The 72,089-nt window shown below is 34.6% G+C and overlaps 3 protein-coding genes across 8 annotated transcripts in view; all 3 read left to right on the forward strand.

The window, feature by feature from the left end:
* Positions 1 to 6,372, forward strand: part of LOC120328261 (kelch-like protein 24a) — an 11,394-nt gene extending 5,022 nt beyond the window's left edge. The window contains exons 2-13 of one of the 2 annotated variants that reach the window (XM_078119235.1): positions 284 to 404; positions 580 to 736; positions 1,047 to 1,264; positions 1,473 to 1,619; positions 2,178 to 2,271; positions 2,437 to 2,454; positions 2,889 to 2,965; positions 3,424 to 3,604; positions 4,105 to 4,239; positions 4,358 to 4,513; positions 4,958 to 5,099; positions 5,479 to 6,372. In XM_078119235.1, the coding sequence (XP_077975361.1) occupies positions 284 to 404; positions 580 to 736; positions 1,047 to 1,264; positions 1,473 to 1,619; positions 2,178 to 2,271; positions 2,437 to 2,454; positions 2,889 to 2,965; positions 3,424 to 3,604; positions 4,105 to 4,239; positions 4,358 to 4,513; positions 4,958 to 5,099; positions 5,479 to 5,605 (1,573 nt within the window). In that variant the 3' untranslated portion in view covers positions 5,606 to 6,372. Of the gene's footprint in view, positions 1 to 283; positions 405 to 579; positions 737 to 1,046; positions 1,265 to 1,472; positions 1,620 to 2,177; positions 2,272 to 2,436; positions 2,455 to 2,888; positions 2,966 to 3,423; positions 3,605 to 4,104; positions 4,240 to 4,357; positions 4,514 to 4,957; positions 5,100 to 5,472 lie in introns of both variants that reach the window. The other variant, XM_078119234.1, reaches the window with a different exon arrangement.
* An 8,052-nt stretch (positions 6,373 to 14,424) lies between these two features.
* LOC120328280 (kelch-like protein 3) lies at positions 14,425 to 23,277 on the forward strand. 5 transcript variants are annotated; one of them, XM_078119171.1, is made up of 13 exons: positions 14,425 to 14,560; positions 18,359 to 18,479; positions 18,808 to 18,964; positions 19,264 to 19,481; positions 19,653 to 19,799; positions 20,032 to 20,125; positions 20,246 to 20,266; positions 20,416 to 20,492; positions 21,003 to 21,183; positions 21,424 to 21,558; positions 21,696 to 21,851; positions 22,303 to 22,444; positions 22,819 to 23,277. In XM_078119171.1, exons 1-13 carry the CDS (start codon positions 14,496 to 14,498, stop codon positions 22,982 to 22,984), a joined length of 1,680 nt encoding a protein of 559 aa, XP_077975297.1. In that variant the 5' UTR covers positions 14,425 to 14,495; the 3' UTR covers positions 22,985 to 23,277. The 5 variants fall into 5 exon arrangements, with proteins under 5 accessions (XP_077975297.1, XP_077975298.1, XP_077975301.1 ...); XM_078119172.1 differs by having other exon boundaries at positions 21,424 to 21,555; XM_078119175.1 differs by having other exon boundaries at positions 21,003 to 21,051.
* A 14,341-nt stretch (positions 23,278 to 37,618) lies between these two features.
* LOC120328272 (kelch-like protein 24a) lies at positions 37,619 to 59,897 on the forward strand. The gene is made up of 15 exons (XM_078119177.1): positions 37,619 to 38,091; positions 38,390 to 38,534; positions 38,919 to 41,098; positions 51,868 to 51,988; positions 52,140 to 52,296; positions 54,176 to 54,393; positions 54,955 to 55,101; positions 55,565 to 55,658; positions 55,889 to 55,906; positions 56,123 to 56,199; positions 56,540 to 56,720; positions 57,465 to 57,599; positions 58,154 to 58,309; positions 58,784 to 58,925; positions 59,283 to 59,897. Exons 3-15 carry the CDS (start codon positions 41,034 to 41,036, stop codon positions 59,404 to 59,406), a joined length of 1,635 nt encoding a protein of 544 aa, XP_077975303.1. The 5' UTR covers positions 37,619 to 38,091; positions 38,390 to 38,534; positions 38,919 to 41,033; the 3' UTR covers positions 59,407 to 59,897.
* The last annotated feature ends 12,192 nt before the right edge of the window (positions 59,898 to 72,089 follow it).

Raw genomic sequence — 72,089 nt, forward strand, 5'->3', positions numbered from 1 at the left:
ACTATACGGGCATTATTATTAGGAAGTAATGAAACATGTGTGGTTATTGGAATGTTGGCAGCACTATCTTTATGTGTCATTATAGCTCAATTTTTCGGAATTTAGTTTGCTTTTGTTTGAGTTTTCAAACATGGCAATTACAAATTTCAGAACCCCCCCTCCCCCTCCTACTCCCCCCCCCCCCCCCCCCCCCTTCGAAAATTGCTGGCTACACCTCTGTCTTGAAGAGTTATCTATTTTCATATCCAATCAACTGCAAATAATTTATCTGTTTTAATTTTAGACAAAGAGAAAGCAAAGGCCATAGTGACTTCGCAATTATGGTCGGAGATGAAACAATACCAGCACACAGAAATGTTCTGTCAGCAGGATCAGATTATTTCCGTGCAATGTTGTCACATGAAGTGAGTGTTGAATCATATTTTTTTCAAGTACTAACAGATATCGTCTTGTATAAATGATAATTAGACGAAATGCTTTTCTCTGTCCTATTGTAAAATATTGATAACTGCTTATATGAACCAAGATCCTCGGAAGATTATCAACAGAATAGACTTAATCCATTGTCTTATATTTCAGAATGTTGAGAGCAGCACTGGCATTGTTGCAATGAAACAAGTTCAATACTCAAGTGTGAAAACTTGCATCAATTATATTTACACTGGTAATTTTCCCACTCCTGGCTGTGAGGAACGTGAACAATTGATGTTTACTGCACATATGCTCCAGTTACAAGGTGGGTGTATTATAGCAATTATGTTAAATTGACATTTCGTACCGAATTGAACGCCCAATCATGCTTGGACAATACCTTGACATAGATTTAGCTTTGTCAAGGGTAGGGCATTTGCTGTGATGACCAAAAACAGTATATTGGCTGTTTAAAATATACATAATTGTGCTGTGTGAAACCTATGCAAAATTTTCATTTGCAATTCGAATTATGGGATATTTATAGGAGTGACGAACTACAACAAACCTGGCCTTTTTTCCATAGTTTGAATTATGGGAGTGTGTGCATTTTATACATGGAATTTGTTTTACAGGTATGTGTGACAAAATTGCTGTATCTCTCGAGGAAGAACTGAGTCCAGAATCGTTCTATTCTACAAAAATGATCGCAAACACTTTCAACTGCACTGGTTTAGTTGAAAGTTGCAATAAATATGCTCTGGAGAATTTTCAAGCAATAGCTGCTGAAGATTATTTCAAACATTTGGACAAAGATTATGTTTCCGCTCTGGTGGGATCAAAAGAGGTCAATGTAAGAAGTGATGAATGAGTATTTTTCGGAATTGCTCATCGTTATGGCCTGTATTTTTTAATGCCTATTTCAACATTAATCTGATGTAGCTTGTTAAACATTTTAGATACAGTTAATAATATTATTCATTATAAATACCCCAGGATAACAATTAAAGCAATGAAAGTTTTCCAGATGTTCTTAAAGTTTGATTTCTTTCCGATTGTAGGCCTCTGAAGCTGTCAAGTGCAAAGCCTTGATTATCTGGACTAACTTCGATTCAGAGACCAGGGCATCAACATTTGGAGAATTATTTGAAAATCTGGATTTAACAAAAATATCAAGAAAATATCAAAAGTTTCTGGTGGAGAAAGAGGTCAGAAAATAGGTTTATTGACATGATAGTTTGATAATCAAGTAGATGGTCACTGGGCTTTGCTGAACTTGCAATATTTCTAGATAATTAGAACATTTATTTTGAAACTGCTGATCTATAAAAAGTGACAGCATGACAACCCCCTGAAATTAATCATATGGTCTTGGATAGTTCGATTGATAATCTAGCTCTAAAAGCCGGTTCATTTTGGCAATGGGCAAAGGGAGTACTTGCTAAAGTTGGATTATAAATCTTGCATCATGGTTATTCGATTTGGTAGCTGCTTATTTTCAGTAAATTTCCATGATTATTTATTCCATTTTTCTTTGTGGCTTGATAATATCTGCTTCAATGGCATTGGCTACTGTAAAAAATATATTATGAAAAGCGTAAGAGTTTAAATTTCCAAATAAAGTTACCAAATCACAACTTTTAATTCAATCTTAATGCATGTTCCCTCCGATGCCTGCTTTTACAGTAATAATGTGTGAAAGACCATCCAACGCAGTGGTTTAAGTTCATATTATGTACTCAGACAATTGATCTTATTTTATTCAGCCGTTGGTCTTTGATTCTGCACGTTGCCTCAGAGCACTTTTGAAGATTTTCACTGGTGAATCACACGTTGTGGCTGAAGATATTGACATCAAAGGTATGTCCATTGGTTAGTTTTGATAATGAGATTATTTGAGAGTATTGTTCAATTTTAAAAATTTTCATAACTTTACCCTTTCTCGTTCGTTACACATGTATTATATAGCACCATACATTTGTTCATATTCTTTTCAAAATTCCTGAAATTTGACATTTTTTTCAGATGTCAAGCGGACTACCGGTAAGTATATTTATATGTAAAAATCTAAATAATAGTATCAACTCCGTTTAGCTCATAACATAATTTATAGTTTTATTCATAATCAGAAATAGCAGTTATTCTAAATTGGGTCAAATTGTTCAACTACATATATATATTACATTAATGTATATTCAATGGAATAAAAATCAAAAAAGCATGGAAATTAAAATTAATAATCCAATTGCTTAAAGCGATAATATAGTAATTGCTACTTTTAAATTTATTCGACTTGTTTTTGACATTCTTGGTTTTAAATAATATGATCCAACTTCAATTCATTAGGATTAGAGTCTAGTTTCAAGGGCTTATGATTGGCTCAATAATGTTTATACCATTTGTTTTTAAAAACAATCAACTAGATCAATTTCCACTATTTTATCTATTTATGCTCAAGACTTCCTCTTTATTTTCAGTAATTGCTGTTTTTGACAAAAATTCAAAAGCAATTCAAGCATTTAATCCAAAGATAAAAACTTGGACAAAACTGCAGGTTTGACAATGTTATTGGTTTATTATTAATTGTTGTATTATTCAAATTTTACAAATTAAAATATTTTTTGTAGCTTGACATTTGTACATTTGAAAAAAATTTGAAAGACAGTTCTAAACAAATATAAGTATTGCATGAATCCTCTTCTGAATGTTTGGACTTTGGTGCATGTATGTAGTATGAAATAACTCCATGACATGTGGTGAAAAATAATCGGCTTCAAGTCTCTACTCTTAAATTGTCAAAATTTTTACCACTGAAACTTTATTGCATGCAAGCTATTCTGTAGAATTTTTTGGAATCCCTCATGGACTTTTGTTGCCACTCTGAATCCCAATGAATTGCCATGTTGTGTACACAGTCATTAATTTCCAATCCAAGTTGGTTGAACCAAAATAAAAATGTTATGCGAAGCCATGGTTTTATCTTATATTTTTATTTGCAATTTTTATCACCAGGGCATCAGTGATAAATTTGTTGACAAACACTTCACAGCAATTGTTCTTGGTAACATCATCTATGTTATTGTGTTTGATGGAACCAATTATCAATTGAATTATACCGATAATAATGCTACATGGGTTAGACTGACAGATCGGGGGACGGCAAAGAACCGTGTAGATGCTGTTGTATTTGAAGGTTAGTATAACATGAGCAAGTTTATAAATATGGAATTCCTATTGAGAGTGTAATATTCATAATTCTTATGGTTGCTATTGTAAATGAAATGTCACCATGACTTCAATATAAGTTATTCTGAATCATATTTGCTCTGTAGTATTGATCAACTGCAGTCATAAATATCAAAAATAAAGATTTCTGTTCTTTTATTAGTTCAGTTTATTTGAACCATGTGACGCTAGATATACCCAGCCGAATTAGCCAAATAAAGTCCGTTGTCTTATGCGAGGATTTTTAGTGCTAAATATTCTGTTAACTTAGATGTGTGTAAACCAAGTAGGTGGTCGTATTATCGGTGATTCAAGGTGGCTTATAACTTTCTAGAAGCAACGAAAAGACTCGAAGCTACTAGTGAACTGCTTTTACAGGCATGTTATGACACTCCAGATGCCGATTCTGTGATTACCTATTTCTTCATCTTTACATGTGAATCAATTCATTTATTTTTCATCAACTAGGTTCAATCTATGCTTTTGATGATTCTGGCAAAACTAGCAAAACAGTCGAGAAATTTGATCCATCTGATGGAACTTGGTCTCAAGTCACTTGTAAACATGTGGAAGGATATTGTACGTCAATAGTTGATGCAGGAGGTAAGTTTGATAAAGGATGAAGTTATACCGCAAAACATATACTGTTTGTGTAGTCATATGATTTAAAGTAAGATTACAAAATTTTTCATTTTAAACTAAGTTATTTCTTCCTATTCAGGCTTCATTTACTGTATTGGAGGGTATAATGGTGAGCATATGTCGAATGCTATAAAATTTAATCCATCAGATTCAACATGGACGACACTTACTTCAATGCCGACTGCAAGAAATGGTGCAGCAGCAGTTGAACTTTATGGAAAGATTTATGTCATGGGTGAGAATTTACACTTCGATATATTTTGTGTTGCGCATGCACTGCAATTCGGGTGTCAACTTTGCACTTCAAAATAATATAGCATAAGCGAACGATTTACTTACAAAAATAAAAGTTCCTAAGATCTCTGTCTTAATGTTGTTAACATCGGGTTAATATTACACACATTCACCTAAAGTACTTGATAAATTTAACATTTCTTTTTCAAACTCACTTCGAATATCAAAAAACTGCAAATTACTCGCAACAATTTTGAAATATTCTCACGTGATATGAGTTACTCGTAGTTCCAGATTCGTTCTGGTTTGGCAGTCAAAAAAATTTGTACACAATATTTCAAGTTATATCGGATAAGCTCACTAGTTGAGTTGTGTCGAGCCAGTATGTTTCAACTCGCCCAAATAAAACTATCAGATAATTTCATCGCTTCTAATATTTTACAAGGTGGATACAACAATGGCTGGTTAAACGTTGTGGAATGTTTTGACACAGTTGCTGAAATATGGACCACTGTTGCCAGATTAAGCAATTCAAGATACAGTTTCAAAGCTTGTGTTGTCGGAGGAAATATATTTACTCTTGGAGGGTGAGTTGAAAGTTGATTTATAAACTAAGATATCTCGTATCTATGTCCAATATATTATCATGTTGCTTAGGCCAAAAGTGCAAACAACCTTTCCTGTGTATTGGTAATTCAAACTACGATCGTACAAAACTGCTATGGCTCGAAAATTCGATTCTACGAGTATAGCATGATTATTTGCAACCCAGATTGATTGATCCCATGCGTAGATATCACTAGGTGAAACAGAAATCCAACTCAATGTGTGTCCTATCGCTAATTAGTCATCATCTGTGCATTGTTCATTTCAATAGAAATTGATAGAAATTAATAATGTATATTATATATATAAATTCATGAATTTACTATTTAATACTCTGATTGTGTTGTTATTCAGTTGCAGGAATAATTCCAAGAATACAATAGAAGAATATGATCCCGCTGTAGACTCTTGGAAAGTTGTTGAAACAATGGACGGGAAAGACATTCAGACACGGGCTTCCATCGCATTGAATGTTCCTAGTGACTAAATAATTCACGCCACTGCTTTCAACCTCAACCCTTTTTTACACTGCTATGATTGACAATCGCTTCAATGTTTGAGAATTATTACTGATTTACTTACTCATACTACATGCTTGAGTTTTCAATTGATCAATAATTTTTGCTCTTTTAGTATGAATTGCAATTGTAAATATAATTTGTTTAAGGAATATTCAAAACTTTTCAAATGAGCTAATCTACTCAAGTAAATATTAGAACTCGAGATTAACTTGTATATCATTGTTTATTTTAAGAATGAACCGTCTTTTATGGACCATGAGGCACAATTTAAATTCTTTTCCCTCCTAAAATCGATCGTGCGGTCAATGTACGTATCAGGTAGTGCTTTATGTTTTTTGCCTACACTCAAGACCAGTGCCGGTATTACTTTAAAAACTGTTGCGTCGCATAGCCCGATGCAAGTCATGTATGAATAAAAACCTACTCTAAGCAATTCATTGACATCTTCCCTAATAACACGGTGCCCCTTATGGTCCGTAAAAAATTCATTGCATTTGCCTGATAATTACTTTGTAAAATAGATATTTCATTATCCCGATGTTTCCTTCATTAGTTTTACGCAATATGTAATCCTCCATAGTATGTAAGATGGAAATTATAAAAATTTAAACATGCATTATATCGTGTGTTCCAGCAATATTACTTGTCAGATTTAGACTTTATTGCCGATATTATTTTTATGAGGTTTTCATATCTGCAGTATTAACTACGCCTAAGTTATGATGCGACTCTTTGTTGATAATGGCCAGAACACAAACCCTATAGTTGCTGGGTGACACAATTTGTAATATTAATATGGCTATAATATGATTGGTCAGTAAGAGTTAACATTCTTTATGTATGCGTCTTATCCTGGACCTAACTCAAAACAAAAGCAATGAGACATTTTCGCGCCGTTTTCAAGGATGATATAGGTTTGTTTAAGTGTTCGTGTTCCCGGTTGCGCGTCACTCCTTTTTGACATATTTTCAATTTTACGAGTTTAGGAAATATACAGAGAAATATGTTATTACTTGAAAAAAAAGTAATTTGAGAGACCGAGCCATCCGTTTCGGTCCGTAAACACGCTTGTAATCATCACCCGCACAATAATAAACAAACATAATTGCGATCGCTATCGAAAACATTCTCTCTTTGTTTTTTTAATATTTCGCGCTGCGTTTCGTTCCAGATATCCATTCTTACCTCGTTTTGAAGATGACGTAAATGTCTACTTCTGTGATATTTGATGTTAAGTCCATCTGGCTTTGTACATAGCTACGATTTGAAATACAAAACTCTTTTAAACTTTTATTAACATCTCTCGTGTTAACGCAACGGGGTCGTTACATTTGTACTAGTGTATTGAGAAACGGCTTGTATGAAGCGGCATAGATATTCTTTCCAAAAAAATATCAGTGAAGTCTTCCGCACGTTTGAAAAAAAAGTTATGACATTTTTTATGAGGGTTTTTTTTTTTTATAAAGGAGTGTAGGGTCTAGTGGTTGTATTAGGTGTCGTTTCTCGATAACCAGTACAGACTCTTTTGGTTTTGAATAATCTTTTCTGCACTGTACATGTGAAATGTGTATTTCCAGTATGGTCAACAAACGATCGATTACTAAACACTGCGAAATGTGCTATTTATTGGCCATCATGGTGCGCAACACGTTTCAATTGGCCGTCATGATCGCACTAAGTCAGTGTTTCTTAACCAGTGTTTCTTAACCTCGATCAAACACCTGGGTTTCGGTGGAGCTGTAACAGGGGTTCAACGACGGTCCTGTAAATTTGTTGTGTGTTATGAGGTATATCTATTTCCGAGCCTATTAAATATGAAAAATAACAACAATTAAGGCAGATATCCAAATTTCAGACCATTCATAGAATAACTTTTTTATGTGTAGTATTGCTCAGATAAATGTTTTATAAGACCTGTCAATGGCCACCGTCAGGCCGAGATGACCACCGTTGAGTACCTCCGTATGACCTAATTTTTAGATGCTTTCTGACTTCCAAGTATCCAAGGTTGGTATTACTCAGGGTTTTGAACCTGAATATTTGCGTAAACGACATAGAATTTATAACCTACTAATAAAACCTAGCTCAATTTTACGGACAAGTTGAATATAATGAATACACATAAATGAATGAAAAAATTAGGTCACCTTTGAATTTTACTGAAAGATGGAATTTCTGGAACAGAAAATTTTTATGGCGGAACTTTGAGTAAAAAAATATCCTCACCCGTCGACGACCTTAATATAGCGCTCATTCTTTTTTACATATCGTATATCTGTTTCTGTGAAACAATAGGCAAAAGCTTTTATACCCATCAGACAGCAGGGTGAAATTTGTGATGTGTATGACCTGAGCCACTATTGTTTTCGATGCATCATCACAAATTTTGTATCACCAATGTTGTCTTTCGTCGTTTTTCTCTTCCCACCGACACAACTTTTATAACGAAAAAACACCTTTTTGCCAACGAGTAGGGTTAAGCGCTTCGAATCGATTATTCGAAGAGTAAATTATTCGAATTGGTTCAGATTAAAATTTGGAATTGCCGCCATCTTGTGTTTTTATTTTATGCCAATGGTGGAGGTGAATTACCCAATTTTTTTTTTATTGTAGCCATATTTTTCCGTGCAATTCTGACATATGACTATTTTCTGTAGTCATAAATAAGCGTTTCGTTATTATATGTGCACGCTCCGAAATTGGTCTTTGACAGGACCAATTACGATGAAAAAGTCCCATACAAATTGCATATTTCCCATTCGAAAAAATATTTGATTCGATTCTGAAATCATCGGGTAATTAAAAATGCCCAGCCCAACCTGCCACGGTGTAATAATATCTAAGATTGCAAAGCAATTTCAGAGTGTTTTTTTTTTTTTTTTTTTAAAAAAAACTTTTTGTAATTCCGAGGAGAAATATGTCATCCAAGAAAAGAACTTGGACTGATGACTCTGTGCGGTATGGCTTCGGAGTGTTTCCAATTGTCATTTAATAGTCTATTCCATCGCAAACAACCTAGTTTTGTGAAACTGGATTTAATGCAATGTGTGTATTGATAACGCATCATCAAAATTGGACTTGAAGACTTTCGTTTCGTTAAAGCTCGTTTCTTCGTGCAATTTTGAAGCAATTTTTAGTAAAATAAATGTTAAAGCAAAAATGATTGTTTTATTTCGGGGAATTTTTTTGTGAACAGAAATATTACAATCCGTCTTTCTTAAGTTGACGTGGTTGTGTATTTAAAACAAATGCAATAGTATCTATAGAAACAGGACATTCACTAACACTAACAAATTGCTGAGAAAATACTCATAAATAATATTTATTAAGTTAACTATACAATATCTAATGCACTTTCCTCTGAATTGCTTCCGAAATCCTAATTCTCAAAAATCAACTTTTCCTCTACAAGGGTACTATAGTTTTTGTAGTCGATACAAACAAAACAAAATTCTGTGCAATTATGTTGATTTTGGCACACGTGCATAAATTATTTTGACACCTATTTTACTTACACTTGCAGTTTGCCAACTCAAAGACTGATTAGGGGGCTGGAAATAGATTCATTCATTTGACCTGCAAAACATCATCATCAAGAACCCATCCACGGTTCTAGGATACAGTTATGAATTCCCGCTTGGTAATTTGCCCTCAGAACATGCTTCTTTAGTGAATAATCCATATGTTTGTCAGTTTTGAAAACACCGTGCCCTGGTATCATTTACATTTTTCATATTCTCTCCATACAATGCACAACCAAATTCTTCAGATTGATTCATTAATGCTTCGTTAACCTCAAAAGATCTTCAAAGTTTAGAAAAAACTCAATGAATTTCGAGTCCTCCAAAATCAGTTTGATGAGCAGTTTCAAGTGCAGAAGAATGTCAAAGTATTTCGGTATATATAAATAACTCATCTAAGCTTTTTGCAGCTGTTATGATATTCATATACCGTTGCGCTTTTTTTTTAGGACTTCTTCTTCGATCCATTCTATTTTTACGGGCATAGTGCCGATAGCATTAGCCATAATAGCCTGCGTTAGGTTGGATTGGTGGAACATTGTCGTATTCATTTGTAGTACAGTATCTAAAATGCGGAATAAATTCATATTTGGAATAAAATGAGTGTTTTTCGAGAAATAAGAATTTCACTAAATACTGACTAATACTTCTCATACATAATGCATTTTATCTGATGTTACTACAGTCCTGCACTGTTTCTACACTAAATCTCGATAAATCAAACAGTCTGAAATGCCCGGTATATTTTAAAACCTCAACTGTCACCCAACAACTTGATACATTATTTCTCACTTCTCATTCCTTTCAACTCTTGCATAACGTATCATTGCTGCCCAGGTTCTTGTCAAATTTATAAATTTAGACCAGGGTCGTGCAACGTATTTTGGCCGAGGGGCTACATGTAATTTACTAATAATTACGCGGGCCACTTAACATGGCATTATGTTCTAGTTCTGATACACTGACTACAGGTTAATGAAAAAACAAGCAATACCCGCACACCAAACTTTTACAATTATTATACCAATAAAACTGTTGTTTCCCAATCATTGATATTTAGGAAATAAACGAATCGTTTGTATCATATCTTTGTATACTACATCACTCGAAAAATAGTCCTACTCCAATTTTTTTCATTCGATTCTGAAAAATACAGCGCGGGCCACTCGAAATGCTTTTACGGGCCATACATGGCCCGTGGGCCACGGGTTGGACGACCCTGATTTAGACTAACTGACATCAGTCAAATTGGTTTGTCACAAACGTGCATTACACAAAAGGTCATTCATCACTGAAGTAAATGTGCTGTAGCCTATAGAGGACTTGCACTGGTCACGTGACTTTATTTACTGGACGGCAAAAAAAAACGTCCAGCTGGCTCCTGTCAATTACAAGTCGGATTTTACGTTTCCGTTTTGTTCGGCTGTTTAAAATGGTTATTTCGTATTGGAGCAGGGGGAACGATTGCAAGTGCAACATCGTACGATTACCATTCTATGTCGGGATTAGTTAGCCAGGTATTTGTTTTCAGAAGCATGGACTTGATGATGGGGGATGTCGTAACCGACAAGCGGTCGTGTGATCCACCCTCAGTGGGAGAAGGGCTGCAATCCCCTCGCACATAACTATCCCCGCATGGGATTGAAAGCTGTGAAACTACCAGGGTGATCAGAGATGCGGAACACTGGCGGTAAACTTTAGTTATCTATTCCAGGGGTTCTCAAACTTTTGGTGTTGCGGAGCCCTTGAAAGGTTGAATATTATTCGCGGAGCCCCAAAATAAATGTTAAAATTTTACTTTCAGATTAATATTCCTGAGCAAGTTAAAAGTACTTTACTTATTTTAAATGCTGAACCCTTTTTAATAGGGTTAACACAAGTCATAGATAAATCTAAATTTCAAACATAATATACTAAAGCTGTAAATTTGACACTTGACCAACATATTGATAAATTAGGGGGCGAAATTTTTCCCTTTTGACATTGAAAGACTTAAAAGGCCGCTAATAACGTGCGCGATATCATTTTGTTACAATCGCCGATTTTTTTCGTCAGCATGGCGTGTTTTTGAACCTTTAAACATCTTTACGTCGGTGTTTATTCTCCCTAAATCAAAAATTTCCCTCGGCATATACATGTATTGTTACACAATGACGACGTTAATTGCTTTTTGTTTTCGTGGGGAAGTATGAGTTTAATGTGAAAAACATGTTACCATATTATAGTCGTCGGCGATGAAAGGCTAAAAATAATAATTAATAAAGAGGTAAATCCGCAACTCCAATTTCTTAATTGAAAAACGCCTTCTAAAATATTAAAACTGAAACTTAAAATGGAAGATCACACGTTTCGTTTTCAGCAGACTCACCTCAGATTGAAAACGCTTTTATAGACATTGTAAATCATAAAATTTGGTGTTATGTTAGGTTTTCATCGTAGTAACTGCGAAATCGAAACACAGTCAATTGTGAGCGCGATCCGCGATGTACCTTTTCTCATTCTGAAGCTACCGGCAGAGCCGAATGCAATAAAATAAATTTCAATTGTTCGTATTTTGCCCAAATATTGTGATTTTTTAAACGGCGATATCTTGCTTAAAAATAATCTCAAGCGCAAAAGAACAAATCAAGTTTGACAAATTCCAAGATCGCAAAAATGCGACTCCAATTTATTTATAGTTGGCAGTTTATCACATATTTTATGTTATTTTAGAATAGTATTTTCATTTTAGTAATCCTAATAGTAATCTCGAACCAAACGTGAGTAACGATGAGCACAATTACATGATAACAACGAGACACGTTAAATGCTCGCATCGGTCATGGATTGAATATTTTACGCAACAGAAATCTCGTTATCCGTTTTTTTAATTGCGAAGAATGTTGCGCGGAAATTTCCGATTTCAATTTTGAACCACCTGCCTCTTAAGAATCCTGGCTGCGCTCCTGCTTATAAATAATGTCATTTTTTAATTCCGCCTCTTTACCATATTTCGAGGCTATATTGTTGTCAGATTTTATCAATGCTGTTATTGCTTCTTTGAACAGGTACAAAACTTTGAGTCGGTATTTTGAAGAGTTCGCGGAGCCCCTGGGTTTCTCTCGCGGAGCCCTGGGGCTCCGTACGGAGCACTTTGAGAACCTATGATCTATTCAACTTTTCACACTTAGTAATAGATTACCTGCTAACTAGGTAAATAATACCTTATAGCAATTGATGATTAATTCTTTACACACGTCAAGTCTGCAATTAGGCCTACCAATAACAGTAGTTTGTCATCTGCTTTCCATTGAAATGAGGGAGCCTATTAATATTTAAAAAAATTGATAACGGCACATTATCACTCACCATCAACGAAATGCTGTCGGCAAACAGTAAAACACAAGCGAGATGACTTCTGGACTTGACACCAAGCAGTCCTGTTAACAGATGATATCCGTATTGCGCGACGTTCCGGATCTTTTTGAAACAGTGGAATATAACTGAAGATCCATTTTGTGTCTATACTATACGTACAGCCAACGGAACAATACGAAATAACCATTTTCAACAGCCAAACAAAACGGAAACGTATAATCTGACTTGCAACTGACAGGAGCCAGCTGGACGTTTTTATTTTTTGCCGCCCAGTAAACGAAGTCACGTGACCCATGCAAGTCCTCTATATAGCATTATAAGTCTGCTGAATACTCAAGAATTAAATTAATAATCAATTTTCCATACAACATGAAAATACCGTGTCGTTGTTTGGGGCATATCTACTAGGTCCAGTTCTTTGAAGTTACCGTACCTATTTAAACAACGTTTAATGAGCTAGTGCTCAACTAAAATTGCTATCCATGGTAAGAATCTACAAGTGTTTTATAGCTTACTTATACGTTTTACCACGTCTTAGCATGACTTAACTAATAAGAACTGAAAAAGACGATGGAAAGTCTACCCAACTCAACTCATATTTCTGGTAGTAAAAGCGTTTTTTTCGTAAAACATGCAACTTCTGGAAATTGGAATAAGTTATCATTTATTACTAAATTTCTATGGAACATTTTAAAATTATGTCCGAGTAGTGCCCGTATATGCGCTACGAAACTGCAGGATAAACGGCATCGTCTCGCGGCCTAGTACCAAAAAGGTAAACATTAGTGAATGACATTTGCAGAAATCCTTTGTTTACACTTAGTTGTTGATCATTAATTTCATTCGCCAAAATAAATGAGACAACGGAGAGTCTAGCACGGGGGCGGGCACGGTTTTTAGATCAGAGACCAAGAAATGTGCCAATCCAGACTGGCGGGTCATGTAAGTATGATGTACAGGTTTATATTTTATGAACAATGTTTACAGTGTTACAGAAGCAATAGTGGAAAACAATGAACCTCGTGCCGAACTAAATTTAACCGCCATCTCAACAAATTATTTGAGATATTTTTAGATAAAATATCAAAATTTGGTCTCAGTTTGGTTGTTATAGCATCAGGCAGACAAGATTGAATTACCGGTTTTGGCCCGCGGGCCATACTTTGCCCATGACTGGTCTAGCACAAAATATGGGACAATTTCTTAGGCGCTATTGTGTGGAATTTATTGTCACCACGTCAACGTCACAGCATGATGAATTTAACTTTTTTTTTGAATGTTCTTCAAGTGAAAGTATAAGTAAAAGCCTTCAGGCAATATTTCATTTAGATTGTCTGTTTGCTTTCTATTTATAGCGATACATTAGGCTGGTTGTTGTCATATTGTTTAGTTGAGCATAGTTTACCTCTGTCGTTGAGACCACGATAATAAAGGTAGCACCTTAACTTATATATCTTTCGGAAATTATCGAGAAAATCAAATGTGGAAATTATACTCTCATGTTAATATGACCAGGGACTATAACCTTTTTATGTTCACAGTGAAAGCAAATTTTAGTTCTTTTTAATTATTGAAAACCGAATTGTTAGATTTTGTTTTGTTTTTGAGAAAAAGTAATCACTGCGCGAAGTTTCAGTAAATTTTTTCCAAAATGAGCAAATTTATTCCTAATGATCATTTCCCCATTATTTTGCATATAATCATGCAAATGTGCAAGAATATGATTAATTTTTATCATGCTTTGGCGAAATCAGTGTCCTGATTGAAAATAAGTTACAGTTATGTAATTTTAGTCCAGAAAAAGAGAAAAGACAATCTATTCATTGTAACTTTCATGCAGAATTTCAAAAATTCAGTTCGCATAAAAGTTTTTCTGATATATTTTTCTCCAACTAGATCTTAAAAACTATTACTTATCAAGCTATTTTGGTTGATCTGTAGTTTAATTAGAACTTTCTAATCACCTGAAACTGAAGAAATGAATTTATCTCTTGATGCATATGATTTGAAGCACTGTGGAAAAATGATGATGGCACTAAACGAGTAAGTACATTGAAATAGAAATTTTCGTTTGTTAACATTGCATTGAAAACAGACTGAGAATATTTGGGATCTCATTAAATATAATACCAAACCTTGATTTGAAAAATTAAATTCAACTAAACTTGCAGAATTATTACACTTAAAATAGACTTAGAATATTCTGCCAGACAAGTTTTATACAGATATTAGCTGGTGTGGACTACAAATCTAGATATTAAATAGCTTCGGACTACGGTATTGCCGGGAGGTATTAGGATTCAGAATAATTTAGAAGCCAGGGAATGAATGTCTAATTGATCGAAATTGATAATTAATCAATTGATAATTCAAATCTAATTAATAATTTTAGACATTTATGGAACATAGAATTATTGTATGACATTTTTTTTGGCTTATTCCAGAAATGCTATACAAACAAAACTGGCTGTTTAGTCTATATTTATTCTGTAAACTATATTTATGTGTGCTAAGTGTGTACAATGAATAATGTGATCCGACTTATGGTACATTTTAATTAATGGTAGGGAAAACTTCAGACTCTGCATGTGGCGTGTCGATAGCTTTTGCTTGAAAAACAGCAGCGCTCTGATATTGCTATGCATTAATGGTGCATGACTGGCCAGAATAATGATGAGACAATAACTCAGCAAACCCATCCCATTTTAACTTAAGATAAGAAACGAATTAAATTAGTGGTGGGGCAATAACAGGGTAGTAGCAAATAATAAAAAAGGGGGAAATAAATGCTCAGATATTCACATGAATGTGTTCCCATGTTTGATATACAAGTATTCACAGATGGCATATAAAAGTGTCCCTGTGTGTCATAGTAAAGTGTTCCCATGTGTTATATAAAGTGTCATATAAGTGTTTCTGTGTGTCATAAAATACTGTTCTCATGTGTTATATAAAGCGTCATGTAAGTGTTTCCATATGTCATGAAAGTAAACATTGTTCCCGTGTGTCATATTAGTGTTCCCATGTGTCATAGGAAAATGTTCACATGTGCTATATAAGTTTTCCCATGTGTCATTTAAAATTTCATATGTGCTATATAGAGGTGTTTCCATATGTCAGGTTAGTTAAGTTAATTTATTTCGACTCCATGATCAGCATAAATGCGATAAAACGGTTGATAAAAACACAAACTAATTATGAAATTAGGAGAGTAAACAAAACCTTGGATAAGGTTTAAAACGCACAGAATATAAGATGGTAGGTATTGCCGAAAAGAAATGGCACGTGTTCACTCACCTAAAACTATTGAATCAAATCATACACATCCGTACACACACACACACACACATACAACTATAGGGCATTAATAAAATTAGAAAAAAAGAGAGAAGCTTCAGATAAATTATACGATAACAAAAAATAAATTAATAAACACTAAAAAAAAAATTAGAATAAACGATAAGAAATGTAGTAAATATTAAGAATTGTTCGCTTCACCATTTCAATAATTTTATAAAAATTCCCAAGCATGAGTGGACAGTATTTAATAAAAAGACAAAAAAAAAAGATTTCGCCTAGCTGATTATAATTGGAGTCAAATGCCAAATTGCTCAACCAAAGTTGCCAAAGTTGAGTGCATGAAGAGGCGGGATAAATTTTTTCATTCACCAAGGACATGCCAACATATTGCCAAATTGTAGTCCAGATTACATCAATTATTGAATACTACTGGTAACAGTTTAAGTATAATATAATTAGATTAGGGGATTTATACTGAGGTAGGGATTGTAATTTATTGGTTATAAAGGGTGGGAACAAGGATAAAAGAATTATGGATGTTTTTTCATAGCTTCCTTTGAGATTAACACAGAGATTCATCAGAGTCAGTCGTAGCCTAAAAAACTACTTTGGTGAACAAGTCAACTCCACGGCAATAGCTTACCTAAACATAAAGTGCATGCTACACAGGTTTGATTGCTTCGAAACTATTAAAACGTATCATTGAGGTTTTGGGACAGTAATTTTTAATATTTGGAGACTAGACAAGACTTGACTTGTTTTTGGAAAGATTTTTTTGACTTGAATGTTTTAAAATTTGAGAGAAGAAAGTTCCAAAGTTTGGGTCCATTACGAACAGATAAGAAAAATTCCATATATCATATAAGTGTTTCCATGTGCCATAGAAGACATGACGTGTTATTTAGGCTCTAAACGCTTATAGTTTTTTTTTCCAAATCACAAATTTGTGTCATGATAACAATGATACTTTATTTTTATATTCGCACAGAATTGTGAATCCGGTGAGACTGTGAGAGTTATACATTTATCAGCGGCAAATTGCTAAAGACAAATGAAGGAGGGAATTTGCAACGCAAATTTTTTAATTGAAAAGCTGCAATATAAAATACTAAAAATAAGACGTAACTATTTTGTTGTAGGATGCCCGCGACAGATTCCCTGATTGTGATGATATATAAGATAATTAATCTGATTCAATCAGTTTTATGTTACTAAATAAATTGAACGATGCTATCACTTTGACGGCACAACTGCAGTTAAAACTGAACTAAAATCAAATTAATAAAACGTTTTAAATATGCCCATATCGGTTATGAATTGAATACTTTGCGCAACGGAAATATCATTCGTTGAAAAGTTGGCTTTTTAAAGAAGTAGCGTAACTGTTTAGAACTTTAGACTGTTTCCTCGGTGATTTCGAAGCGATAAATAAATTTTTCTGAAACACGAAGTGACTGTACTAATATACTTTATATGCATTTTTATTGTACCAAATTTAATTGTTCTCTATGGGACTTCATAGCAGATCTTCGGATTTTTTAAACGGCGATAACAAACGCGGTTGTAATATAGAGTACTTATGTTTTTATTTACATGGGTGACATTAAACACAATTAATTTGGTTTACACCATTTTTCGGAAGAGATCTTACGCGAAAGATCATTTAAAGTGAAAAATGAAGCATTGTGACCGGAATATCGCCAGTAAGTCAACATTAATAATCGACTCGAAAGAAAGCGCTCGTCTTCGTTAAATAAATTAGAAATCCGAAATACAAAAACTCTCGATAGCGCCGAAGAGGTGGACACCGAATCCTGGGATTCGGTATTCTGTATTTCCCATCCTGAGCAAGGGAACGGGTGTGCGATAAACTTTCGCTTTCGAGTTGTATTTTTTCAGTTAAAATTATTGCACTAGCAGCTGGTGCACTTTGATCACATGACCACTCTTCTTCATACGAACATAGGAAAAGCGGTGTCGCATTCCGACTCCGGGTCGACACCTTTTGTGGGAGAAAAGGAAGCGGAATACTTGTATAAAACATCATACTAGTAACAGAAATTTTGCTGTTAATGCAAAATTTCGGTTTATTAACTGGCATTATCTGCGATGCCTGCGCCACATAGCTTATGCAATATAGTTATGTAATGCAAAATTTAATTACAAAATTACTCGCGCATTGTTTACTTGTCAACTTTATACTCGAACAAAAATTATTTGTGAATTTTAAAATTTATCTCTTCAAAAATGGAAAAAATGGCGATTTCACAGTTTTTCAAAATAACTGCGAAAGGGCCTCGTACTTTTCGCAAAAAAGCGCTAATAGTGAGCACTGCAGTGTTACATTTGGTCACTAGTTAGTTATTTTTGTATTCAATCAACTGGAATAAACGTCATGATTCATTTATTATCAAGCTGTCTTATTTGCTTTTCTCTACCCTGGAGTTGAAACAAAAAATTTAACGATGCTTTGAAATGAATACAAACTTGGTAAGTTTTGCAGTTTTTTTAAATGTAAATATGTTAGTTAATTCATTTCAGACAAAGAGAAAGCAAAGAACATAGTGACTTCGCAATTATGGTTGGTGATAAAGAAATACCAGCACACAGGAATGTTCTGTCAGCAGGATCAGATTACTTTCGTGCAATGTTGTCTCATGAAGTGAGTGTTGAATCATGATTAATCAAGTAATAGAAGATATTCTCTTGTTTAACTAATAGTAATAATTAGGATTTATGAAACCCTATAAAAGGCTCTGAGCTATATTCCCTAATACTTTACAACCCCACCGTGAACTCGGCGAAGATTGAGTCATAAAACCTCCCAATATGCAGGGTAGCCCAAAAGTTTTGATAGTCAAGTCGGATAACAGTTATCCGTAGTTAATTAATTCAGTAACTGTTAACCTACCTTTGGCTCTTGTCAACCTTGTCAATCTTAAGTGTTATATATGCCAAGAATGAACATAATTCGTTGCGTTATATTCCAGAATGTTGAAAGTAGAACTGGTATTGTGACAATGCAACAAGTTCAGTACTCAAGCGTAAAAACTTGCATCGATTATATTTATACTGGTAATATTCTCACTCATGATGAAGAAGATTGCGAGCAACTTATGCACACCGCGTCTATGATGCAAATAAAGGGTGAGTGGCTTGTGTTAAATATTTTCAAATTGATAATGGAACAAGTTGTATTCTCAATCAATTTGTATAGAGTTAGCTTTATCAGCCGGTAAGGAATTCTTGTAATGCCCAACAACAATATTGACAATCAGTCCTTTTTTTGCCAAATTTTTGTTAAGCTTTTTGTAGCTTTTTTATTCCTTTTTCTCTGTTCCCTCGGTTGAATTGATGAAAAAATGAAAAATAAACCAAATACACGAAATCTGGAGTCTAAAACAGCTGTTCTCTGCTTTATATATTTAAATCACAATTATATTCAGGCTTGTGCGACAAAATTGCAATATTGCTTGAGGAGGAACTGAGCCCAGAATCGTTCTATTCAACAAAGATGATTGCAAACACTCTCAACTGCACTGGTTTAGTTGAAAGTTGCAACAAATATGCTCTGAAGAATTTCCAATCAATTGCCACTGAGGACGAGTTCAAACATTTGAATGAAGATTATGTTTCCTTCCTGCTTGGATCAAAATTAATCAATGTATGGGATATAAAGATAAAATGAAAATATGTTTCTTGTTCACTTCAATAGAAATATGTAGGTCCTTACTCACACATGATATTTTTAATCATAGCCCAGTAAACCATTAAAATTTGTATGGAAGAACTCAAATTCCTACATATTGATAAATAAGACTTATTTCAATTATAGGCGACTGAAGCTGTCAAGTGCAAAGCTTTGATTATCTGGACCAACTTTGATTTGGAGACTCGGGCATCGATGTTTGGAAAATTATTAGAATATCTGGATTTGTCGAAGATTTCGGAGAAATATCAAAAGTTTTTGGTGGAGAAAGAGGTTGGGGAATTAATTTTATTTTTTGGCATTGAGGATAGTTATTGTAGTGGAGTACTTGACATTGCTGAACATGTGACGTTTCATTTTGTGCCAAGTTACAGAAAATAATAACATGTGTGACGTTGTTGACAGCTAGTTTTGTGTATTGTATACATTGAACACTGATTTATTACTTCATTTTATACATATGAATATTACACCCAGTGACAATGGACTTTGTTCTGTAATTCAGCCTTTGGTCTTTGATTCTGCACGTCACCATGCAATACTGATGAATACTTTAACTGGTGGACCACGTATTGTAGCTGAAGATATTGACATCAAAAGTACGTACATTGATTGGTTTTGATAACGTCACTAACTGGATAAGCAAAATTTTGCTAATTCAGTTTTCGTCACAAGTCATTGATTTAAAATTATTTTAAAATAGTTTCTCACTTTTTCAGATGCTCCCAAGCCAATTAACGGTAAGTTTATAGGAAACAAAATGTCGTATTATTTTACGTAAGGTAGTGGCATGATTTCATGGTCTTATAATACAAACTAGGTGTTATTTGATTACTCTATTCTATTGGTTGATTCCCATTCGTGTTTACAATTCTCCATTACTATTCAGCAATTGCTGTTTTTAATATGAAATCGAGATCAATTCAAGCATTTCATCCAAAGATGAAAACTTGGACGAAACTGCAGGTTTGACACTGTTATTGGATAATTATTCATTGTTAATTATTGTGTTATTCAAATTTTAGTCATCTATTTATTTGCAAATTAAAATATTCTTTGTAACTGATACATGACTAACTTCAGATGCTACTATGCACTTGAAGAAAAAAATGAGGCTGAGGTAAAATTTTCGAAACGAAATTCCAACTAAACATATTTCTTGAATTTTCTTCTGAATGATTGGACTTTGGTGCGCGTATGTAGTCTGAAATAACTTCATTACATGCGTTAAAAATATCCCAAGTTTCTACTCTTGGACCGACAAAATTTTGACCACAGAAACGTCAATGCATGCAACTATTCTGGTAACAATTTTGAAATACCACGTGACTTCTTGGTGTCCTTTTTGAATGTTTTTCTCCCAATGCATAGTCATGTTGTGTACATAGTCATTAATTTCAGATCCACGTTGGTTAAACCAAAATATTAATGTAAAGCGATACCATGGTTTTATCGATTGCTTTTTTTTTTCAACAGAACATCAGAGTTGACTTTATGGGCAAACGCTTCACCGCTGTAGTACTCGGTAACATCATCTATGTTCTTGTGTTTATGGGAACCAATTATCAACTTAAATATACTGATACCAATGCTACATGGGTTAGACTGGCAGATCGGAGGTTAACAAAGAAACGTGTGACTGCTGTTGCATTTGAAGGTTGGTATGACATAAGCAAGTTTTTCTATTGGAAGTGGAGTATTCTAATTTTCCATGGTTGTCTAGCTAATCCTGTACGCTTTCTATAATTTGCTCGTGACTCCACAGTCTATAATAGATAATGTGGTGATAAATGAAAAAACAGATGAGTGAAATTGCTCTAACTGACAAGTATGTACATGAATCGTGTTGTCCATACGAGCGATCTTCAAGGCGTTCATTCATTTTTTCAACAACCAGGTTCAATCTATGCATTTGATGATTCTGGCAACAACAGTAAAGCAGTTGAAAAATTTGATCCATCTGGTGGAACTTGGTCTCCTGTCACTGATAGACCTGTGAAAGGATTTTATTCATCAATAGTTGCTGCAGGTGGTAGGTTTGATAAATGATGAAGTCATACTTCAAATAATAAAATTCCATATGTGATTTCAGAAACTTGTGTTTGGTGAAAGAATTTGTGGTTACATAAAAGATTTCCAACTTGCACATTGATTTTTCATTTTATTCAGGCTTCATTTACTGTATTGGAGGTCTCAACGATGGATACCTATCCAATACTATGAAATTCAATTCATCAGATTCAACATGGGCGAAACTTCCTTCAATGCCGACTGCAAGAAATGGTGCAGCAGCAGTTGAGCTTATTGGGAAGATTTATGTCGTGGGTGAGAATTTGCTTTTAAATATATCTTGTGTTGCGCATGCACTGCCAATCAGGTACTCGATAAGTAGCAGGTCACAGATATAAGTCAGGTGCACGGATATTCTGCAAATTGACAGTTAACTTACAACTTTTAATGCAGCATAAGCAAACGTTTCACCTACCGATACTAAACCCTGAGATCTTTATCCTAATACCGTTAACATCAAGTCAGGCGTGTGCTTCATGAATTTAATATTTTTCTTCAGACTGACTTTTAAATGTAAAATAACTGCAAATTGTTCGTAATTAATTCGAAGTATTTTCATTATATCAGTTCTTGATAATTCCAGAATCTTTCTTGATTGGCAGTCGGAAAATAATTCACTATTTGACTTGTGCCAAACCAAAGCATTGCAAATCGGCTGACTAATATAAAACTTTCAAATATTTCATCGTTGTTATTGTTTTACAAGGTGGATACAACAGTGGCTACTTGGACATTGTGGAATGCTTTGATACAGATGCTGAAACATGGACCACTGTTCCCAGATTAGGCAATCCAAGAAGATTTTTTAAAGTCTGTGTTGTTGAAGGAAAGATATTTGCTGTTGTAGGGTGAGTTGGAATTTGATTTATGAAGATATTCATTACACGTATTCATTATTCAATCAACATGTTGCCCAAACCAAAAGTAAAAACAAGGTATTTTGTTTATTAATAATTCAAATTTTGAATAAGCAAACCATTTGACTGTACAGTTGCTGTGACTGGAAAAATTCGAAAAGTTTAGCATGGTTAATCGCAACCCGGATTGTGTCATTTCCATGCGCAGATATTACTGAAAAAAAACCCACAAAGTGTGCCCTATCGCTCCTCATTTCAATAGAATTATTGAAATAAGTGAAAATTTCAGCGAAGTATTACTATATATATATATCCATTCTTGAGTTGACTATTTATTACTTGATTGCGTCGTTATTCCGTTGCAGGAATAATTACAACCATGCAATAGAAGAATATGATCCCGCTGTAAATTCCTGGAAAGTTGTTGAGACAATGGATGGGAAAGAGATTGAGGACTTCGCTTCCATTGCTTTAAATGTTCCTTATATAAACAGTGAATGGGTATCCCAAATGCAAATGCTTCCAGTCTGAGGCCTTTTACAAAAATGATTGGCAATCACTTCAATGTTTGTTTGAGAACTGTTACTGATTTACCCATACCACATGCTTGATTAAAACAGCAGCTTTTTATTGTATAAATAATTTTTGTATATAAACATATTAATTGTAATTAGTCATTCCATTATGCCAACTTATTATGAATAATAGATTACGTTGGTCGAATACCAGTCTCCGTTGGTTCTGAAATACCTTGTCTGCAAAATAAAAGTAAAATGTGAATTTCAGATATGATGAAAAAATAAACGCTCAGTTACTAAACATTGTATACGATCGTGGCCATTATTGTTCGCGTCATGGTCCCTCCAAGTCTATACTTTTTGGGAAGCTTACAAAGAATCACTTTGTTAATGACTGATTGCCTGGATGCGATAGCTAAGTTTCGCTCCAGCAATCTGCTTCTGTATGGGTGACTATGTTTGGTGAATTCGGACACAAACGCAGTACCAATACTTGATTCTAAAATGCTTTTTTATAGAATGTCAATAAACCGGGACAGGTTTGTCGGCATAACACAATGGATCTGGGTATCTAAATCCAGTTAATAGGATGTTTGACGCTGACATTGAAAGTAGCATATATGTTCTTTGAATATTAAACAACAAATTACTCAGACCAAGTCCAATAATTGCGGTATCGGTAATTCAATCACTCTAAATATATCAACTTCAAACGTATTTGTTTTTTAATAAAACTTCGTTTATGCTTGTATTTATTGTACCCCACGTGATTCGAACATGCGAACCCGCGCAGGCAATCAGAAGCACTGTAGCGAATGGATTGCCAAGGCTTCACGATGCTCCACACCGTCTAAGGTTGTTCTAGGCGCATAAGAGCTGTCTTGTGTTTTGTTTGCATGACGATTTCACCGCAATCATATTTATGTGCGACATGAATATGGGGGTAGAACAGTTTTTTGCCAAGATAATATGTTGTTGGATAGGTTTGAAATTTAAATTCGTCAACGATTGAAAGGCTGAGGTTTCAATAAAATTTTGATGTCGTGTTTGTTTCATATTTTGTGCAATGGATCTTGTGTTGAGAATGTCACAAGTCGTTTGATGATGGTAGTTTTATATAAGGATTTTTCATTTATCGATTTGGGCAGAAAATTCTGCGTAGCGCTTAGCCATATGACAAACCACGGCCTTTTGTCCGATCATGGTGTATGAATAAATATGGGTTAGAATGCACTTATTGTTTGTTATGTAGTTTTTTTTCTTGCATGAACAAAGCTGATGGCAATTACATGTTTCCTCGAAAGTCCACTTCGTTGTTCAAAACAGTACCAACACCAATGAGCAATAACCCAAAGGTGACGTAACAGAAATGCTTCCGTCACTCCGACATATTTTCAACCATAGTTGTAAGTTTTGACCAGGTTTCATAGCTACCGCTAGTAATCGTGCCTATTCAGGTACGTTTCAATTATGTATATCAAATACCTTATTGGTCGGTTTGTCGCTGCAAGAGTTGTAGTTTAATAATCAAAAAATAGATCCAAAAAGCTTAGGTAGCTTAGACTAAATTGCTGGTATTCTTCAATGCCAAGTGGTTAAAAAATTTAAACCAAATGTTTTTCTCGCATGTAAATTAGTTCGCGACCATCATCTCACAAAATACCAAAATTAATTTTTTTCCGGGGGTCGGGCAAACATCCATTGCATGTGGATGACGCACGTCATCAAAGCCTCATTTCGCAATATCGCATGTAACCCTGTTCGCTGCACTGGTCAGTATGCAAGTGCAGTTTTAAGTATCTTGTGGCGTCTAGAGCTGCCGCAAAACCATGGCTGGATTTCCAAACCATGGCCGCTATTGCCAAACCCATGGCGACTGACTTTTAGCTGCCGCAAATCAATGGCGATATGCCGTTACCACGGCAGCGAGTTGAAGACCAATTCAATTTTGAGTTCAATTTTGCTGCAGTAACCACGGCATGCCAGCTGTAATGGTAGGGCTGCCCCATGATGTTGACAAAGATTGGGTAAGTTGGAACATTATTCTTATGGAGACAGTTTTGATAGATTTGGGATTAGATTTCAAGTCTAAGTAGATATAATTCCGAATGTTAAATTTAAATATAGTACATGACTTTGTGGATAAATCATGGCAAGAGCCGCCATCGGTTCGTTCGTGGCTAAAGCTATTTCAATTGCTATTTCAATAAGCTCGTGCAATAAGTGTTGTCGGCCTACACTTGCAAACGGATGGGAATTGATTTAACTGTCCGGGTCATGTGCGTTCATCTAACTTATTTTCTTGTTTCAGTGTAATATATAGATTCTATACTAAAACATATATAGCGTGTTGCAAGCACGTCTGTATCAGAAGAGAATGAATATTGCAAAGAACTGCAATTGTCCTATTGCTTGGCTGACTGGATGTTTCAAAGATCGTCAAATAGAATGGCTTGGAGAAGGCGAATATTGAAATTATAAATCGTTTTACTTAGTTGCCGTTCGCGCTTTTATTGTTTGGTCAAGAATTTGTTTAACAAAATGAACCAAGATCCGAGATAAATAGATATTTTACACATTCATTCCAATCAAACGTTCTTTATGTTTTTTACAGCCAACAGATGAAGCCAGTCAGTAGTTAATTTTTCATCAAAATAAAAATACACTTGTGCAAACAAAAAGTAGGGAAAAAATGAAAATGACATTTCATGGTGAAGGTTGACCCAAAAAAAGGCAATGTTGGTTATTGAGCAGCAACACTCATAAATCTATAGTTTAGCGTTTATGTTAGTTGAACGAACAGTTACTATTTGATGTAGGGTCATGGCCATTGGGCGAAGAGCAATTGATGCAAAGGTGTAAGTAGGACTCTACGCTTCGCAGGTGATTCTTCACTTGTGTGGTGCTACAAATCCATTCTTGTCTGTCAATTTATAAGTTATAGATAGATAGAGTTCGACAGAAGAATCTAACTATGTGTTTAGATGGTAGGTTTTGAGAATGTCGAATAGGGAACAGCTCAGTCCGGCAGGTGATAAAATTTAGGAATTTTTTTTCCCAATGATAATCTGATCGGACATTTTATTTACCATCATTCTTTTGTATCGATCAACACCATGATAATTTTGCAGACTGCATTTAATCATTTTTGTATTTTGCAGGCTACATTTACCTATTTTGTATTTTTCAGGCTGCATTTAACCATTTTTGTATTTTACATTTTACATTTAACCATTTTTGTATTTATCAAACTGATTCTAACCATTTTTGTCATTTTCAGGCTGTATTCAACCATTCTTTGTATTTATTAGTCTGCATCTAACCATTTTTGTTTTTTTCAGTCTGCATTTAACCTTTTTTATATTTTGCAGGCTGCATTTACCTATTTTGTATTTTTCAGGCTGCATTTAAGCATTTTTGTATTTTAGGCTGCATTCAACCATTTTTGTATTTTGCATTCAACCATTTTTTGTATTTATTAGTCTGCATCTAACCATTTTTGTATTTTTCAGTCTGCATTTAATTTTTTTTGTATTTTGCAGGCTGCATTTAACCATTTTCGTATTTATTAAACTGAATCTAACCATTTAGTGTTTTTCTGGCTGCATTTAACTATTTTGTATTTTTCAGGCTACATTCAACCATATTTGTATTTTTCAGGCTGCGCTCAACCATTTTTGTGTTTTTCAGGCTGCATCTAACCATTTTCGTGGTTTCAGGCTGCATTCAACCATATTTGTATTTTTCAGGCTGCGTCTAACCGTTTTTGTGTTTTTCAGGTTGCATCTAACCATTTTCGTGGTTTCAGGCTGCATTTAACCATTTTTGTATTTTTCAGGCTGCATTTGACCATTTTTGTATTGTTTAGAGTCTAAACTTTACCCTCATTCTCAGCCATTTATCATTTGTGTCCATTATTAATTTAGTATTTCGCCTACTGCTCGGTTTAGCGTAGGCTGACATTTGAGAATCCGAAATACTCCATAATAGGTGTCAGAATATGTCACTTTTATAGGAAACTTGATATTCCATATGAGAGTTTGTATTCCTATGGTATTCCTTAAGTCTTTGTAATCTATATCTAACAGACTCGTTAGGATTGAAAGATCCAAATATCTTTGTATATGGAAGTGGTTCCAACTTAAAGTGATTGGTTATTTCTCAGAGGTTGGTCAACTCGCTCAGTTTATTTTATAATAAGATCCCAAAGACAACACGTTTGATGCTTGGTTTCGTGGTTAGAAATAAGAAAATTCAACATATTAATTATACAAAATATAAAAAAACTCCTTATGTAAATGCACAAGGATGGTTGGAGTTGACTATATTTACATCTGTAGTTCAAGGCCAATGAGTAACACATTACCCAGGGTGTAAATAAATATGGTATATTAATGCGTCACATATTAGTGGCTTCTTGTAAAGGTCCTGTTTTGGACTAAATGTCGATAAATTAGTTGTATATAAAAGTGAAACAATATAGGGCCGCAAGTCGTTCATATATCTGGCTGCATTTTCACAAACTACTTTGTCCTAACAGTATTATATTTTAAGCATAAAGATCTGTTGATAGATTGTTACTGTCAGTAATTACTAATGTTAAATGAAGCATTCAACGTCATGGAAATAATATTGGAGATCGCTCGGTTACTTCATTTATACGGTCTTTTGATGATATTAATCATGGAAAATCATTGCTATGAAAAAGCTTAAAAATGCAATATTTTGAAAAGCAGTTATATCTTCTTTAATCTCTAGGAAATAAAAAGCTTACTGATCAGTGTTAGGAAGGCTCAATTTAAACTTGAGTCAAACTAGAATCGAACCTTCTGGAATTTATGAAAGATTATTGGACTTGTTATGTGTCAGTGTAGTAAAAACACTCAATATGATTTGGGTTATTGAAGACTTATTACTCCGAGTTTTTCTATCTGCCCATCAGCCCATGTCTCAGTGGTTGCTTACGTAGAGACTTGTTCAAAAGGAAATTTGTGATTCACTTAAAGCAAGTGATATAGAAGTATGTATAAACTAATATTTCATGTGTAACTCTGTTCCACTTACGAAGCATATTCTCTATGTAAGTCTGTTAACTGTTGTTAATTATTAACTCATCATACAACGCACGGTACCAAGTAATAAGACTCTCAGCGATATTGTGTAAATATATTTATAGACTTTGTTCTCAGGCAATATTTATTCTTGTATCAGGCATGAAGACTATTTAATTACCTCTGATTTAAACTCGCCTTATTCTGTACCAAATGAACCTTCACGTGAAGTCCTCGTAATAGTTTGACGTCACAGAATTTTTTACAATCTACATCAAATAGTGAAATCTGTTATAACACCGCGTAGCCATGTAACAGTTAGCTTGTATAGTTTCGCAACTTAATTCTATTTTCTTGTGATCTACTTGACTTTGTGAAAGTACTTAGTAGTATCTAATGGCCTGTATTGTGAGCTAAAGATAGGTCTAGAACCTATATACTTAAACTTCATTAGCAGTGTTGTAAAATCATGAAATTTAAGTTAGTAATGAAATTTGATATAATTATCTCGCATTTCAGCATTATGACAAGCAATTATCGATGGGAGAATTTATCTTATGGGATGAATGTGATTTTTATTCGTGGGAATGAATAGATAAAAAAGACAGGTAGTGTTATCCACACAGCTACGGTTCTCTAAAAAGTACTTTTCATTTAGTTTTTGCTAGATCAGTTACACGGTTAAGTTAAAAGTATAAACTGAAAAATGGGTTCTCTTGATGCTTATGATTTGATGTACTGTGGGAAAATGATGATGGCACTAAACGAGTAAGTACATAGAATTTAACTTGAATTCACTGATCAGTTAATATTGTAGGTTTGTAATGTTTAATTATTCAGTAATTGTTTAAATATTTTTACTACTTTTAATACTTCTGTGAGAGCCAAAACAATATATAGTATCGATAAATTCCCTCGGCAAATTTAAATTATTTTAAGATTTATGGACACCCTACCGTATATATTCAGTATTTTCATGTATCACGATCCAGCATTCTCGCAGTCTGTGGAGGTGCATGCCCACCTTGTTAAGAACCCCCTATCTAAACTGACAGAATTGTTACAAGTTAGTTAAGTTAATGTTATTCTGCTGAAGTAAGCAATGTTGCTTTTTATTTGCGAATCATCTCGGTTCATTGGCATAGTCTATTGTTAGTGGCATGGTGTATACCGTTTCTATATACAGCAGTGGTTTTCAATCTTTTTGGTGGAGCGTAACCACTACCGCAATACCAGTAAAATGTTTGAAGAATTGTACCGGATGTCATACCAGGGAGTGCCCTGAATCATAAAATAAAGACAGCATTAAGAAATCTTGTTATATTTTCATTTTCACAATATTTATCGTGGAATTAATGGTTACTTCAAGACGAAGCTATCAAACATACGAATATTTCACATTTCGTGAAAATTGCATTTATTTACTAGAAAATTTAGTAGTAAGATGATTATTTCGATATTTATCAGTCAGGAGGAAAAAAATACCATTTAACCATTGATAAAAGACCAAATAATATAAAGGCAAAACAACAAAATTGGTGGCATCCTGCGATTTTTCGAACTTTTTGGGTTAGAATATTGACAATTCTGTAAAAATTAAAAATTTTGATGAGATAATTAAATTATTCCAAACTTTTCCTGTCCCGGAGCAGAAAATATTAATTCATTAATAATAGAGGACTAATATAAGTTTCATAGCAACAAAAAATTGTGTTCATATCCTGCGATTTTTTGAATTCGAATATTGACAATTTTGTAAAAAGTTGAAAATTTTGATGAGATAATCGAGGGTTTATGTTGACAATTTTGAAAAAACTTTATTGTGTTCGAGGATTGATAATTTTGTAAAAATTGAATATTTTTGTAAAAATCGAATTTTTTCGAACTTTCCCGGTCTCGGGGGAAAAATATGAATTTACCCGTAGAAGATGGACTAACATAAACATTTGTTTGAATAAAAAATTGTTGTGATATCCCGCAATTTTTCGAACTTTTCTGGGTTCGAATATTGGCAATTTTGTGAAAATTGAACATTCTCGGTAAGATAATCGAATTTTTCAAGCTTTTCCGGTCCCGGGAGCAAAATTATGAGTTATCCAATGAAAATTCCATTAAAAAAAAATTTGAAATAATTCAATATCCTCTAAAAACATATGTTTACAAAATTACCAATATTCGAACCTCAAAAAGTTCGAATTGAGATTTTTACAGATGTTTTAACTTTTCAGCTCGTTTTTCTGTAATAAGGATTATTTCCAAATCAGTATCTATAGATTACTCCTTCCTAGTCATGTCTGAAAGTATTTTTGCGTTTCCAAGTACATTTCGTTTGACACGGAAACACGTTAGTATAAAATTCGGGAATATAAGTTTGATATTTGCCTGGCGCGGTGGTTACGGAACACCAATTAAACAAAATATTGGTCTATTCGAACTCGGATTGAATGAAAACTTGCGTAACCTCTTGACTGTACTGGCGGAATCCCAAAATGCCGCGGAACCACGGTTGAAAAACACTGCTATATAGAATATGGTTTTAGGTGGTCAGTCAGAATTTTATATCAGCAAAAAAACATAAGATAAATAAAGGACGGTGGGGTAAAAACAAAGGAAAACCCAATTTTTTGTCACCTTACCTAAGAAGATCGGATTAAAGGAATATCAATGCTTGTGTTTAACCCGAATCCATGGGTCTTTAAAACGATATCTTGGTGAACTCTTCCTGTAAGTGAGTTGGACTGATAATTAAATAAGGATGTATATAGGCTTCTCTCATCTTAAAATATAAATTGAAACTGCTTATTCATGCAATATTATACGTTTTAATTTCAGACAGAGAGAGCAAAGTGCTTAGTGACTTTGCAATTATGGTTGGCGATGAGAAAATACCAGCACACAGAAATGTTCTGTCAGCAGGATCAGATTACTTTCGTGCAATGTTGTCTCATGAAATGAGTGTTGAATCTTAATTTATCATGTAATGGAAGATATACTCACGCAAAACTAATATTTAGACATATTGTTTTTCTCCGTTCTATTGTAAAATATTTATAACTGATTAACAAAACCAAGATCCTCAGAAAATCATTTATTGTCCTATGTTCCAGAATGTTGAGAGCAGCACTGGCATTGTGGCAATGAAACAAGTTCAATACTCAAGTGTGGAAACTTGCATCAATTACATTTACACTGGTAATCTTCCCACTTCTGGTCGTGAGGAGCGTGAACAATTGATGTTTACCGCTCATATGCTCCAATTACAAGGTGAGTGCTTTATGGTAATTCTCTTATATTAATATTTCGTATTGAGTTGAACGTTCAATCAAACTTGGGCAATAACCTGACTTGAACTTAGCTTTGCCAGTAGTAGAGCATTTGCTGTGATGACCAATAGCAATATATTCACACATGAATGTGCTGTGTGAAACCTATGCAGAATATTTCTTCGCAATTTGAATTATGGGATATTTAATGGAGTGACAAACAAGCCAGTTTCAATTAACTCAGAAGTAAGACTCCAGTTCATAAAGGACTATTTTTAATTTATATGTGAAATTTCTACTATGTGTTTTAAACACAGGTATGTGTGACAAAATTGCAATATCTCTCGAAGAAGAACTGAGTCCAGAATCGTTCTATTCAACAAAAATGATCGCAAACACTTTCAACTGCACTAATTTAGTTGAAAGTTGCAACAAATATGCTCTGGAGAATTTTCAATCAATTGCTGCTGACGATGATTTCAAACATTTGGATAAAGATTATGTTTCTTTCCTGCTTGGATCAAAAGGAGTCAATGTAAGTTATCTAAAGTTACAGTTTTTCAGATTGACTCGTTTAGTACCCTGCATTATTTCAACAGAAATACAATGTAACTGTATTATTATTCATTATAGCCAGGTTCCATCTAAGAAATCTAAAGTTATAATGAAATTTATTCTAATTTTTCATCTTTGTGCTTCCTGTCTATCCAGGTTCAGTTTCAAAACTACAAATTTATAAAAAAAAATTTCAATTGTAGGCCTCTGGATCTGTCAAATGCAAAGCTTTGATTATTTGGACTAGCTTCGATTTGGAAACTCGGGCATCGATGTTCGAAGAATTATTTGGTAACCTGGATTTGAAGAAATTATCAAAAGTTTTTGGTGGAAAAAGAGGTTTATGAATAATTTATAAATATTATAGTTTCTAGAAAACTTGAATCCGTGTTAGTTTTAGAAGTGCTGAACTTTGAATTTCTTTACAATAAGTTTGATTTGTTGACTGATAATTTTAAACATTGAATAATTTTAAAGATTGAATAATCTATTCTTAATGAGAATATTTCTAATTTCAATTTTCTATCCGAGTGGATAGAGAAATAGAAAACCCGATAGATTGTAGTAACAGCTGGCCAATTCATCACGCCAGATGCATAGGCTCAACTGTGACTATATCGAATATGTTTATTTAACTTCATCTTATATATTCACTTAAAATGAATTTAATTTTGGTATTCAGCCTTTGGTCTTTGACTCTGCACGTTGCCTCAGAGCACTTTTAAAGATTTCAACCGGTGGATCGCAATTTGTTGCTGAGGATATTGACATCAAAATTATGTTTACTCGATAATACTAATTCATAGAATGTAATTTAACGAAAGTTGGTAGTTGCTGAGACAAAGCTTATATTGATGGATTTAAATAATACTGTAAAACATGGCATAAGACAAACATTTTAGCAAATATATAAATATTATAATTTATTTTCGAAATTTTCACTTTTTATGGTTGCGGGTCATGTGAAAAATTGTCTATCCTTCATGCTACATTTCTTGTGCTGCTGGATTTGAGAATTAATGGCAACAACAGAGTAAATTCTCATTCCACATAACATATGTTTCAGTTTAGCTTCGTCAATCAGATGAAATTCTTCAAGTTATTTCACTTTTTCCTTTTCAGATCATGGACCGACCAGTAATCTAGTTCACCCGAATAACGGTAAGTTTATAGCAAAAGCTGAGCTGCTGGTTGTTTGTTAAATAGTTGAGTTCATAGTCTTATAAAAAATGTTCAAATTTATCATACAAGGTAAAAAAATCTTCAAAAAATGTGCGTGTGCATAACTCAGCATAGTTTATATATTCACACCGAGCACGGTGGCCCAGTCGTAACTGCCTAATTGTGTTCTGGCGTCGCGTGTTGAAGATGTTAGGTTATTTATTACTTTAGGTCTCATACACATTTTTCCGGATCGATTGATTGAAAATATTCAAAATATACTGGGAATGGACTTCACATCATTTGTTCATATAAACAACTCAATTCGCGTATTGACTTAAAGTTTCCTATATTATTTCAGAGATTGCCGTTTTTGATAGAATGTCAAAATCAATTCAATCATTTCGTCCTAATGTGAGAACCTGGACAAAACTGCAGGTTTGTACAGTTCAACTCTATTATTGGTGCCATTGTTTAAATAATCATATTTTATTCTTTTGTCAGTGGCTGCTTTGCTCTAGGATCCCCACTGTGATGTCCCTGATTACAAGTTGGGTATATTTGGACTATTCTGAGTCTACTTTGCACGATTAACATGGGATCATGATTCATACTGAATTTGGCTTGTATGTTTTGACAAAAATAATAAATTGCTCTACATAAAAGATAAATTACAAAAAAATAAAGCTATTTTTAGATTTTAAAACGTTTCAGCTTATATTATGTTCGTGGAGACAACTCGGTTTCGCTACATATACATGATATTTTCTATGAGCAAATTACATGGAGTTACGGAGTCCAAGTGACTCAGTGAATTTAGAATGCCTAGATTAGATAAAATTAGACCCCCATATTTGACTTGAAACTTTATTTGAAGGTTTTTGAGTTTTTTTTAAAAAAAAATTTGTTTATGGTCTATGGTTCGGGATAACTTGATGTTATTGTAATATTAGTTTTTGGGGCTTTGAATCGGACACTACACTCTTGTCAGCCTGACTAGTGGATTTATAGAGTTTGAAAACATGAATCTGTCATGAACAAACAATTCATGGCTAAGCATAAAATTGCTTTCCTAAAAATCAGTTTTCTTCTGCTTTAACATCCAATTCATGGTTATGAGACACCACGGGTTCGTTGAATTAAATCCAACATTATATTTGACAGAGAATCAGTGATTGCAGTTTGTTGGCAAAGACTTCATTGCTGTTGTACTTGGCAACGTCATCTATGTTCTTGTGTTTGATGGAACCAACTATCAACTCGATTATACTGATACCAATGCTACATGGGTTGAACTGCCAGATCGGAAAACGACAAAGGAAAGGCGTGACTGCTGTTGCATTTGAAGGTTGGTACGAGCTTGGATCATGTTTTAGAGTGTAATATTCAAATTTCCCATGGTTGATGTTATAAATAAAATGTCACAATTACCCGAATATGAGTTACCGTATTTTCCGGCGAATAAGACGATTTTCTAGACCTAAATTTTTGGCCTAATTTAGGGGGGGTCGTCTTATTGGGCGAATAAGGTAATATTAATTTTTTTCGATGTCAGTTTTTTCTGCAATTAGGACCATGAAATATCTTGCGAGCGATAATATGCCCTCCCCGACAGTTTAGTTTGATGAATAGGCGTTCTCGCTTGGTAAATCTGGAATATAAACGCTTTTTAATTATTGTATTTGAAGTTTCCACATTTGCGTGTGCATCACGAGCAGAGTATAAGTCGCCAAGATGGCGTCGCATTTGTGTGTGCATCACGAGCAAAAGTAATCGATGAAATGAGAGAGGCGGGCGCGCACGCCATCGCGAGAGAAACATCAATCTGTTAATCATTACTAGACAGATCAAAGTCATTGCGCGATGACCGAACCCGAATATCAAATTTCAATACTTTGAATTGCCCATGCGTAAATACGGAGGTCTCACCATGGATTTATAATTAGCCGCAGAAATATTTGAATAATATAATATTAACGCAAATAAACAACATTTGAGCGGAAACTAAATTTAACAATGGACATTTAAATATATAACTTTTAAAAACACGAAATTCAAGTCAAGTAAATTTTTTCATCATCATCGTTATCGTCAAACAATCGACCCCAGTCTTCGGCGGACACCTGATCGTCATAGGGGTCATTTTTGGTTGGTGTTGGTTGAGTATTGCGGTCGTCCTCGCCGTCATCCAACCATAAGAGATCGTCCTCCGTCCCATCCATAGCGTTCGAAATGCCGCATTTTTTAAAAGACCGTTTTACTGTTCCAACCTTAATGTCTCCCCACGATTTCAAAACCCATTCACAAACCGTGGCGAGTGATGCGGCGCGCATATTTCCGGCTGGAGTGAAAGTTTGGTCCCCGGAAGCCATCCATTCATTCCAGCATTTACGCAGCCGATCTTTAAAAGGTTTATTTAGACATACGTCCAATGGCTGCGTGACAGATGTTAGACCACCGGGAATCACGGCAATATCTGTGTTGCACCGTCTAACTGCTTGTTTTACATTTTCACAGAGATGTGATTTAAACATGTCCCAAACAAGCAGGGATCTTGGTTTCAGGAGTCCACCAGGACGACGCGACCACACTTCATTTATCCACCTTATACACCCCTCGTCATCCATCCATCCGTTTTTTTGAGTGTGGACGATCATTCCATTCGGGAATTTTTGTTTTTTTGGAAAGGTCTTCCTTTTAAAAATTACCATAGGCGGCAATTTTGTTCCATCCGCAAGGCACGATAGAACTACTGTGAAACATTGTTTCTCGTGGCCTGATGTGCTAACCCATATAGTTTTCTCGCCAACTTTATTAATAGTTTTGTTTCCTACCATATCGAAATATACAGGTGTCTCGTCCATATTTCCGATCATCTGTAACGGGTAATCGTGTTTTTGACGGTGACGAATGATAAATTTTTGGAACGAGGCGATTTTCTTATCCATATCTCTTGGCAATTTCTGCGCAATCTTAGTTTTTTGACGAAGTACTAGGTTGTGCCGATTCATGAAGCGATTACACCAGCTGTTAGTTGATCTGAAATTTAATGAATCTTCTTCGTTTTTACCAGCCCAGTTTAGTGCATAAAGACGCACCTGTGCAAGCGTGACAGTCAAGCCTTTTTTTCGGTTTGCTTCCACCCATTCCGCTACACATTCCTCCAGTTTTGGCCATTTCGGTTGATTTTTCTGGTTACATTTACTTTTTCTCGGCATTTCTTTGAGTACACATTCTGCTTTCTTCCAATCACGGACCAGTTTTTTGGTAACACCGTATTGGAGAGCGGCTTTCACGTTTGTTGTTTGTAAGGCTAGCTCAACTACTTTTAGTTTGAAAGCAGCATCATAACGCATTCTTTTTGTGGATGTAGACATCTTTCACGGCGAAATAATAAACTTATATTACTGATGACGCAGTGAATGAGGCGCTTTCAATTTGGCGCGTATATCGTCAACACGACAAAGGTCAATGAAAGCGAGAGTGCATTAGCGCGTGAATAAGGCGCTTTTGAATTTGTCGCGTATATCGTCAACACGACAAAGATCAATGAAAAGAGAGTGCATTAGCGCGTAACTGAAAAATACAACAACAGAATCGGTTAAAAATAATAGTGCGCTTTTTTGCTTAACTGTCGAACGGAGACGCAGGGTTGCGATTTTCTTACTCGTCTTATTGGACGAATACACGGAAAAACCCCTTTTTTTGGTGCCAAAAACAGGCCGCGTCTTATTGGCCGGGTAGTCTTATTCGCCGGAAAATACGGTATTTCAAATCACATTTTTTTTGTAGTATTGATAAACTGCAGTATGAAATTGTAAATTGAAAAAATATGAAATGCTATTTTTCTAGTTTGTTGGGGAAAAATTGTTATCCCAATTAGCCGTGCTTATAACTTCTTATAAGCAACAATGAAGACCCATAACTACCGCTATTGGCATGTTGTTACATTCCCGGCGACTATTCTGTGATTACTTATTTCTTTATCATTACATTTGAATTGATTTATCCATTTCCATCAACCAGGTTCAATTTATTCTTTTGATGAATTTGAGAAGACCAGTAAAACAGTTGAGAAGTTTAATCGTTACACTTCAATAGTTGCTACAGGAAGTAAGTTTGATAATAGATGAATTTATTGCATTGCATATTATTTGCATATTACAAATTATACATTGTTCATATGTTTCATAGTAACTACGCTGGGTAATAGTTTGATATGTAATAACCTTTAACGCCAATGGGCTGTTGCAACAAAGCAAGTGCTTGGACTGCTGCATAGACAGCTTAATGTAGAATTGGCTGTACTGGTGACAGAGCATATGTAACAGGAATCTATACCAATATACAATTTGAAAATAATATCTGAGCTGTTTTTGATTTAATTAGAAATTGCCAAGACATATACGACTGGAATTGAATCAGAATTAACTGTATTTGATATTCTGAATTCTTTATTTCCGGAATAATTCAGAATAATTTTATTTGTAAATTTAGAGCATTTTGGTTGTGTCGGAATGACGTAAAAAATAATTAATAATGAAAAACTGTAGAAATTAGATGCTACATTCGAAAATGGTAAATTATACGTATTTGAAATGGTAAATTATCTCAATACTAGAGAGTACTTGGACATGGTTCTAAGGAGTTGGTATAATTTACTAAGAATAAATTCTCTTTGTCGGTGGCTTATGAGGCAAAACAAGATTCAAGAGGGAAAAAAAATAGGAATTCAGTTGGTGCATGTTCTCCAGTTGCATACGTGTGGGCAGAAAAGTTAAGTTGAATAGAAAATGTCGACTTAAAAAAAGTTTAATTCTATAAAACAGCTCTCCATCTGCTTTGTACATTAACTTTGTGGAAGAATTTATGGTTACATGACGATTGCCAACCTAAAAATCTAAGTTCACAAAATCTTCATATCATTCTATTCAGGCTTCATTTACTGTATTGGAGGTTACAACGGTAAATATCTATCAAATACAATAAAATTCAATCCGTCAGATTCAACATGGACGAAACTTCCTTCAATGCCGACTGCAAGAAATGGTGAGCAGCAGTTGAACTTGATGGGAAGATTTATGTCATGGGTAAGAAATTATTTTCAAATATATTCTGCGTTGATGAAAAACTTCGAATAGGTTTCATAAATCAGCCACGCGGATGTGTGCAAAATTTCATCTTACTGGCCATACGTACACATCACCGATACATATGTCTTCGGATCGATATTATTTAACAGACCCAATAAAGTGTTACATAATTTTTTCAAGCAATATTGACATAAACTCACGTGGCTGAAATCCAAGAAACAAAATAAAATAAATTTTCTAATTATAATTCGAATGATAGTTTGGGATATCTTTCTATGTTACTGTCATTTTTCAGGCGGACACGGCGGCATTGATTACTCGAATATTGTGGAATGCTTCGATACAGTTGCAGAAACATGGGCCACTGTTGCCAGATTAAACAATCCAAGGAGATATGTTAAAGCATGTGTTATTGAAGGAAAGATATTTGCTGTTGGAGGGTGAGTTGGAACTTGATTTATAAACTAAGCTATTTATTGCACGTATCTATTATTCAATCAACATGTTGTTTAGTCCAAAACCGAAAACAAATTATTTTGTATATTAGTAATTCAGACTCTGAACAAGCAACCATTCGGTAGTTCAAATCTGCCATGTCCGAAAAATTCGATTCTTTGAGTCTAGCTCTAGCATGATTAATCGCAACCCGAATTGGGTGATTTCCATGTCCAAAGTGTATCCTATCGCTACTTAGCCATCATTTGTACTTTCGTCATTTCGATAGAAAGTAATAAAATAAGTAAAATTCAACTAATGTATAACTCTATTATATTAAATTTTGGGTTTCCTATTTAATACTTTGATTGCGTCGTTATTTATTGCAGGCATGTTTCCAAGAACACAATAGAAGAATATGATCCAGCTGTTAACTCCTGGAAAGTTGTTAAAAACAATGGATGGGAAAGACATTCAGATATTAGCTTCTATCGCTTTGAAGGTTTCTTTATAAACAAGGTCTAAATATCCCACGCCAAAGCTTTCCACCTGAATCATTTTAAAATACGATGATTGACAATCACTCTGATGTTTGAAAACTTGACATTAATTTACCCATCCAACATGTTAGGCCACCTGATGATATAAAACAACGAAGAGCATCTTACTCTCCCCCGTGATGAATACGAACAATTTTATTCCCCAGTTACCTCGTTTCGACAAGTAATATAATGTAGAATACCCGACATCGTGAGCGAAATTGGGCGGGTATCAAGTCATGCATCAATAATCACGACTGTTTTGACTGGACGGGGAATCCCCTATATTGATACACCTGATTCCTCTGTTGTCGTCTGGAACCTTATAATCGACTTGTAAATCAAGAGCTGCAGTTGTCAGACTAAAGATGCATTAAATCAATTATCTAACTAGTTTTTCGTAGTTTTCACCTAGTTGGTGTAGGTCATTGATTCCCAAACTGTGAGTCGCGACCCTCGCGTGAAGATTTTCCGGGGTCGCCTAATTTCTGTCAAACATGCGCACACAAGTAACTAGGATTTGAAAAGTTAGAAAGCGAAATTTTTTCTGGTCCGCAGGTTCCCTAAAATTCCCCCAGTACGCAAAATTTGTTTCGAAATTTCTCCGATATGCGAACTGAAAAAAGTTCGAGAACCGCTGATGTAGGTAGAATACCCGACACCGGGAGACATCGGTAGCTCTTTTTATTGAACGCACGAATAATCACGACCGTTTTTACTAGACGGGGAATCCCCTATATCGATACATCAGATTCTTCTTTTGTCTGGAACCACGTAATCGACTTGTAAATCAAGAGCTGCAGTTGTCAGACTAAATATACATTACATTAAGTCATCCAAATGATGATTTGACTGGGATAGCATTTCACACTTACTGGTACCTAAAGCTATTGTAAAGTAAAAGCTTTTACGCAATATTTTATATAAGTTATGGTATCTGTTTGTTGTGTGTTAATAAGCGATGTATTGAATGTTTGATGTGGTACCGGTATTGTTTGGTTATGTATAGTTCACCTCTTTCGTTGAGCCAACAAAAACAAAGGTGCGCCTTACCTAATCCTCGTAAATTAGTAGGGCATGAAAATGTACGATGTGGAAATTACAGTGAAACTGTCATGTTAATATGGACAGGGACTATTGAACCTTTTCTATGTCCACCATGAAAACAAATTTTAGTTGTTCCACCGGCGCTTCCAAAGTATGTGAACAAAGATAACAGACACCGCAACGTAGCCGGTTAGAGTTAGGCCATAATTTTATTCCAATTTTCCATATACTAGTTCTATTGTGAGTACTCGGGACTAGCCAAATGACTGCCATAGTATTTGTACCTGTAAATTTGGCTTAACTTAGGGTCACCATATTTGAAAAAGCAAAATTCTGGACAGTGCATGACTATTTTCGTGACCTGGTAGTTAAAAATATGCGCACGGTACGAAATAACAATGTTCTGTATTAGCAGTGTGCACAGTACGATTGCAGATGCAGTAAAATTCCGGACATTTGAGCATTTTTTAAATTTTTCCCGGACGCAAAATTTAACCTTAAATTCCGGACATGTCCGAAAGTGTCCAGAAGGTATGGCAACTCTAGCTTAAGCTGGTACACATACTACGTTACAGTGTCCTCCATCTTGGTTCACATACTTCGGGAGTACCGCTTCTCTATTTATTTCTTCATTATCTTGCATATAATAACGCAAATGTGCAAGAATAAGAATAAATTTTTATCATGCTTTGGCGATGATGTAAAATCAGTGTTCTGATTGACGACTAGTTTCGGTTTTGCAATTTTGATCCAGAAAAAATATAGTCTAGGCATTGTGACTTCCGTGCAAACTTTTGAAAATTCAGTTTGCATAAAACTCTTTCTGATATGATATTTTCCTTAAACTAGATCTGTGAAACAAGGTTGATCTGTAACATAGTGAGTTTAATTAGAACTTTCCAACCTGGAACTGAAACAATGAATTTAACTCTTGATGCATATGATTTGAATCACTGTGGAAAAATGATGATGGCACTAAACAAGTAAGTAATAAAAATTCATGTAAAATTTACTGCTTTGTTACTATTGTGTTGAAATCTGACTGAGCATATGCAAAACCTTCTGAAATAGAATACCAAACAGTGATAGGGCATCAGAATCTTCTTGCGTTTTTGCAGAAGCTACAGAAAATTACATCTAAGCTGACAGAATTATTACACTTGAAATAAACAAAGAATATTCTGCCAAGGAAGTTTATACAAATAATAGTTAGTGCAGTCTATAAACCTAGATATTATGTAGCTATGGTATTGGTGGAAACTATTAGGATTCAGAATAATAATGTCAGATCATGGCACGGAATCCTAATGAGACATAATATACCTTCTGGGTGGTGTCATTAAGTAAATTAAATTTCTTAGTCCTAATAATTAATTTGTTGATAAAATTTTTATATTTCGCTTAATCAGTAATGTGGTCAGGTATTTTGGAAGTATTTATCTATTCTTATCACCCAAAATGAAATATAACTTATATTTTTGTAAATCGTTGTTTATTTAGCTATTGAGTACATAAAATTTAAGTTGAATTTACTGCCTTTTTATCATTGCTTGACATTTGATTAAGTAATATTAGGACTTTACAAAATATAGTATCACGCCCTCCTGCAGCATTTTTTTTTCTGCCTCAGAGGGCAATACAAGAGAAAACTGGCAGAATTATTAGCCTCTGATTAGGCTATGATTATTCTGTAAACCAGATTTAAAGTTTGTATGTCATAATTCTAATTAAGTGCAATAATGGGATTTGTTGAGAACTGTTGCAAGCCAATAGTTTTCAGGTCTGGGTCGTATTCTTCATTCACTTATATCCACAAGATTATCACTGAAGCGTAACTGGTCAGTATAATCTTATTTCAGTACCATTGCTATTTTGAATGACATTATTTATGGGTTCTGGGAACCTGGGTTACCCTGGCCGCCAATTCCCAGCATCCAATTCTGCAAGAAGATAAATCGTAAACCTAATTCTGTCACTAACGTAACACGGTGTCATATGAAGCGTGGATGTCATGAGATCATCGAGATGGGATTTTGGTTTATTTATTATACAAACTAATGTTCCTGATCGGAACTCACTTTTTATATGTTCCCACGAATCCCAATTTTTTTTATTTCAGAATCTTACTTCGGAAAACAAAAGCACTATGCATTCAACGGTATTGTTTGCCGTTTGAACTATGATTTCGTTTGTTTATTATAAGTTCCCCATATTTGAATTTTTTTAAATTTTGATATTTTTTGCATTACAAGGATAAAGTCTGCTCTAGAAAAATAATCGTTAAAGTATGTTTCAAACTTGCCGTAAATGACTACCGAAAATCACATATTTCACCCTAAAAATGGTTTTTGCTAATTTATTATATGTTCCCCAAATTGGAATTTTTTTAAATTTCGATATTTTTTGCATTACATCAATAACGTCTTGCTCTAGAAAAATTATCGTTAAAGTATGTTTCATACCTGCCGTAAATGACTACCGAAAGTCACATATTTCACCCTAAAAATGGTTTTTGCTAATTTATTATTTGTTCCCCAAATTGGAATTTTTTTAAATTTTGATATTTTTTGCATTACATCAATATAGTCTTGCTCTAGAAAAACAATCGTTAAAGTATGTTTCATACCTGCCGTAAATGACTACCGAAAGTCACATATTTCACCCTAAAAATGGTTTTTGCTAATTTATTATATGTTCCCCAAATTGGAATTTTTTTAAATTTTGATATTTTTTGCATTACATCAATATAGTCTTGCTCTAGAAAAACAATCGTTAAAGTATCTTTCAAACCTGCAGTAAATGACTACCGAAAATCACATATTTCACCCTAAAAATGGTTTTTGCTAATTTAATATATGTTCCCCAAATTGGAATTTTTTTAAATTTCGATATTTTTTGCATTACATCAATAACGTCTTGCTCTAGAAAAATTATCGTTAAAGTATGTTTCATACCTGCCGTAAATGACTACCGAAAGTCACATATTTCACCCTAAAAATGGTTTTTGCTAATTTATTATATGTTCCCCAAATTGGAATTTTTTTAAATTTTGATATTTTTTGCATTACATCAATATAGTCTTGCTCTAGAAAAACAATCGTTAAAGTATCTTTCAAACCTGCAGTAAATGACTACCAAAAATCACATATTTCACCCTAAAAATGGTTTTTGCTAATTTATTATATGTTCCCCAAATTGGAATTTTTTTAAATTTCGATATTTTTTGCATTACATCAATATAGTCTTGCTCTAGAAAAATAATCGGTAAAGTATGTTTCAAACTTGCCGTAAATGACTACCGAAAATTGCATATTTCACCTTAAAAATGGTATTTGCTAATCTATTATATGTTCCCCAAATTGAAATTTTTTTAAATTTTTTTTTTTTTTTGCAATACATCAATAAAGTCTTGCTCTAGAAAAAGAATCTTTAAAGTATGTTTCAAACTTGCCGTAAATGGTTACTGAAAATCGCATATTTCACCCTATAATCGCAGATTTTTCTAACGTTGATTTCTTGAAAATAATCTTGGGTGGTATCAGTGCAATAAAGCGGAGTCGGTATTACATAAACAAATTTGTATAATTAATAACATCGAAAAAGTACAAATCAAAACTAAATATAGTCGGGCAGTTTGGAACACTTTTTTTACCGTGGATTGCCGTGATTTACGTAGTAATGTTCTTATTTTGTTGACGCAACTGCAGGTTACATTAAAAAGACAATTAAATTAATAAAGCAAGACATTATAAATAGACTCGGATTAGTCGCCAATTGAATACTTTGGGCAACTGCAAAATCATTACCCGATAACATAACAGAAAATCATCCGTCTGAAAAGTGGGCTTTTTTCACAAGTAGCCTGCCTGCGTGATTGCGGCGACAGTTTCATGAAAATTCTGAATTTCTTCGGATTTACACCCCCCACTCTTTTGGTAATTCCGACAGCACCCTTGAACCTATTTCAACTTACGTCTTACCGAACCTACCTTTATGATATTTTGTGCCGGGTTGATATAAAAAATTCTAGTTAATAATGCTTCAGATAAGTATTTTGAGATATTTTGTACAAAGCCTCCACCATAAAAACACCACCGCCTCCGCTAAAAATACAAATGATCCAGTTACGGTTTTAGGGTGATCGCTAGGAATGCAGTATGCACCGGAACTTCAAATTCTCAAATTATTCCGAATGCGCAACTGGATAAATAAATTTGTTATTTCACAACGTGTTTTTCTAAAATTTCACTTTTTCGCATTAGTGGTAAGAGATCCGTATTTCGCCCAGCCTCCGGATACAGAAAAATATAAACATAATATAAGTTATCCACCATTGACGAGGGCTTTGTACAAAAGATCCGTATTTCGCAGATGTAGAAATTTATCTATTCATCCCTATGTGTTTGCCGATAAGTCAGCGTAACTAGGCTAAGACAATGATTCCGCATTTGAGGTAATAATTAAATAGTATCGTTATCGGTATATCGACTTTTTTCAAATATCGTTATCGGCGTTTCTAGTTGGTATCGGACAGGTATCGGTATCGGAGTTTCTAGTTGGTATCAGAAAGGTATCGATGTCGGCGACAAAAGTGGTATCAGTACATTTCTACTGAGTTCGACTACGCTTAATCAATATTGTAATGGCATTACAATATTGATTAAGCGTAGTCAGGCCTGCACAACATACGGCCCGCGGGCTGCATGCGGCCCGCTGGATACTTCTGTGCGGCCCGCGGGTGATTTGGAAACAAATCTTTGTTATTGTTTTTTTTGTTACATTGTTATTTATGCAAGCGCGCCGCTACTCCGATCATATTAGAAATCGTGAGATTTATGTTTTGCACTAGTTTCAATAAATTTCGAACTTTGTGTGAAACTGGTGTGGCCTTCGCGACCCTTAAAATTCGTCGCTCGACCTCTCGCCCCCCAGTTTGGGAAACCCTGATTTAGATATCTCGGTATTCAAACTGAATCACGCTCAAAACAATATCGGTATACAATCTCACACCCATTAGTGCATATTAGCAACCTATTAATAACCCCACTATTTTTTACTAGCAGCTTATGAAACTGAAGTTTTTTTTCAAATTTAGAACTTGAAAAACAATTTTTTCATTCATGAATGCTGCAGAAATTCTCGCACAAAAAATATTGCTATTTATTGTAAAACTTCAAAAATTTGGAGCAGATTTTGTAGAAAAATGTAATTTAACAGTCGAAAAAGTAGGAAGATCTATCGCTACTAAACGGATCGTTTGTCCAGCCTGCAATGGAAATACCTAAAAATGTTAGATATGACTGAATACCTATATGTGGGACGATTTTACAAAACTGAACCTGAGTAAAATATTTTCCTGCAGTCAGTTTATACTGCAACACGCAATACCTTATTCTAATAAAAAAAAAATATTGAAAATGAAGGGTGGATTTTCAAGGTAGATGAACCACTAAATACTCAAGAAAATAAGATTCTTCATATTTTTAAGCTTTCCAGTAATGAAAGTGTTTCATCAAATTTAACTGTTTCACAGTATTATTCTGATTTGAAGTTCATCTTGTGAAATATGTATGTGGCAAAGTTTGCGGCCCGCCGGGCCTTCAGATTCATCCTTGCGGATCTCGTGGTAATTTGAGTTGTGCAGGCTGTAATCTTAATATGAACCACCATTGTGACGTCACAACCATCGGCGACACGCAGTCCTTGTTCCAATTCTTGTTCACGTTTCCTTTCGATTAAGGTGCAGAAGTGCTTCATCGAATCGTTATACATAGGAGTTGCAGATAAATATGCTCAGCACAGCAGGAAAGCGAGGATTTTCCAAGCGTAAAGATATTAATTGTCAGAGAAAATATTTTACTCAGGTTCAGTTTTGTAAAATCGTCCCACATATAGGTATTCAGTCATATCTAACATTTTTAGATATTTCCATTGCAGGCTGGACAAACAATCCGTTTAGTAGCGATAGATCTTCCTACTTTTTCGACTGTTAAATTACATTTTTCTACAAAATCTGCTCCAAATTTTTGAAGTTTCACAATAAATAGCAATATTTTTTGTGCGAGAATTTCTGCAGCATTCATGAATGAAAAAATTGTGCAGGCGGTCTTTTAGGGATAGCAATTGGGCCGACGAAATTTGTGATTGCCTACGCGAGAGCAATCCTTACTGTTGTTTTGCGTTCAAGCGACACAGAGTCAACACAGGCGCAAAACCGAATGCAGCTCTATTTAATTGTGATGGATACTGCAGATTTCCATATTTTAAATGCGAGGTGCACGTCAGTCTCACCCACATAAAATTCAAAAAAAATCAGGGAACATATAATAAATTATCGAAAACCATTTTTAGGGTGAAATATGCGATTTTCGGTAGTCATTTACGGCAAGTTTGAAACATACTTTAACGATTATTTTTCTAGAGCAAGACTTTATTGATGTATTGCAAAAAATATCAAAATTTAAAAAAATTCCAATTTGGGAACATATAATAAATTAGCAAAAACCATTTTTAGGGTGAAATATGCGATTTTCGGTAGTCATTTACGGCAAGTTTGAAACATACTTTAACGATTCTTTTTCTAGAGCAAGACTTTAATGATGTAATGCAAAAAATATTAAAATTTAAAAAAATTCCAATTTGGGGAACATATAATAAATTAGCAAAAACCATTTTTGAGGGGGGGAAATATGAGATTTTCGGTATTCATTTACGGCAAGTTTGAAACATACTTTAACGATTATTTTTCTAGAACAAGACTTTATTGATGTATTGCGAAAAATATCAAAATTTGAAAAAATTCCAATTTGGGGAACATATAATAAATTAGAAAAAACCATTTTGGGGTGAAATATGCGATTTTCGGTAGTCATTTACGGCAAGTTTGAAACATACTTCAACGGTTATTTTTCTAGAAAAAGACTTTATTGATGTAATGCCAAAAATATCGAAATTCAAAAAAATTCCAATTCGGGGAACATATAATAAATTATCAAAAACCATTTTTAGGGTGAAATATGAAATTTTCGGTAGTCGTTCACGGCAAGTTTGAAACATACTTTAACGATTATTTTTCTCTAGAAAAACTTTATTGATGTAATGCCATAAATATCGAAATTTAAAAAAATTCCAATTTGGGGGACATATAATAAATCAGCAAAAACCATTTTTAGGGTGAAATATGAGATTTTCGGTATTCATTTATGGCAAGTTTGAAACATACTTTAACGATTATTTTTCTAAAGCAAGACTTTATTGATGTATTGCAAAATATATCGAAATTTGAAAAAATTCCAATTTGGGGAACATATAATAAATTAGCAAAAACCATTTTTAGGGTGAAATATGCGATTTTCGGTAGTCATTTACGGCAAGTTTGAAACATACTTCAACGAATATTTTTCTAAAGCAAGACTTTATTGATGTAATGCAAAAAATATGAAAATTTAAAATAATTCCAATTTGGGGAACATATAATAAATTAGCCAAAACCATTTTTAGGGTGAATATGAGATTTTCGGTAGTCATTTACGGCAAGTTTGAAACATACTTTAACGAATATTTTTCTAAAGCAAGACTTCATTGATGTAATGCAAAAAATATCAAAATTTAAAATAATTCCAATTTGGGGAACATATAATAAATTAGCAAAAACCATTTTTAGGGTGAAATATGTGATTTTCGGTAGTCATTTACGGCAGATTTTAAACATACTTCAACGGTTATTTTTCTAGAAAAAGACTTTATTGATGTAATGCCAAAAATATCAAAATTCAAAAAAATTCCAATTTGGGGAACATATAATAAATTAGCAAAAACCATTTTTAGGGTGAAATATGAAATTTTCGGTAGTCGTTTACGGCAAGTTTGAAACATACTTTAACAATTATTTTTCTCTAGAAAGACTTTATTGATGTAATGCCATAAATATCGAAATTTAAAAAAATTCCAATTTGGGGGACATGTAATAAATTAGCAAAAAACATTTTTAGGGTAGATATGAGATTTTCGGTAGTCATTTACGGCAAGTTTGAAACATACTTTAACGATTATTTTTCTAGAGCAAGACTTTATTGATGTATTGCAAAAAATATCAAAATTTAAAAAAATTCCAATTCAGGGAACATATAATAAATTAGCAAAAACCATTTTTAGGGTGAAATATGCTATTTTCGGTAGTCATTTACGGCAAGTTTGAAACATACTTTAACGATTATTTTTCTAGAGCAAGACTTTATTGATGTAATGCAAAAAATATCAAAATTTTAAAAAATTACAATTTGGGGAACATATAATAAATTAGCAAAAACCATTTTTAGGGTGAAATATGCAATTTTCGGTAGTCATTTACGGCAAGTTTGAAACATACTTTAACGATTATTTTTCTAGAGCAAGACTTTATTGATGTATTGCAAAAAATATCAAAATTTAAAAAAATTCCAATTTTGGGAACATATAATAAATTAGCAAAAACCATTTTTAGGGTGAAATATGTGATTTTCGGTAGTCGTTTACGGCAAGTTTGAAACATACTTTAACAATTATTTTTCTAGGGCAAGACTTTTTTGATGTAATGCAAAAAATATCTAAATTTGGGAAAATTCCAATATGGGGAACATATAATAAATAAACGAAATCAAAGTTCAAACGGCAAACAATGCCGTTGACTTCATAGTGTTTTTGTTTTCCGAAGTAAGATTCTGAAATATAAAAAATTGGGACTCGTGGGAACATATAAAAAATTAAATTCCGATCAGGAACATTAGTTTATATAATAAATAAACCAAAATCCTATCTCGCTGATCTCATGACATCCGTGCTTCATATGACATCGTGTTATGTTAGTGACAGAATTAGCTTTACGATTTATTTTCTTGCAGAATTGGATGCTGGGAATTGGCGGCCACGGTAACCCAGGTGTTCTGGGATGCATTCACTGTATTAGGATTCTGACTCCTTTTTAATAGCATTACTGGTCAAACTGTCAGTTATTCTCAGTTAAGGAGTGGAGTCTATCTCAGCATCATTCAGCAATTTCTGTCCCTTGAAATTATTATTAAAGCATGAACAAATAATTTGTATATTAGTTACTATGCTGGTATTGCCCCTTGTTATTTCCTTATATATTTTCTTTGATACCTTCTATCTTAGGTTAGATAGGGATAAGTTAGGTTAGCAAAAGTGTTGAACAACATAAGCATAGAAACGTAGAACGATAACTCAATAAAACTTCATTCCAACTTGAGATAAAAAAATTCAAACAACTCAGTGGTGGGGCAATAACATGACAGTATTGAGAATTAAACAAGTTAGCAATTCACATATATTTGAATTAGAAATGTGATTGGATATCATCTAAAAATTTTAAATTATAAGTCAGTATAAGCGGATGGAACAGCATTTGCTAGCTCATTCAACTCTTCAGTTAGTATAGTGGAAGATTACCCATAAATGAGTATGCATTATATTATTTTGGCCCGGCGGTATGGCGCATCGTTCTAAGCATTAGGAATACTTCGCAGGTTCGAATCCTATGGGGGATATGTGCGAAAAGATTGCTAGGTTGATTCACGTAACCTCTGGTCGGTTACGGTTTCCTCCACCATCAAGTCCGGGCTTCCGAAAACTGGCTAATTAATCCCACACACGACACCAACTGACAACCGGGCTAGATGTCGTGGTTTGTCATATGATTATGTCGTCCTTTCGGCTTACCTCTTCTTCTGGATAAATAAATCATATCCCAGTTACCAGTAAGCTATTTCATAAAATGTCATATTGTGTCCTAATTTCACCGTGTATAATAGCCGAAACTTTTGAACTTGTTTTGTTTTTATATCATTTTTATCAATTTCATCAGTCACCGAGAAATATCACCGGAATGTAATCGGTCCGAATAATTGTATATTACTGCCATTAACATATTGCACTTTTCGTGCTGGCAGCCACCACCATCCTGGTCAATTTTATGACATGTGTAATAACCTGGATAATTGATGCTGGATGGAAAACAGTTTTCAAATTTGGTATTAGAATCACCATTGTACAAAGCCAAGTGTCCCATACATTTTATCTTATGAATGTTTAAAAGATATGAATCATACGTACCAACCTGCTGATGCCCAATGCTTTTTTGTTTGTTTTAATTAATTTTTGATTAGATATGGATGAGTTTGAGTAATAAAAGTGCTGCGTACTGTAAAATGAGCATGGAATGGTGGGTGGTTTACTTTAATCTAACCTGATTGCTTAATCTAACCCATGACAAACAGAATCAAATGAATTTAGTCGTAGCATAATGACAAGATAGTATCGAATATTAAACAAGATAGAATTATTCAAATAAGCGGACACGATGGTCGTATATTAGTTATCACGTATGCTCTTAATTTAAAAGTTATTATTAAAAAACAATGAATTAAAATGACTTTTTTGAGCGTAGACGATTGAAGAAGGCAATTTAGCGTTGTCAGAAAATGCTTGTTCTATTATTAGCATCGATCTTTAGCTGCTGTATCAGGGGTCAATGAGTAGTCGAAGTCACCTTTTATCATCGTACATAATTTACAATCGATAGCTTTCAATGGTTGTTGTGCAGTAATAATAAGGAAGGCCATCAAACTTACATTACAATCATCAATCTGCATCATTCATTAATACAGTTCTGAATTTTTCTGCAACAGTTTTAGCTATAATAATAATTGTAGATCAATTTGCTGGAAAGTCTAACTTCATGAGCCACTTCCAGAGAATATTTTGCACGCCTTATTTTAAATTAGTCGGCGGTAACCAAATCTCGTTGTTCGATTTTCATTGTTTCTTAAATTAGTTGAATATCAGGTACTCACCGGGAAGAGAAAATGAAGTAGCACTCTCCGGAATAATGCAAACCCAGTATGAAATATTCGCATAAATATCCCACTTGCGGTATTCCAATATGTTACACTACTGCCAATGATGACAAAAAAAGGGTTTTTATCTGCGACTGTACACAGAATTCAACGATGATAACTATCGAAAAAATATGAACAAATGATATGTTTGTGGTTCCCATCTAACTGTGAGTGGGTCGTGAAATATCAATCAATTTCCTAGAAACTTTATTTCTTATGCGCCCGCATGTACGATAAAATCCTGAAAATAAATGTTTCTCAAATATCAAACTGTATTCAAACATTCGGTCGTGATATAATCATTCATAAATCTCACATGTGACATCAGTTAGATATGCATGAAATGTATATTCCTATTTATGTATTTCAATGTTGATGAAATCAAATGCCCTTTTCTCGTGCCTCGTGACTCATATTATTAAGGTTGATTGTGTCCTGAGTTCGTAAAGTTAAGAAACCTCTTGTATATGCAAAGAAGGGCAACAAGTAACCACCTTTCAGTAATCGAGAGTCTCTGAAAAACTTCGAATATGTCTCGCAGTTTTTGCAAAAAAAGTGTGCTAATAGTGAACACTGGTAGTGGGTGCTTCCATATGTGCTATATAAGTTTTCAGGAATTGAAAAACCAGAATTGGGTGAAATGTCGAGACCCGTAGGAAAATTTAAACGAAAGATAAATAATTAGTTAGATAAATTAGTTAGATAAAGAATTAGACAATTAATATAGTTGGAGAGAGGATTACTGAACACTTTGTCGTCACGGTGCAGTCTATGTTGATGCCCTGTTCTTTTGCATGTTTTTCGGCGTAATATGTCTCAATGTCTTTGAATCTGTAACTGGTTATCTGTTTTGATTTCAGACAAAGGGAAAATAAAGAGCATAGTGACTTCGCAATTATGGTCGGCGACGAGAAAATACCAGCACACAGGAATGTTCTATCAGCAGGATCAGATTATTTTCGTGCAATGTTGTCTCATGAAGTGAGTTTTGCATCATGATTTATCAAGTAACAAAAGATATTCACTTGTATAACTAAGAATTAGACCATACGGAATGCTTTGTGTTCGTCTTATTGTAAATTATTGAATACATGTCAACAAAACAAACCTTTTCTATTATGTTATATTTCAGAATGTTGAGAGCAGCACTGGCATTGTAGAAATGAAAAAAGTTCAATACTCAAGTGTGAAAACTTGCATCAGTTACATTTACACTGGTAATTTTTCCACTCCTGGTCGTGATGAGCGTGAACAACTAATGTTTACCGCCCATATGCTCCAATTACAAGGTGAATGACGTCTAAACATTAAACATTTTTTGATCTGCCAGTAGTTAGTTCTCTGTGACACAGTTCTAGATTATCCTAATCGCAACATCCTGTATCGAAGCTACTACTTTCTTCAATTGACGCTTTTAATAAACTTTTTATAACACGACGATTTAGTGGCGGTTTTGACGAATGAACAGAAATGAATTTCTGAAAAGTACGAATTTGATGCTTTCAAGGTGTACTATGGTGGCCCATCGTTGTCACGTGTAAAATTTAAAAAAAAAATGAAAAAATAAAATGAAAAAGCGAAAATAAAAAAATAGTTGTAAAAAAACATAAAAATAATTGAAAAAAAAGATATAAAAAAAAAAATTGAAATTGAAAAAAAAATTTAAATTAAAAAAAAAATTGAAAAATAAAACAAAAAAAAAAAATTAAAAAAAAAATTAAAATTAAAAAAAAAAAAAAAAAAAAAAAAAATTGGATAAAAAGAAAATAAAAAGGTTGACAACGATGGTCCGCCTCGTGGCCCCCATCGTTGTCACGCGTTTTTATTTTTGGAAAATTTGATGCTGCTTGGGACCAACGTTGTCAGGCTTAATCCTACACGCACAAATGTGTTTCCTGGGTTTCTAACTCACTACTGATTTTCATGAGCAATATCCAATAAATTCAACATGAAAATGTTCTATAAATTCTCCATGCTACAAGTTCAACCACAAGCAATATATTTATAATAATGATAAGAGAATATAGAATTGGATACGAAAATTTGTTTTTACGTGTAGAAGATAATTTAATTGGAAAATGCTGCTTAACTGCTCAGACACTCGTGCGATGCCGGTGCGGTACCGTCTGACCGTACCGGTACCCATGCAATCACTCGTGAAAGAATGGGAGATACGGATAGTCTCGTAGAATATAGTCTACTGAAACACTCTCTGCGCCTGCCCCATACCGTACAGCCGTAACGTACCGATCCAGACAAATGATAAATCGCCCGTGCTCAACCATTTATTTCAATCCATACCTCGACTCACTATATTCTACTTGGATCGAGGTATGGATTGAAATAAATGGTTGAGCACGGGCGATTTATCATTATCTATATACTACGAGACTATCCGTATCTCCCATTCTTTCATGAGTGATTGTATGGCTACCGGTACGGTCAGACGCAAAGCGACTATAACCGACTACCGGTATTTGGTAAGACGGTACCGGCATCGCGAGTGTCCAGACAACTGAGTAGTTAAGCAGCATTCTCCAATTAAATTACCTTATACACGTAAAAATTTTCCGAATTTTCGTATTAAGTTCTATATTTTCTTATCATTATTATAAATATATTACTTCTTGTTGAACTTGTAGCATGGAGAATTTATAGAACATTTTCATATTGAATATTGCTCAAGAAAATCAGTAGTGAGTTTGAAACCCAGGGAACACATTTGTGCGCGTAGGATTATGCCTGACAACGTTGGTCCCAAGCAGAAGCAAATTTTCTAAAAATAAAAACGCGTGACAACGATGGGCCACGAGGCGGACCATCGTTGTCAACCTTTTTATTTTCTTTTTATTCAATTTTTTTTTTTTAATTTTTTTTTTTTTTTTCAATTTTTTTTTTGTTTTTTTTTCGTTTTTATTTATTTTTTTTTTTTTAATTTTCATTTTTTTTTCAATAATTTTTATGTTTTTTTACAACCATTTTTTTACTTTCGGTTTTTTATTTTATTTTTTATTTTTATTTTCAATTTTACGCGTGACAACGATGGGCCACCATAGTGTACCTTCATATTCCGAATGTAGAAAAGTGTTGAAAATTAAACTCAGTCCAAAAATGGTTGTTTCCTATATTATATGCAAAATTGCTTCAATATTATAGTATTATATTCAGACATGTGCGACAAAATTGCAACATCTCTCGAGGAAGAATTGAGTCCGGAATCGTTTTATTCAACAAGGGCTATCGCAAACACTTTCGAATGCGCCGGTTTAGTTGAAAGTTGCAGAAAATTTGCTCTGAAAAATTTTCAAGCCATTGCTGTTCAAGATGATTTCAAACATTTTGAGAAAGATTTTGTTTCTATCTTGGTTGGTTCGAAAGAAACAAAGGTTTGTATCAGATTATCTTTGCAATTTTCGTTTACTCGATTGATACTAATACTTGTCTTTCAAAGTCTCAAGCAGAGGTGTGCAACGTTTAATGCAGGAGGGCTAGATACAAATAACTGAGTGAAACCGCGGTCTGCATCTTGCTTTAACATAGGATTTCTAGTGATTACTAGGCAGTGATAATAAATTTGACTCAGGTATAGGCTTCGCCATGCAAATGGGTTTAAATTACTTGCACGTACCAGACTAAATTAAATTATAAAATCGTTTTGCGGGCCGCACACCAATTAAAATTAGCACTTGTTCGCGAGCTGCAAAATTATTTTTTGCGTGCTGCATTTGGTTCGAGGGCCGCAAGTTTCACACCCCTGAGCTAGACTATTGAGTGTATCAGAGAAGTTACACACATGCTGGTACGCACGTTTCTTAGTGACTTCTTCATTGTGCATTTTTGTTTCATATTGATTGGTCAAGTATTAAAGCCATTATAGATTTTATAATATACTAACTAAAATAATAAGATCTCAATGTCTAAATAATTTCGGTTTTCTATCGAAACAGGCAGCAGAAGACATTAAATGCAAAGCGTTGATTATCTGGACAAGTTATGACATCGAGAATAGAAAATCATGTTTCGAAGAGATGTTCAACAAACTGGATTTGGGGAGAATGACATTGTCATATCAAAGACATTTAATTGAAAATGAGGTAAATTGTACACGGACAACCACCGTTTGTGGTCAGGTTGGCTGAAGGAAGTTTAACTGATCGTAAAAATTTCGTTTGATTTATTAGTAGTGTTAAAGCGACTACAAAGTATATTTAATAAATGTCTTGATCAAACAGCAATAAATGTCCAAAGCAACAACCAAAGTAATACATACAGACATAAGCAACACCAACCGAACTGTGCACTAGACTACTGAGTGCACATGGCCACATCACCTTCATAGGTGGTTGGTCATGATCGTCACCTGCAACTGATGACATCAAAGGTCATGCTCAATCATCTGGGAAAATGCTAGTTGCCAGAAATACAGCTAACAAGTAGCACGTACGAATTTCATTCAATGTCAAAGTTTACCTAACGCAGTTTCTAGTCGTGATGATTTTCAAATATATCACAACCTTAATACCAGATTTTTTTTAACATTTTTTATCATTTTCACAGGTTCTGATTTTCGAAACAAATTCATGTCTAAGAGCCATTGCAATTTTGCCTTTTAATCGAAACAACATAAAAGCTAAGGATGTCACACTTCAAGGTAAAAGCTTCTGCATGGCTCACTTTGTTATTTCATTGGATTCCACTTGTCATATTTAGTGAACCCGTACAGTTGCATATTAAAAAAAAAAAGTTTGTATGACTCAAAACTGTTTTGACAGACTTTATGCAGATTGTGGTTCCACATTTATTGGATTTCAACATTTTTCCATTTTATATCGTTTAAATCAAGCCATACCACTAGCTTAGAAAGTTTTATCCTTTTTTCAGATTTACCCGTCGACAATGGTAAGTTATTACTTCAAAGTATTTCGTTGGTAAGCTTTATTCATTGCTTTTGTTTATATTCTTCTCTGATAAATTAAAACTTTACATACATATATAAACCAGCTGAGCACTTTATTCTAGCTTGATTACCATTTTAGTTTCCTGTTTTAGCTCATATTCAATTTCCTAAAGTTTTAATTATAATGTTAAAACTAAATATGAACTTTGTCTTCCCAGTGATCGCTGTGTTTGATAAAAATTCTAAAGCGATTCAAGCATTTGATCCTGAGTTAAAGTCTTGGACAAAGATGCAGGTGAGCGTGTTTTGTTTCATAAATGTTTGACAATTGCTATTACTATTTAAAAATATGTATATAATGAAATTCATCAGATACTTCTTGGCAGTCCTATTATAATTGAGCCTGACTAACTCAAAGAAGTGATTGATCAGAGGAACTGCAAAGCATGCTCCTGCAAAATTCAATTTTTGCACAAATCCATGGTCCTGCATCATTCGTAGATCAAATGAGATTGAGATATGTTGTTGCAGTTGTTATACATTGGTCAAAAATTTATTTCATCTAAAATTCAAATAATTATGGTAGTTTGTATATTTCAAACACATTCACACATACTGGTATAATTTCGTACCAGGACATCAGTGGTGAATTCGTTGGAAAGGGATTTACCGCTGTTGTACTTCATGACATCATCTATGTTTTTGTGAATGATGGAACCAGTTATCAACTGAATTATACGGATAACAAAGCTACGTGGGTTAGACTGGAAGATCGGAAAACAACAAAAAGTCGTGTGGCGGCGGTTACGTTTGAAGGTTAGAATAAAATTTATTCAACACTTGTACTTCTTATGATTGTACTAAACAGTTTCAGTAATCTAGGATGATTTGCACGAAAATTATGTTCCATGGGTTATGTCCCGATTATGGGTAAATCATCTGCAGCAATGTCGGCCAAGTGAAATGAATAATATGGATTGCTGGATTAGTTCAATATCTGATTCCTATTTGAAACCAAATTTATAATGTAGCCTGGTGCCTACTGCCTAATGTCACCCACAATTAGCATGATTTAAATCAAGTGAAATTATTGGCTTCTAGACATTAGCATGACTATAATGTAGTATTTTGTCGACTAGATTTATTTATTTTAAATTAGGTCAAAAGTAGAGAATTTAAACTTTTGAAAATTATTCACTACACATTCAGTAGATGTGGCCACAAAATTCCGGTGTGGCACATAAGTCAATTTTTACCAATATTAAGATTCATGCGAATGTTTATTTACGATGTTTTATAATTTGATTCAATGTAGCTTGAATGAGTTTATGGTCGTTGGCTAATCACTTGGAAGAATTTTATCCCGTGATATCGAATATAAGACGCCTTCAGGTTGAAGCAGCTTACAAAGTCATAGAAGCTTCTGGACTCCAAAGTTAGCTTTGTTATCTTTATCTGAGAATTAAAGGCATTACTCTCTGAGAGCAATCTAAAGAAAATTTATACACAAAATCCTAATTTTATTTTTCTCATTCACTAGATTTATTTTTTAACAACCAGGTTCAATCTATGCATTTGATGATTCTGGCAACAACAGTACAGCAGTTGAGAAATTTGATCCATGTGATGGAACTTGGTCTCATGTCACTGATAAACCCGTGGAAGGATGGTATTACTCAATAGTTGCTGCAGGAGGTAGGTTTGATGAAGTATAAAGTCATACTGCAAAATGTTCACTGTTTGTATAGGGATATATTTTACAGTTATGCGCCATTTGTTGAAAATTGACTTTACTAAAATATATATATTTTTTAATTGTATTAATTTTTACATGCAACTAATCCCATCTCTCATCCCCACATTCTGATTTAAATTATGGTAATTGTCGTTGACTAGGAAATTTGTAGTCCAATTGCAGCATGCAGACAGTCTAAATATTTGAATCTAACACACATGGAACATCAGAACGATAAATAGCATCCCGATCTCGCTTTTTTATTTTTGAAATATGTATTCATGACGAATGCTTGTAATATTCTGACCTGATCCTCTTCATAAATTATTTTTCATATCCAAAATAAATGCAATATTTCTTTAAATGAAAGATAGTAATGAGTTTGTTGGTTGCATCATATGACATTTATTTTGTTAGTTCTATAACTTATAAATTTTATACTTTGAATTCTTTATTTCCGGAATAATTTAGAAAAATAGACAAGACTAATTTATTTTCATTTGATTCTCCCCAGGTTTCATTTACTGTATTGGAGGGTACAACAACGGAAATCTATCAAATGCAATTAAATTCAATCCATCGGATTCAACATGGACGACACTTCCTTCAATGCCGGCTGCAAAACATGCATCAGCTGCAGTTGAACTTGATGGAAAGATTTATGTCATGGGTGAGGATTTGCTCTTCAATTTTTTTTGGCTCGCGGATACACTGCAAATACGGTGATAAATAAGTAGCTATTCCGATGTACAGATCTTCTGTTAATTGAAAGTTAACTTCCCCTTTCAATATAGCATGAGCAAACGCTTCACTTAGCAATACTAAACCCTGAAATTTTTGTCTCAATACCGTTAACATCGGGCTGATATTACATAGATTTAGCAAAGTGCTTCATAAATACAAAATACTTCAAAATAACTGTAAAATACTCGCAAAAACACTGTGAGATATTTTTATGTAATATGAGTTTCTCATAATTCCAGAATCTTTCTGGTTTGACCGTTTGAAAATGATAATACACACTATGTTAACAAGTCATATCAGCGTAAGATCACTAGTTGACCTGTGTCAAACATAATATATTGCAAATCGACTGATCGATATAAAACTTTCAGATATTTTATTGGTATCCTCATTTTACAAGGTGGAATCATTAGCAATAGCTTGAACCTTACGGAATGCTTTGATACAGTTGCTGAAACATGGACCACTGTTGCCAGATTAAACAATTCAAGACACAGTTTCAAAGCCTGCGTTCTTGAGGGAAAGATATTGGCTGTTGGAGGGTGAGTTGGAACTTGATTTATAAACTAAGTTATTTCTTGCACGTATCTATTAATTAATCAACATGTTGCTTAGACCAAAAGTTAAAACAACTTATTCTGTGTATTAGTAATTCAAACTCTGAAAAAGCAACCACTGGATCGTACAAATTCGATTTTCAGCATGATTATTTGCAACCTGGACTGGGCGATTTCCATGCGTAGATATCACTGTGTGAAACAGAAATCGCTACTTAGCTATCATTTGTGCACTCGTCATTTCAATAGAAATTAATAAAATAAGTAAATATTCGGCGAACTATATTAATCAATTCTTGAGTTTGCTATGTAATACTTTGATAGCGTCTCTATTCATTACAGGAATGATTCCAAGAACACAATAGAAAAATATGATCCCGCTGTGAACTCCTGGAAAGTTGTTGAAACAATGGATGGGAAAGACATTAAGATTTTTGCTTCAATCGCTTTGAATGTTCCCTTCTAGAAAATGATTGAATATGCATCAAAAGCCAAAGCGTTTTGACTCCGCTATGATTGAACTATAACTTTAATAGGTTATATATTTCACTGATCAGAGGTTCGATAAAAACAGCGAATTTTGAATTTATCAATAATTTGATTTGCAATTGTAAATATAATTTATTTCGGCGATAGGCGAAATATTCAAGTCAATATCAGAACTTGAGAGTACTTAGATTCCATTGTTGAAACTACATATATTCAGAATGTATTGTGTATATTACCTGCATTAATTTTCAATCTATCAATAATTTTGCTCCTTTAGTGTGATTCTAAATAGTAAATATCATTTTATGTTGTCACAACGGAAACAATTCGAGTCAATATTGGAACGTGAGATTAATTGGATTCCATTGTTGAGACTACATATATCCAGAATGCATTGTGTGTATTAGGTTAATAATCAGTATATGTAACCGTCATTTCATCTTTCCAATGATTCTTTATTAAATATGTGTAACGTTTAATTCTCAATGGTATGCGAAAAGAAAATTACAAAACTAAAAAATAAAATTAGATCGTATGTGTGATTCCAGCGATGTTATTTATCAGATTTAGATATTATTACCGACGTTTTATAAGACTTTCATATCTGCACTATATGTGTATTTGCACCGCAATGGCTGCTATTTAAATCTCCTGCAAATACCTATTTTATTGATAAGGAAGGCTCGGTACCTCTCTTTGACCAGAATAATAGGTATTTGCATCTTGAAAGCGAAGTGAAAAGGTTCAATTAAATAATCCTGCGCAAACACAAAACTGAAGATTAATTCGCCATTTATTTTACTGGAAATTCGGGTAAACAACCACGCTTTGTCGTAAGTAGTATTTTAATAAAGGAATGTTTCACTCCGGTTTCGACAATTTGTCTCACTGTTCAAATTCTAAACATTCGTCAAAATATTCAGGCGAGTCCATGTTCCCAGAACTAAAATACTGTATTGCCAACATAGAAGTTAACATCAAAATTGGGAAACCATGTTGTAAAAGAGTTTATAACACACCATAGACGAAGATAAAATTGCATTTTCTTTTTCTGATTACACTGGTCAACAATTTTTTACTTTTCGAATGTTGTTTAGATTTTTGCAACTGATTTGGGGTATTATGGCACTGCTGAATCCGCAAATAACATCCGTTTCTCTCCAACAGGTCAAGTTTGTGCGTTTTAAAAAATCAGCCCCGATTGACAAAATTGATTACATTTTTGTGTCATTATGACATCATTTTGTCAGCACACATACTAAAAAACAAAAATAATTCTTCGTTCAACAATATATATTGATTACGAGATGGAAACAGCGATTAATAAAAACTGAATGGTGGACATTGATGAAGAAAAGTAATATGTAAGAAAAAAATTGAAAAAAGTTTTGTATTTAAAATCGGAGTGATAAATACAAGCCAGATGGACTCGACGTCTAATACTCCAGAAAAAAACGAATTACGTCATCTTTCAAACGAGATAAGAGTGGCCGGCCGTCTGGTGCGAAACGCAACGCAAAACATTCAAGATAGGGCGAATGTTTTCGCGAGCTGTTTCGAGCGGGCGCAATCTTTGTTTGTTCATTTCTGTGCGGGCAATGATTACAAGCTTGTTCACGCGGCGAAAACGATTGTGACCTCGCTCAAATTACTTTCTTCAAGTAATAACAGATTCATTGTATATTTCTTAGCTTTCAAATACTTACATATACAGAACACGTAGAATTTAAAAGATGCTAAGGAAAAGAGAAGCGCAACCGGGGTCACAAACGCTCGGACAAGCACATATCATGCTTGAAACGACGCAAAAATGTGTTATTGCTTTTGTTTTGACATACGTCCGCGATAAGACGTAAACATAAAGAATATTAAATCTTACTGACCAATCATATTTGAGCCATATTTATATTACACATATATAAGTGTCATGCACTAATTTAAGGTAAAAAACCTGGCACATGTAAGTGAAGCTTACAAGCTTAATGAGCAATGGGGAGGAAGAGTATTCAACCAGAGGGTCATTGATGACTGACGCTTCTTTATTTGCAATGCACCAGTTCCCCTCACCGTGATTTGGCACTCAAAGCTTGGGGAAAAGCTGCAAAATATCGGATCGGCACAGTAAACCAAATTCTTTTCTTCCGAGAAAAATGGAGGTATTCCTTATGCCTGTTGCAGAAGAAGCGGATGTAAGTACTGTCAGGTAGGAGATTTTTTTCCTTCAATCTGGAAGCCAACAGTTTGGCATAGTCCTTTGGCAATCTGAGGTCGCGAACTAGATTGTTCAACTCCGTTTGGGAAAATCGATGTGGAGCATCATCTTCAAAATTCATTTCTGCTTCTTCATATTCTTTGAAACTGGAGGTATATTCGTCGCTAATGGAGGTCATCTAATTCTAAACGAAGCCATCTCATTCACTCGCAAAAGTATAAAAAGATAGGTAAATATATTCATTAATTAACTTGCACAGAAGACATAATAAACAAAGAATGCAAAATTATCAACGAACATGTTGCCATGATTGAAAAACAAACAAGATTGCAAGATTTTACATGAAACGAATTGTAAAAAACAAAAATAAATCAATGACCAAAGAGCAAACACTTTTAAAAGTTAACCCGGTCCATAAGCAAAAAAACGTATTCCACACAGCATTTTACCCCTACCAATTTCTTCTAAAATGCTCTAACACGCGTAAATGTGAACAAAATCGTAAAAAACGACATGTGGCCATATTTCAAAAACTTGACCTGATTGCGCAAAACTAATGTGATTTCTGGATTCAGAACGCCAGATTCACCCTAAATCAACCGAAAAAACGCAGACCGCAAATTTGTTGTTGACCAGTGTTAATTTTTCGAAAAAAAGTATCCAAGGTTTTCGGCGTATATTTACTTTTGAAATTCATTCTTATTATGAGAAGTGTATCCAACTGTTCCAAACTCTGTTCAATAGTTCATTCAATAGTTGATTCCATCGCAAACAACCTAGTTTTGTGAGGCGGGATTTAGTGCAATGTGTGTTATGAAAAAACAGCAGCGAAATCAGCTGAAAGTAGAAGACTTGCGTCTATGCTTGAGTAAAACTGCGCCAATATTTTTGAAACGCGATGAAGGAGAGGAAACTCGTTTAATCGTGCAATTTTGAAGCAATTTCTAGTCACATCTAGTGAAATAAATGTTGAGTAAAATGCAGTGGCGGCGCGTCAATAGGGCAATGCCCTGGTTGTTTTTTCGGTATAATAAAAAATATTCGAAAAATACCTCAATATCGGTTGCACAGACTGTCTACACTAGCCATATTCTCCCGACATGGTTCATTTTTCGCTCGCAAAGGGGGGGGGGGTGGGCGACGCCGATTTTGCCCCGGTTGCTCATTGTATATCGTATTCTCTCTTTTATCTTCCACTCGCCGCGTTTGTCTCGTTTGTTTTCTGTTTCTTTTACTAAATCATCGGGGCCGATCGGGGCTAGCCCCGAAATTATGACGACACAATGCCGACGTTTCTTACAACAACGTGTTGACATTTTCACGAATTCCTTCTCGTTCGTTGGTTGCTTGAAGAGTTGATAGTTTCCTCGCCTTCGTTTTTGTCGCTTGTTTCGCCATTTGAATCAGTTAGAGACCTTTAGTTCATTTGCTTTCGATTTTCCACATTCCTTTTGAGCTCCTCACTTCTTTCCGGCTTCGCATTTCTTAGCCTTAGACCTCATAATGAATAAGGTTGATGCACTACTTCGCACTCCGTTTTCGCAGCTGCCGCTGGAACAAAAATTAGAGGTACAACGTCTTGGGCCTTATCAACCAAAAAATTGTTCACTGGAACAATCCCATGACGGAGGAAAGCGTCGGCGTACATTCTGCGCAGAAACTTGGTATAAAAAACACGAATGGTTGTGTTACAGCGAGGACAAAAATGCACTTTTTTGTTCTTATTGCCTACTTTTTACTACCGCCCGTGACTCACGTTGGTGTAAATTTGATTTTAGAGATCTTAAACATCTTTCCGAGCATGCCAGGGATCATCAATCTTCTATGGAGCATCTGGACAATGCAGTAAAATACCGAACATTCGGGAATGTTAATATTGCAGCACAGTTGGATGAAGGGCGCGCGGTTTCTATTCGTTGGCACAACCAAAACGTCGAGAAAAACCGCCATGTTCTCGGTCGATTGATAGATGTTTTGAAGTTCATTGGTTGTCACTAGCTGTCCCTCCGTGGGCACGATAAACGGGCTGGCTCTTCTAATAGAGGGGTATTTTTGGATATGGTGGAATACACCGCATCCCTAGATACAGTATTGAGAGATCATCTTGATGCCGCAACTGTTTCGAAAGGGACATCTAGGGATATCCAAAATGATTTGCTCGACTCAATGTATAAAATTTATTTACAACATTTGGCTCTGGAAATTGAGAATTGCCAGTTCCTTTCGATTCAGTCTGACGAGACAACTGACATCACGTGCGTTTCCCAACTGGCTGTGATTTTTCGGTTTGTGAAAGATGGTAAACCTACCGAGAGATTTCACAGCTTTGTACCAATCGTTGATCGCACGGCTTGCGGGATATCGGCTGTACTGAAAGAAGTGTTACAGCCTGACAACGCGAAGTCAAAACTGATAGCTCAAACTTATGACGGCGCGGCAGTCATGAGTGGGTCGAAACATGGTGTTCAAGTTTATATAAAAGAAGATTTTCCTCATGCGCATTTTTTACATTGTTATGCACACCAATTTAACCTCGTTAATAAAAATATGTGTCTTGATACCCCTCTCGTCCGTATATTTTTTGCAAATGTTTCGGGGTTTTCTTCATTTTTTTCCGTTTCGCCGAAGCGCTCTGACCTCCTTCGCCAGATATGTAGCCGTCGTCTCCCAGCTTGTGCACCAACACGTTGGAACTTCCAATCACGCGTGGTGCAGGGCGTGTCCGAAATTAGGTCTGAGCTCATTGAGTGTTTCAATGGCATTCAGAGCTATGCGGTTTGGGACGAACGCTCTGTGAGGGAGGCGGCAGGTCTAAAGCGTCTGCTAGAAGATGGTGAGTTTTCATTTTTTCTCGCTTTTTTCTCCACAATATTCTATCACGTGGATGTATTATACGGCGCATTGCAGTCAAGGCTAATGGATGGAGCGTCTGTGCAGTCGTGTATTTCAGACTTCTGCGATGCTGTATCTCGTATCCGGGAAACAATAAATTACGACGACACATGGAGTGCTTCTTTACGCCGCGGGCAAACAACGCAGCGTTTGATTTTGTCTGCAAAGGAATGCTGTGACATTCTGGTGAATCAAATAGGCGATCGTCTGCGCACTGAACACCTTGCCGCGTTCTCTTTGATGAACCCCAAAAATTTTTCAAAATTTGCACGTCAATTTCCCATCCATTTGTTTGCTATTGTCTCCAAATTTTACCCCATGATAAACGTGGGTAAATTGGAAAATGAATTGCGATGTATATACACCAATCAAACTTTTTTGAACATCACATCAACTTGCGCGCTCTATGGGTTCCTCATAGATAACACTCTAGTAACTACCTTTGCGACGTCTGCAAAATTTCTGGACATCATTTAGTTAGACGACGCCTATTTCTTCCGCCGACGCAGAGCAAACATTCAGCACGCTGAAGCGTATTAAAACGTATCTCAGAAACACAATGAAGCAAGATAGATTAAATTCCTTGGCTGTTTTATCCATTCACAGAGACGTTATTTCTGGGATGCATGACTTTAATCAGCGCGTTATTGAGCATTTTGCTTTCAAGAAACCGCGGCGTGTTGCATATATGTTCAAGCAGTAGAAGTCTAGCAGCATATATATCTATGAGTGAGCGACGCATGTCCTTATTTTTGCATTACCTTTCCTTTCTTCATAGTAACGTTTTAAACCTTATTGGACACGTAGTGGACATAACGATCGTTTCAATATTATGTTGTTGTTGTTGTTGTTGTTGTTCTTGTTCTTATTCTTGTTCTTGTTCTTTGGCACGTTTTTAAAAAGTCGCTTTTCTCTTTGATTACTGGACTAATTGCTTTGAAATTTTCAGTGGTTGAAGATGAAATTTTTCTCCAGAAGGCTATTACTTTTATTTATTTCAAATATTTCTGTTAGCTCTGTAAGATTTGTTTTTTTTTGCTATGACGTCACTAAACGTTCTACGGATATCGGACGCCATTTTGTGTCCAACGGACCATCTTTCAATTTCAATTCACGCTGTCACAAGACAGGACCTTCTAAAGATAGAGAAGTTCTGGTACCGTAACACAGCGCGGTGACACTGAACTAACTCGTAGCTGTCAAAAGCTTGAAAATCCATACAAATATGAGAAATAAAAAGATGAAACTTGGCAGGTGGGTAGAGTTGTGTTTCTTTTAACCATATTTGAAAGTTTCGCGTTTCTACATTTGAAGGAGGGGGACTAGGGGGTGTGCATTTCCGATACGTCGATAATATCTTTGTCAACCAATTTGCGGCCACCGTGATTTCGTCTGTTTGATTGCTGTGTTGTGGGGCTTTGTTTATAATTTAACGAGTTTTGTTCGAAATAACCGTGATCTTGAAATATATGATGGTCAGAAATGCAATTAGAAGCCCAATGTTTTCACGCTGTCACAAGACCAACAATTGTCAACCAATTTGCGACCACCGTATTTTGTCTGTTTGATAGCTGTATGGCTGCGTATGCGATAGTCTCGACGCAGCATAAACGATGATCAAGGCTTGAAATCCGTGGTCGCACACTGGTTGTTCGGTCGCAAATACGTCTTTCGAGTGCCGTACTTTGGGGATTTGTATAGCTTCAACCCTTTGTCGTAGAAAGTTAATACGAGGTTTAGCGTGTAGAATAAATGCCGCCAATGCACCCACGGTGAAAAAATTAACGGGTCAGATATATTGGTTTTTGTTTTATAGCGGTTTGAATGAAATTGTCCGCAGACTGGCTACACCACCCTAGGCCTGGTGAGTTGTCCGTGTAGTCGAATTGTCCATCAGCCCTAAACGGCTATGACAGTCACTGTACCAAAAATTGTACCCCGATTCGGCTGGTGTTAAGTTGACGCATGTTATTTAGTATCGTTTTTATGTGAAATGTTTGACTGTGGTTCGGTACCTGATCCGATAATACGGTACATAATTGACTCATATCACGAGATATTTCAACTGATGTTTCAATTGTCACAGGACCTAAAATATCTATGACAGTCCCTGTACCGTCACGGTACCCCGATACAGGTACTGGTAAGTCACCGCCGGTATGTTAGTCGTTGGTCACGCATATGATTTTTGGGGAATTGTTCTGCGTGTCCATATATTTGAGCATTGCTCTCTTGTTTTAGGTTTTGTCTGCTTTCCCGAAGTTTCTGTTAATATGTCATTGTATTTATCTGGGTAAATATTGCCTTTCCTTTTGAAAGAGGTTTCAGAATAAACTATATCTATATTTATTAATCCCTTGACTTGGACCGGTTTTAAAGACACTTTCTTATCGGTAAAAATTGTCGCTTTTGCCGATTGGTTGTTACCGATGGAATGGTTTTTATACTCATAAAATGATGGGAGAAGTTACAGCGCTCCTCCTGTCCCCGTAGATGGGGGTGACTTGGTCCCGCAGTAGCTTGCCCCGGTTGTCAAAATGACCACGCGCCGCCACTGGTAAAATGATTGTTTCATAGAGAGAGAGAGAGAGAGATTGATTGATTCGTCAACCAAAACAAATATAAATATGAAAGCATAAATACAAATAAATAAGCACTGTTTATGGTAAAGACTGGAGGGAGCGATACGACCATACGGTCATCCAAGTCAGCTCCCCCCAAATTCACTGTTATGCATAAGATTCACAGGTAATGGATGACTATGAGTGTAACGGCTAATTATAGAGTAATATACACTTAAATAATTGTAAAAAGCACAATTACAAGGGGCTATTGATTTAAGTTAGTTATCACGCTCATATGATCATTGATCCATGCATATTAATTACTAGGGGTCTGGAGAATTACTAATATGGTGAACAAATTGTGGTAGTTATACCCAATGAGCGTATTTGGATAATTATTATGGTAAATGAAAAGGAATATAAGTGAAAAAAATTAAAAATTAAAATATTGGATTTACGAAGATAGGATTAACTTTGGTTTATGAAAAACAATTGAAACACAATGTGAATATGGAGGTCAATTTCAATGACTACTGAAAGGGATTTTTCAAAGTACAAGAAGGGGGTTTGTAATCAAATATCTAAATAACTAATATCATTAATTAATAAAGGATGAAAAATAGAACTCTGAAACCAAATCGGGGTCTGTAAAGATCTAAGTTTTAGTGTCTACAGGGGGTGTACTGTGGAACGGGTGTACCCATTTAAAACATTTTCATCAAACAGCAAAAATCTCAAAAGGTAAATGAATATATCAAATATAAAAACAACTTCGAGCAATATTGAATTTTCAAATAGTTCAAATACCTATAGCAGTGCTATTGATAGGAAGTGGACCTAATGTATTTGTGGTAATTAGCCAAAATATAGTAAAAATTTTACAATCAGGGATGTAGAGGGATGAATATTTGAACTCAAACTTCACTTACTATATTGTGAATAGAATACTAATTTGAGTTTCAAAATTATCTATTAATTCGAAGGTTACAAAGAATTGCGCTTTACTTAATAGAAAAAAAAATGGATAGGATTCAATATAATGCTAATCACAGCCACTTTATGAAAAAACTATTATCATATTGGGAATTTTTGTTCACAAGAGTACAACGAGTATATATATTTTTGAAAATTTAGGTCCCTGTTTAGGTCCCTATGATAAAATAAACAAATAGGACATTTTACTCTCCCGCTAGATGAATACGAACAATTTTATGCTCCAGTTACTTTATTTCGACAAGTAAAATAATGTGGAATACCCGACATAGTGAGCGGCTGTCTTTATTTAACGCACGAATAATCACGACTGTCTTGGCTAGACGGGTAATCCCCTATATTGATACATCAGATTTCGCTGTTGTTGTCTGGAACCTTATAATCGACCTGTAAATCAAGAGCTGCAGTTGTCAGGCTAAATATGCATTACATCAATTATCTAACCGATTTTATGAAGTTTTCACCAAGCCGGTGTAGGTGCTTTAGTTTTGGGTTTTCTGCTTTTCATAGGAATTTAGCTGGGATAGCATTTTACAGCCATTGTTTATTCAACTAGATCTGTAAACCTATTATTTATCAGGATATTGTGGTTAATCTGTTGCATAGTGAGTTTAGTTAGAACTTTTCAATCACCCGGAACTGAAACAATGAATCTAACTCCTGATGCTTATGATTTGAAGCACTGTTGGGAAATGACGATGGGACTAAATAAGTGAGTACATGGAAATTCATGTAAAATTCAATGCTTTGTTGGCATTGTATTGAAATCAAACTGAAAATATTCAGGATTTGCTGAAATATTATACCATACCCTGATAGGGCATCAGGATCTTCTTGCTTTTTTGTGAAAGCTTTTAAAAAATGTATCAAAGCTGACAGAATTATTACCCTTGAAATAGACAAGGAATATTCTGCCAAGTGCCAAGCAAGTTTATAGAAATTTTAGTTGGTGTGGACTATACACCTAGATATTATAAAGCTATGGTATTGATGGAAACGATTAGGATTCAGTATAATTTAAAAACCAAATAATGAATGTCTAATAATGCCAGATCATGGTACTGAATAATAATAGGACATAATATACCTTCTGGGTGGTGCAATTGATTAAATTAAATTTATTAGTCTTAATAATTAATTTATTGATAAAATATTTATATTTAGCGAAATGAAATCAGTAACATAGTCAGTTATTTTAGAAGTATCTATCTATTTTTTTTTACTAAAATTTGAAAATAACATATATTTTTAGTAAATCGATGTTTATTTAACAATTGAGTACATAAAATATAAGTTGAATATACTGCCTTTTTATCATTACCTAAAATTTGATAAAGTAATTTTATAACTTTACGAAATATAATACGACACCCTCCTGCCGAATTTTTATTCTGCTTTAAAAATAGTCTGGTCCTATCCAGAAGGGCAATACAAATAAAACTGGCAGAGATACTACCCTCTAATTAGGCTATGATTATTCTGTAAACCAGATTTAGAGTTTGTATGCTCATAATTCAAATTGAATGCTATATTGGGATTTGTTGAGAACTGTTGCAAGCCAGTATTTTTCAGGTCTGGGTCGTATTTTCCATTTTCTTCAATCCGCCAAATTATCACTGAAGCGTAACAGGTCTTGGTCAGAATAATCTTATTTCAGTACCATTGCCATTTTGCATGGTATCATTCATGGGTTCTGTCATGCATTTATTGTATTATGATATTGACTCCGTTATAATGGCATTACTGGTCAGGCTGTCAGGTATTCTCAGTTCAGCAGTGGAATTTGTTTTTTGATCTGTTTATCTTAGGTTAGATAGGGATAAGTTAGATTAGCAAACAATAACTCAGTATAACTTTATTTCAACTTGAGATAAGAATAAAAAATGAATTTACTTGTGGGGCGATAACAGGATATTATTGACTATTAGCGAGAGGCCAATTCGCCAATATTTAAATAGTTATAAAGTAGTGAGGATTCTTATAATCCTCACTGAGTCTTTGATCAGATCATATGTCTTTTTTTAAATCGTTATTGCATCGAATCACACAAATTTTATTTTTGTGTCTGGTTACCAGTCCATGTCGGGTATGAGATTAGTTAGACAATCTTTGTGTTTGGAAGCTTGGATTTGATTGTGGAGGAAGTCGTAACCTACCAGCGATCACGCAAACTACCTTACGGCGGCGACTAGTCCAGCAATCCCCTCCCACATAATTATCTCCACGCAGCGTAATCAGAGGTGCGATAGCGAGCGTATTCCTAATGTTTAACCCGATGCGCCGCACTTCCGAGCCAAATCATGTTAAACATGGGCGATTTCATATGTGAAGAGTCTTGCAAAAAATACTCAGGATATGGAGTCCGCTGCATCCCATTTACGGTGTTCTACATGCAAAGCAAAATATACAATTGAGGAATTTGGGGGAATATGGCAAGTATTCTGGGTTTTTGGAATAAGACAAATCATCGAAAGTCACTCTAAATCAGGGGTCGGCAAACTGCGGTCGCGGGCCATATACGGTCCGCGAACAATATTTTTGCAGCCCTCAAATTTTCTTAACACATAAAACAAAAAATGATTCTGAATGCATGGTATCCACATGGATTTATGTGGTAACAAGGGCTGCTGTACGTCGATCGTTTTATAGCAAGTAGTGTCAGTTGTAGGTCGTTTACTTGATGAACGTCCCATCGTTGGTTGTAATTATAAGTTAAGTTTATTTTGATCTTCAAAATTTGAAATTTTTGGGAAACGGAGGGAAGTTTTCAACGAGGACCGAACATTTCAAAGTGCTTGAAAGGAAAAATATTTTTCTGTCTTGCGCATTTCCAAATTTAATTCAAAGCTTAATATGCCAGGTCAGCAACGCAGTTATTAAGGTATTTAATGTTAAACCTGTAATTGCAAAAACAAAATTCGACCTCGAGACGGTGGCTGAGCCACTGCTCATCTGGGCGACAGTGTAAAACGTGAAGTGTGCATGTTCGAAAGCACAATTTTCTGTGAGCAATATGCGCTATCTAAAAGGTATTACACTAAGATTAAATTTCGCACCCGATAGTCAGATCGTCAATTGGACGACATATTGCGAGGCAACGAAGTTTCCGCTTTGGCTAGAACACCGAAGCAACATCATCTTTCACACCGTTAATAAGTGAATAAAACATTGTTTGATAAAATATATAAAAAAATGCAACATACACGTCTCATTGGGGCAGCATTTTAACACAGCAATACGAGGTGCGAGTGCGCCATAATGAAGTTAATTGTGGCGATTGTTTAAAGAAGACACGCACGCTACCAAAAAGTGGATAACGCAAGTACATAAAGTTTGCAGACCATTGCTCTAAATGAAATATCTATAGCCTCAGTCCTATTTTCCAATTGATGATGATGGCAATGATTTTCGTAAACAACTGTTTGCATATTTTAAATATAGTAAGCGATGCGATGGTCAATCTTTCATATATTCGCCAGAATGAGACTGTAAAGATTAGGCTGACAAGTATAGAGATAGTAATGTTAGCAAAAGCGGAAATTTCCGTCATTGCCTACCCAAAGATTTCATCTCGAGTGAGATGGTGGAAACGGGTTTAACTGTTCAACTACTCTCATACCTGACCCGGAGTGGTCCGCCCAATATCCTAGTTGTCCTACAGACTTTCCTACCCAATGGATCAATATAGAACTATGATCCTAACTCTCTACAGTAGCAAGAAATCGATCATTTATCTTATACTATAGCATTATTATCTCAAATTTCTGTCCTGCAATCACGAGTGTATTAATGATGCTAAACTGGGAGTCTGCTCAGCTACCGGGAATTTGATTTAAGATGAGTTTACTTACAATAAGCAGTCTTGTTTACATGTTGGTATTTTTGTCACTGTTACTGTGTGGGATACTTGCTATTTTCAAATGTTTAGTATTTTAGCAAATTATTTTTGATAATTTTTGTAATTGTTTTTAGTTATTCAGACAATTATGTTTAGTCATT

The sequence above is a fragment of the Styela clava genome, chromosome 13 (genome assembly GCF_964204865.1).
Source record: "Styela clava chromosome 13, kaStyClav1.hap1.2, whole genome shotgun sequence".
In the NCBI taxonomy this organism is placed as follows: Eukaryota; Metazoa; Chordata; class Ascidiacea; order Stolidobranchia; family Styelidae; genus Styela; species Styela clava.

Excerpts from the sequence above, each read along its gene's own strand:
- LOC120328280 (XM_078119171.1), top strand. The coding sequence starts at position 14,496 with ATGAATTTATCTCTTGATGCATATGATTTGAAGCACTGTGGAAAAATG. Across the intron at positions 19,800-20,031 it reads AGTTTTTGGTGGAGAAAGAG|CCTTTGGTCTTTGATTCTGC; the intron begins GTTGGGGAATTA and ends TCTGTAATTCAG. Across the intron at positions 20,493-21,002 it reads AAACTTGGACGAAACTGCAG|AACATCAGAGTTGACTTTAT; the intron begins GTTTGACACTGT and ends TTTTTTCAACAG.
- LOC120328272 (XM_078119177.1), top strand. The coding sequence starts at position 41,034 with ATGAATTTAACTCTTGATGCATATGATTTGAATCACTGTGGAAAAATG. Across the intron at positions 56,721-57,464 it reads GGCGGCGGTTACGTTTGAAG|GTTCAATCTATGCATTTGAT; the intron begins GTTAGAATAAAA and ends TTTAACAACCAG. Across the intron at positions 57,600-58,153 it reads CTCAATAGTTGCTGCAGGAG|GTTTCATTTACTGTATTGGA; the intron begins GTAGGTTTGATG and ends GATTCTCCCCAG.